This window comes from Rhyacophila brunnea, unplaced genomic scaffold (assembly GCF_057557595.1).
Source record: "Rhyacophila brunnea isolate RB1 unplaced genomic scaffold, BYU_Rbru_1.0 scaffold_14, whole genome shotgun sequence".
Taxonomy (NCBI): domain Eukaryota; kingdom Metazoa; phylum Arthropoda; class Insecta; order Trichoptera; family Rhyacophilidae; genus Rhyacophila; species Rhyacophila brunnea.
Genome location: NW_028232796.1, coordinates 20,788,968 through 20,861,056, shown reverse-complemented (window position 1 = coordinate 20,861,056; position 72,089 = coordinate 20,788,968). Strand labels below are relative to the sequence as shown.

General features: G+C 34.7%; 4 protein-coding genes across 6 annotated transcripts; 2 read left to right on the top strand and 2 right to left on the bottom strand.

Moving 5' to 3' along the window:
* Nucleotides 1–11,569: 11,569 nt before the first annotated feature.
* Nucleotides 11,570–16,176, top strand: LOC147075705 (uncharacterized). Its single transcript, XM_085942016.1, has 3 exons — nt 11,570–11,783; nt 11,870–12,347; nt 13,998–16,176. The coding sequence occupies exons 1-3, from the start codon at nt 11,705–11,707 to the stop codon at nt 14,113–14,115; spliced, it is 675 nt and encodes a 224-aa protein (XP_085798142.1). The 5' UTR covers nt 11,570–11,704; the 3' UTR covers nt 14,116–16,176.
* A 3,873-nt stretch (nt 16,177–20,049) lies between these two features.
* Nucleotides 20,050–26,475, bottom strand: mus81 (mus81 structure-specific endonuclease subunit). The gene is made up of 3 exons (XM_085942015.1): nt 25,427–26,475; nt 22,569–22,986; nt 20,050–21,601 (listed from the first exon to the last, which is right to left on the bottom strand). Exons 1-3 carry the CDS (start codon nt 26,359–26,361, stop codon nt 21,236–21,238), a joined length of 1,719 nt encoding a protein of 572 aa, XP_085798141.1. The 5' UTR covers nt 26,362–26,475; the 3' UTR covers nt 20,050–21,235.
* A 759-nt stretch (nt 26,476–27,234) lies between these two features.
* Nucleotides 27,235–48,698, top strand: LOC147075703 (RNA polymerase-associated protein CTR9 homolog). 3 transcript variants are annotated; one of them, XR_015069955.1, is made up of 19 exons: nt 27,235–27,379; nt 27,457–27,555; nt 29,322–29,561; nt 29,929–30,197; nt 30,597–30,792; nt 31,579–31,806; nt 32,791–32,997; nt 33,879–34,201; nt 35,308–35,522; nt 36,828–37,114; nt 38,001–38,263; nt 38,757–38,958; nt 39,170–39,381; nt 40,348–40,486; nt 43,882–44,042; nt 44,201–44,446; nt 45,354–45,520; nt 45,700–45,798; nt 47,266–48,698. XR_015069955.1 is itself a non-coding variant. In XM_085942013.1 (18 exons), the coding sequence occupies exons 1-18, from the start codon at nt 27,338–27,340 to the stop codon at nt 45,702–45,704; spliced, it is 3,501 nt and encodes a 1,166-aa protein (XP_085798139.1). In that variant the 5' UTR covers nt 27,235–27,337; the 3' UTR covers nt 45,705–46,373. The 3 variants fall into 3 exon arrangements, 1 of the variants encoding a protein (XP_085798139.1); XR_015069954.1 differs by having other exon boundaries at nt 45,700–45,805; nt 47,272–47,340; XM_085942013.1 differs by lacking the exon at nt 47,266–48,698 and having other exon boundaries at nt 45,700–46,373.
* A 5,486-nt stretch (nt 48,699–54,184) lies between these two features.
* LOC147075702 (queuine/queuosine transporter SLC35F2-like) lies at nt 54,185–60,422 on the bottom strand. Its single transcript, XM_085942014.1, has 4 exons — nt 59,980–60,422; nt 56,188–56,555; nt 55,487–55,644; nt 54,185–55,030 (listed from the first exon to the last, which is right to left on the bottom strand). Exons 1-4 carry the CDS (start codon nt 60,029–60,031, stop codon nt 54,892–54,894), a joined length of 717 nt encoding a protein of 238 aa, XP_085798140.1. The 5' UTR covers nt 60,032–60,422; the 3' UTR covers nt 54,185–54,891.
* Between the last annotated feature and the right edge of the window lie 11,667 nt (nt 60,423–72,089).

Sequence of the window (72,089 nt, the reverse complement as noted above, 5' to 3'; positions counted from 1 at the left end):
TAATTAACTGTATAATCAAATTTTCAACATATACCTGTATTTTGTGTGTAATAGTTTTATATAAACAGTAGGTAAGTAATTTTATGTATAAACAATATGTCGAAAACAAACCCATGTTATATTTTTCTTTCATAAAATATTTTCAAAATACACATACCCACATGAGTGAATGGTTAATATAATTAACTTTCTTTTGTTTATAATTAACTGTGTAAAAAATTTTCAACATAAGGTAAATGTACCGGTAGTTGACCATGTACCAGTAGTTGACCTTTTTTCAATAAAATGCCCAAAATAAGAAACGTAGACGCGGGATTACTCTAAATAAATTGTAATGTTCAGACAAGTGAAGCCATCTGTGGTCGGATTGAGGAACTAACACATCACCATATGTCATAGGAGCGTCATAGCAGCTATTTGAAAACAACACATCACGCCGTAAGCATTTTATTTTTAATTTCTTAAGTAAATTGTTAAGGATATCAGTGGATGGAAGCATATGGCAATTTAATGTTTTTTACTTCATAATATCAAGTTAATGCATTACGGGCAGTCATAATATCGAAGTATCGAGATCATTTGTAATTTTTAAGTTATATTAATTTATAAGTTTGTGGGGTGGTCAACTACTAGATAAATTAACTTAAATTATATCACTTAGTTTTGAACAATTGTTACATTCATAAGTATGGAACGATGATTATTTATTATTTAGAAGTGTCTAGGGTGGTTCTATCCAGTAGATGACCTAGGTGTCAACTTTTTTTTGTATTTTTTCAGCAACGGGTTTGTGTATTTTTTCTTCAAAAAACAAAAAAATCTTGAATTATAGCCCTGAATATATAGCAACTGAATGAAGCAAGCCAACAATAGCCGACAACTTGCGAGAAATAGCGACGCGATAAAAAAAATGCAGGGCATCACGGAGGATTTACTTTGGTCATTATAACGTACCCATATAATTAATAATGTTAACGTTAGTTTTGCCGCAAATTGTTTATCAGCCTACCTCACCATACTTTTTTATATAACCTGCCTGCTTCACCATACTTTCATATAACCTGCCGCCCCTAGGGGAGCAGGGTCTTAGCCAAAAAAGGAATCAAGACAGTGTACCAGCAGGTAAATGCCGACGATATAGAATGCATAACCGTCGTAACGTGTCGGTGGGGCTGTCAAACCAACGACAGTCCTCTACAAGTACAAAATAATTCCTCAAGAAATTTCCGAAAATGTGGACTTTGTCCATGGAGCCCTCAAGCTTTAACAGTACCAGGATCAGTGACGTCCCGTGGGGGTAGGCAAATTGAGCGTCGCTTGGGGGCGGCAGTTACTCGAAGGGCGGAAAATCGAGGAAAATCATTAGGTATATATATAAATAGGTACCTAAACTTAGTAATAACGGAAATATCTTTCCGTTAAAAAATCATCTCGCTGGTTGGAAACAAAATGTATCTATTAATTAACATAACAGGTTTAACAGGACTGTATTTTTTTTGTTCGATTCGCAATGTCTAGTTTACTTCAATTGTCTTTGGACGTCACGTCCTTGATGACCAGCAATGACACATGCAGGCTTGAAAATCATATGTTAATTATAGGTAGGTACATACTTACATACTTATTATCCAAATATGTTTGTCGGTCGTCGTAGTAAAAGTAGAAGAGACGGCATTTAAATTAGATTTAGTGGTATATATATATTTTTTAGTAATGTATCCATACAAAAAAAATCTTAGATATTGGAGTCATGAAAGGGTGATAAAAAAAACTCTGTAAAATGGGGCGGCATTTTGGCGCTGCTTAGGGGCGGCTTTTTGTCTAAGGACGTCACTGACCAGGATAATCTGAAAGTGTGCCTTCAATGGAATCAGAGGAATGCAAGCGGTATTTAGAGAGAAGACTGCAGTTCCTGAGTAAAAACATAGATGAGGAAAATCTTGAATCATTCCGCAAAAACAACGAACCTGATCAAGATGATAAGTCACTGTTCGCACTGTGGCGAAAAGTAAAAAATGAGTTGGAAAATATCACTCCACCTGAGCCAGTCAGCTTCATCGATGAGGCATTGCAAGAAGAGGAATCCGATGATATGATGTCTTTGGCCGCCTGGAATAGGGTAAGAGCTACAATTATTGGCCAGTTAAGGATTTTTTCAACTTTGTTAATTTTTTGTGGACACACATCATTAGGAAGGTGAAATAAAATAATATAATTTGTTAAATTGTTTATTTGTTTATAATAATCAATTATCAGAACATTTAAAAAAAAATTTTAAAAAAGGCAGAAATCTACAATTATTGGCCACTTTTTTCAATTATTGGCCACCAAAAGATGCAATTATTGGCCACCCTAAAATTGCTGTAATAACATATTTAAACAAAAATTAAAAAAACAGTTTATGTAATATTATGATCACACATCATTATTAAGTGTTCAATCAACGTCATTTTAGTAGACATACGTAACATATTAATTAAAAATACAAAGAACACATTGAGTTACAGTGAGAGAGGTATATTTAATTAAATACGTAGAGCTTGTTGGAAATTGATTACAATAATTCAAAAGAAATCTTATATCTATCTAATACCTAGAGGTTAAAAAACTTCTTGATGTAGCATAGAGGATAAATGAGAATCATTGAAGTTTTCCCACAGTCGGAACAGCATACAAAACTTTTCAGTAGAGGATTTTTGCGGAAGGAATTTTAGTTTTGAATTTTAACGTGCTGCTTGTTACTGAACGCAAAGACTCTTCACTATGGTCTTTCATATACTCTATTGCTTCTTTTATTCTTCCGTTCTTGACTATATTTCATTAATTTATTTTGATGCATTTTTATTCTGGAACAATTAAGAAAAAAGTTTCTATTATCGGCCATCAAAACTACAATTATGGGCCAGGTGGCCAACATTTATCTACGAATGTCGGAGAAATATAATAAAAACAAAGATGATTAATAATACTGTTAAAACACTATTCAACTAATAAAAATAAATGTAATACTTTACTAATTAGTCACATATTCTATTATTAGCCAGGCCGGCCGATAAAGGAAAATCGACGTATTTTGGAATCCGTTATTGGCCACCATCATTATATCTCTAATGATGTATACATAAATCAAATACATATATACTTTTGTCAATTGGATTAGCATTTTGTATGATATTAAATGTTTAACATACCTTTTAACAAAAGTCATGGCCTTGTACAATTTACAATAAATCCCACTTATTTCACGGTTTCGCTCGAACTGTCAGATAAAAATGCGGTTTTGAGGTTTTTTTATAATGCTAAAAGTAACAGTTATCTATTTTACCAACGGAGGAACAATTGACGAGATTTCTTAATAAGTTAACAGACGGCAATGTTGATTTAATATCTTAAAAAACTAGATTTTATCTGCAAGTGGCCAATAATTGAAGCTGGCCCATAATAGTAGCTCTTACCCTACTATGAATTATTATATTTCATCTTCAGTCGCTAGGGCACCTGTGGCTGGTCTAACGACTTGTGATGGTGATTCGTCTCCAATCGCCAGTGCACCTAAGGCTGGTATAAGGATTTGTAATGATACTTCGTCTCCAATCGCCAGTGAACCCGTGGCTGGTCCATCAAATGTCCGTAGTCCATTCAAGAGACATTTTTTCTTCCCCGGTGAAGGGGAAGAAAAATTCAAGAAGAAAGCAAAAAGAGAAAAAACCCCCACCAGTGTTTCCGGTAAACCTTGCCAGGAGTATTTCCTAAACAAAAAGAGGAAGAAAGAAGAAATGGAACGGTTGAAAAAAGAACGAGCTGCAGAGAGGCAAAGAAAGAAAGAACTGAATGAGCAAGCAAAGGAAGAAAAAAATGGGGAAATTGAAAACAGTCAAGAAGAAAATGCGTTTTTCTTCTGAGTCTTCTAACTCAAGTGTTGACATTTCAGACTCAGCGGAGAGTGAATGGCATGAGTCTAGTGATAAAAGCTTTAAGGGGACGCTCTACAGAAATGCAATTGAGAATTGAAAATATGATTTTTGTACATGTGGTCCGGAATTGTTGCTCTACTGGTAATATTCAAAGGTCGCCGACAATGCTTTGGTCTAAAGTAAATAATGATCTCATAATTAATTTTAAATCGTAAACACTGTCGTCGTGAAGAAAGTATGGGGTGACCAAAAAATTATATCTTCTAATATACGTAAATGTTACTAAATTCAATTTGTTAATCAGCTGTTTGGTGGGAAGTATTGCAACCAATATGATGGATAGCCACGATATAAACTTAATAATATGTTAATAACGTTTTAACCTGAAATTGTCCGAGAACTAAACATACGAAGGATGTTGAAATACATATCTACCTACATTTTTATTTCATTAAAACATTATCAATGAATAGTATTTCTTTTGAATGTGTAAGACCTATTACATAATTATTAAAAAAATAGATAGATATTGTTAAATTCTAATGCATATTTTAAAAAAAAGTGGAATATAGTGATGTCTGTTTATTATAAAAAGAAAGTGACTTTTTATTAACCCTTAGAATGCTACGCAACGTTATATCGTTGTTTTTGATAATGCCCAGAAATGCTAACAACAATCGTCGTTTTGCATTTGGTGCCTGAAATGTTAAGTTAATTTTGGAACATACTACTGCTCCAGCGGTATGAAACATGTTGATATATTTAGTTTTATTGTTGTGTAATATAACTTGATTTATATATGTTTTGTGACTAGGTAGGGTTAGAACTTATAACTATTGTATTTTTTTTCATCGCATCAGCATTTTTATAATAAAAGCATTAATTCCAAATACAAATTTCAGTTTACAATATAAACGAATTTCGTTTTTTATTTGTTTACAGTCAAATTTTGGGTGGAATGACAATTTTTTATTTAATTTTATACATTTGAAACAGTGGGAAAAGTATTTAAGAGCAGTGTTTCCCTAAAAATACTACAGATTATACTGAATCAGAGTCATATAAAGAGTTGTCACTACCACCCATGAGTTGATTATTATCCGCAAATTCACTATCAGAATCGGTAGAGCAGCTAGTTCTTCGAGTTCCTCGAAAAGCTGCCATTATTTCGCTATCACTTTCGCTGTCCGTAATCATTTTGCAGGAATTAAAATTATAATCCAAATGAGGAATTATTTTCTCAATAAGATGTTATGGGGGTACGTGTTGTTTGCTAACGCAATCTAATGGAATTAAAATAATATTTTGAAGTAACCGATTGTTTCCAATAGCTGTTAAAAATCAAAAGTCGATAGTTCGTTTCGCTCGCACACGTGATCGTCAGTATGATAGAGCGAGAAAGAGAAGTTCAATTAATTTTAACGGCACATGAAGCAGGGGATATCTAATTGCCTCATTATCTATTCAACACGATAAATTAATTACGAAACGTGTTTTCATAATATTCCGATTTCGCAGAATCAATTAGAGTGGTAAGGTGTCTAAAAATAATACAATACTTTAATTTATCGACAATTATTGGTAGCAATCCTCGACCGGATTTTGCACAACATCGTAGCAGCCAAAGAGTTAAAAAATGAAAATATAATTAATTATATTTTCATTTCTTTTAAAATGGAATTCTACCAAGTACATGCTTACTCAATTAATTGACTTTTATTACTAACCCGATTAGTTTAAATTTAGTCTGACACTTTTACAAACAAGTAACGCAACTTTACTTTTACAACAATAGGTAGGTACAATATTTATTGTAATTTGTTGGTAATTAAAGCCAATGCAAGAAATAATTTACATAAAAAATGATTATTAACGTGGAGTCACCCACAGATTATTTTTTTATTCAAAGCTAGCGGATCGCTGAGAACATAAAGGTACCGACAGTATTGAATGACGCCAGGGCTGTCGAAGACGTATAACTAACTTAGTCTTATGATAAGTTGTTTAAATTGTGTGCAATTTGGCGGAAAAATATCATATATACAGTTGCTTACCATTCGGTTATCCAATGAGCTGGGTTTTGTTTAATCTTCTGCCGACATCATACAGTTTTATTTTTTATCTTGCCCATCTCGCGTAAAGCTATCTGATATTATAAAAATCACACAGTACAACAGTGTTTAAACCTAATATGTAATTGCACAGGTTTAATTAAAAACTATAACGAAATTAACATTTTAATGATTTACAGATTTTCCTATGTTATATCAACTTAATAGCAATTTTAATGATACAAGATACATCTTACGATATACTCAAAATACACATCATCAGATAATACGGAAAATATTTTGATAAGCAAAAAAATAAGAACAATAAAAAAATAACATAACATAATCATCTTTTCATACTTATTTTAGATGAATGTTGTATGCCGTTTGACGCTTGGAAATATGTAATTATTCCATCTGTACGTTGAAGTTAAAGTCCCTCCACCAAACCCGTCCCGTACCACCCTCGGTCGTAATCGAGAGTATCACGGGACCCGTCAATTGGTGATGTGAAGCATCTAAGAATTGGCCTGGAAGTGTCCTGGGAGAAGATGTCCAAGTAATTTCGCAAATTGAGATTCGATATTGGCTAAAGATTTTAAAAAGCACCGTGTGATTTTTGCTGCATTTGCAACGCCATTCTCCGTAGACGTGAATTTATTACCGAGATATTTACAAATGGAACATTGCGAAAGGAGAAATTCCATCAGGTCGGTTTGGAAGAGTTTTACAAAACATATTTGGACAAGGAGAAATATCCTGCATTTTACAAACATACTTTAATGATGACTTCGCTATTTGGAAACACTTACACGTGTGAACAGCTTTTTAGTCGGATGAAGCATATCAAATCCCAAGTGAGAACACGAATTACTGATATGCATTTGGAAAACTGTTTGCGTGTAGGAACAACCTCACTCGATATCGATATTGACGCACTTAGTTCTGCCACACAAAATCAAACCTCTCACTAAATTTACTAAGTATATTATATTATTTTCTTAATTTTCAAAAAAAAAGTCTAATCTATTAAATATGTTTGATTCTCATTTTTGTTTTATTTAATTAATATATTTAATTTATATTACTTTTTTTATTTTGAATAATAAAAAATATCGGTTGTGCGGCTCGGTAGGAAATCTCATTTTTAGAATCTTGCCCGGCTGCTGAAAAGGTTGGCCACCCATGTGCTAAGGCTTCGCCAACGGTGCTCTCAATCTTCGCCCTGCTGTCGGCCTCGACCAGCAGCAGCGCATCGTCTGCGTAGGCAATGACAGTACAGTCGGTTGGAAGCGAACTTCTAAGGAGATCGTCGAAGAGTACGTTCCAGAGAAGGGGCCCGAGGACTGAGCCCTGGGGACATCCCGTGCTGGTGTTCCTCTCTATTATGGTTGATCCAACTCGAAACTCGATCGAGCTATTGGTGAAGTAACTTTGAATTGACGCGAACAAATTTCCTGGTAGTCTCTTCAGCCGGAGCTTTTGAAGTATAAGAGGCCAGGACGCACTATCAAACGCACCTGCAATGTCCAGGAAAACTCCTAGGACATATTTACGGCGATAATTTTCAGCAATGGCAATCACGTTCCTTATGGCGTCGAGTGTTGATTTGCCTCTTCTGAATCCAAATTGCTTATCGAAAAGCGGCGAGTGTGTCTGCAGGTGGGCTTCAATCCTGTGGCACAGTAGCTTCTCCAGCACTTTACCCAGAGCGGGCAAGAGTGTTAGAGGGCGGTAGGCTTTGGGGCTAGACGGTTCTCGGCTGCCAGCTTTGGGGATTACCTTAAGTAAGCCCCTCTTCCAGCACTCGGGGAACGTGCCGCTTCTGATGCAGTCACTGAAGAGGGCTGTAATCTCTGGCGCGGCGATGGCCCATGTGCGTTTGACAAGTAGATTGTCAATGCAGTCCGGGCCCAGGGCCTTGCCAGCAATCAACGTGCGTATGATGTGGTTGATCTCCTGTTCGGAAGGCAACGATGAGTGATCCGTGTCGATGGGAAGAGAAGCCTCATAGCGGGATATCCTCATGTCGTCGTCATCCCTGGATTCATCATCCAGTGGGATGAGGGCCTCGAGAAGGACCGCAGCCGTTTCAGACTCAGTACTGGTGAATCCGCCACCCGGTTTCTCGATGCCGCACAAGAGGCTCGTCGGTCTGAGTCCCAGCCTCAGTGCACGGTATGGAGGACCCCAGGGGTCCGAACCTCCCTCAATGGTGACGAAGTTACGCCAGTAGTCTTTCTTGGCTTGAGTAATCGCTTTCTTGTATTCCATTCGGGTGGATTTGGCCATGGTTGCAAGGGGATCGATGGAGGCAGGTGGTTGCTTGCGCAGGCGTGCACGTTGATAGGCCTTGTGTGCTTTTCTGAAAAGGTCACGCAGGCGCGAAACATGCTGCGTCCACCACGGCGACTGGCTTGGTGGCTTGGGCTTGCAGCGTCCGAGTGAAGCTTCGGCTGATCCGGTGATGTCTTCAGTCAGTCGTGAGGCGACCGAGTGTAGGTCCGGAAATCAGGTTCTAGATCCCATCTGTATCTGATCCCACCCTATAGGTTCCATCTGTACAGTAAGCTATTTTTTAACTTTAAATTTGTAATTCTTTAAAACGTACCGTTAGATTGATATTATTTTGACAGCCCTGTATTCCTTCGGCCGGCATCAGGTTACGTCACGTACATTTTATGTTTGAAGTTAATAATACTAATAATTATAATGAATAATGATTATTCATTCGACCGAGAATTGTAATTAATAATTATTGCGTTTCTTAAAATAAATCCCCGATGGTTAGAGGTTCTTGAGGTTAGACTGAATTAAAATGACGTCCTTTCAACGCTGAGGTTACTTTCCGACTAAACTATGAATGACGTCTTCCTGTTCAGCTCAGTCTTAAACCTAAAACTCGATGGCTGCCCGTTATGAAAGTCATTAATGAACATTATATTATTATAATACTAATTCCCGGGGAAAATCGTCCATATTAATTCTAAAGTAAAAACTACTATTTCATCGATGCAAAAGTGCGGAAGACTATGGAAATGGCCAGAGCGACCCGATGTACTTAGCTATGAATGGAAGGCGGTAGTATCCCACATAAATGACCCGACACAAGTAAGCAAAACTCGTAAAGTTTATTTAGTTCCGGAATTGGACTTTATTTGGAATATCTAAGGATTTTTATGTTAAGTTTTATTTTGGTAAGTACTGAGCCTATGCGTTACTATGTAGTATGTATGTACTTAGTTGCTAAAATAAATATACTTTTGTATTTTTACTTTGAAGTAAGTAACTAATTTTGCACCTTTGCACCCGAACAAAGCTGATGATTGGCTGTCAAACAAAATCCTCTCCTATGTAACTTGTTACTGAACCTCCCATTGCTACCAAGTTGATCTCTGACGACAGATTTGCCACGAAGCCTTCTGATTAGAAATGGTCAACTACTTAAAAATATAGTGGTCAACTACTGGAACTTTCAATTTTTTGGATGGTCAACTACTGAAACAGCAACATGGTTTTTAAAAATTGAACACAATTTTTTTGTAACAGACCTTTTCTTAATTTTTGTCTTGTCATATTAATTAAGACATTTGATCCATTATGATTAGACTTGCTTTGCCAACATTAGGTCTAATGCTAAACGTTAATCGTTATTTTTGTTGATTTTTTTTCTTAAGTGGTCAACTACTGGTACGTTTACTTTATCTGTGTTTTGTATTTAATAGTTTTATTTAAACAACAATAATATGCAATTTTATATACTTATTATGAACAATATATAAACACAAGATCATATTTTTTTATTGCAAGATTTACCCATTTGTAAACATGGACGTATTGTTATTAACCGATTTGTGTTTAATGTTTCAAAATATTATGTGTTTTTTGTATTGCTATTAAAAATAAAATACTTCCATTTGCATTATTCTTTCTTACCCTTAATCCTTATAAAGTTTTTATTGCGGGAACTTTTCATAATGAAAACACGCTCATCATAAATTGGTTGCAAGCTGAAGTATTGATAAAAAAAATACTCAATGGGGCGTTTTTATGTCCAAGTACGGCCCACTTAATCTGTAGGCAATTGCCTACCAGTGTTGCCAACCGTACTATAATTATAGTATTTGTACTATAATTTTGGTCCGCGTACTATGTACGATATAAAATAGGTATAGTACGCCCAAAATACTATAATTTTGAAAATCGTACTATAATTTTATATAAAAGTACTATAATTCTGCATTTGCCATTTCGCAATCGAGTGGTCTTCGAAAATTTGGAAATCTGCGGCCCGCGGCGAAATATTTTTCCCAAAAAAAACAATCCGACCACGAAAAATCGGAAACCTGCGGCCCGCGACGAAAATTTTTTCCTAAAAAAAACAAGCCGACTATGAAAAATCGGGAACCTGCGGCCCGCGACGAAATATTTTTCCTAAAAAAACAAGCCGACCATGAAAATTTGGGAACCTGCGGCCCGCGGCGAAATATTTTTCCTAATAAAAACGAGCCGACTATGAAAAATTGTGAAAATTTTCATTTTCAACAGATGACAACGCGTACTATATTTTATCTCCAAATACTATAATTTTGGAGGCTCTGTACTATAATTCCACTTTCAAAATATGGCAACACTGTTGCCTACAAAATGTGCTTCAGTCTGACATCGTGCTCTGTCTGTAGGGACCGTGCAATGTCTTTGGTAGGTACCTACATATCTCCACACAGGTTTCCATCCACACCAATCCACATTAAAATTTAATGACAAGTTTTTATATTACTATGTAACGAAGCCAATGAAAAATTATATTGGTATGTCCTTTATTTTACTTCTTTTAATAATTTTTCCTACTCCAATTAGATAGGTATACCTATATATAATTAGTATTTAGGTAGGTACTAATGTCAATATTAATAGGTAATGTAAGTATTTTTTTAAATTATTTATTTGTGATTTCGTACCTAATTAAATTATGATTACTGATTGTACTTAATAGCCGATAGCGTATTAGATAAAGATTTACTTTAAAGGTGTTTTATACATTACCATTATGTAAAAACTATGGTTTATTAATTTTTATATTGCAGATCTATCTAATATTATACACTGGAAAATTATCGAGCGTTCCTTTCTACATTTGAAATATAGCGCTTTTGTCAGACCCCAATAAGTACAGGTTTCTGAAAGCTCTTTTATCCATTTTTCAGTATTCAATTTTTGATTTTTATTCTCTATGTTCTATTCCATTTTGCGAATGGCAATAAATTAAAAGTATTCCGTGCAGCGAATATCACCAGTTAATAAAGTAATAAATATTGGTTTATATTTATTATTTTTAGAGTCAAAATATTAAAATTACATTTTAACACAATCTTTAAAGTGATCCGTTTCCAAAAAAAAGAATTTTTTTTTCAACCATGTCCGATCCTAATAGGATCATATGGGCCTCCACAGAGTAGAGGTTTATATTCACAGATTTTTTTACGAGAAATGGATGTCAGCCACTTGCTCAACCTATTAGATTTTTATTCGAATTCAATTTTATTGTTGTTCTGGAATAATACTTTTGTAAACTGGCAAACCAGTGTTTCGTCATTAGTCGTCAGTCGTCAGATTCTTGTGAAATGAAATATTAACATTAACAAGAATTCAGCAGTTGTAGTGCGACGGCATATTTCTCTCTGGACTTCTAGAAATTTAATCGTGTCCGACTGAGGAGTTCACTTCTGTAGATTCAAAATGAAGTTTACCGGAACATTGTTTACCATTATCGTGGTGTGTAACTGTTTCAATTCCATCAACAGCGCCAGTTTACAAGGTAATGCGAACATATTCACCATTGTTTCAATTGCGTTGTTTTTCTAACGGAATTTTCCTCATAGAGTGGATTTCTTTGTTTTACAGGGTCGCCCGCGATCGCCGAACAAGAGCCACGCGGCAAGGATGGAAACAGCACCGAAACCGTTCACCCTGTCACCGACGCGACTCCCGTGACCCCCGACGATAAACATGTCGCCGATATTCAACCGATACCTTCCACCGACTCCACTCCCGTGACTCCCACCGATAAACCCACTTCATCTACCCCTGACTCGAATACAACTACAACACCTGGCACAGACACTACAACAACGGCTAAACCGACAAGTACTGTGGCACCTAACACTACGACAACAACCGTGGCTCCTACCACTACCCCCAACAGTACAACAACAACCGATAAACCGACAACAACCGTGGCTCCTACCACTACCCCTAACGCGACTACCACCGAAAAACCAACAACTATGCCTCCTGCCCCTAACAATATCACGACTGAAAAGCCTCCCTCTACCACCCCAACTCCATACATTCCATCAACACCGGCGCCTCATAGAAACAGGTATGTGTATTGTCCATTATACTATTTGCTCTATTGTTCATTGTAGTGACATTATCCAAAGAGTTTGGACCAATAAGAAGAAACCTATTGATGTTTTCATTATAGAACACTTGCTATTCCTGAATGTTTTTATTTTAATTCCTTTATTGTCTGCTTATAGTCCGGTATAGTTCACTGGAACTGCACTCATACCAGTCATAAATGCTCTTTAGTCACAAATCCTCTGCTTCATTTACTATTGATCTGTCCTTGGGTAATGGTTTGCAGAATGCTTTACTTTTGTCCTCTCATAATGTGGTTGAGGTACTGTAGTTTAATGGTTTCGATACTACATATTATGCAGAACTTCTCATTTCTTTCCCATTCAAATCATTCTAGAGATCTTTTGAGGGTCACTCAGGCTAAGGCCACATAGGTAGGTGCCTTGCTAGGTGACATATCCTAGCTCATAGACTATCCTAGCTAATGGACACACTACTATCGCAATGGCCACACTTCATGCTCTACTACGTGATAATTAGTCACCTAGAGTCCCGGCGTACAAACGTGTTGGTTAATTTTATTGTGTCATCTAGTGATTTTGCAAGATGGCAAACACCGTATATTTTGAGGTTATGAATAATGACGCATGGACCGTAGTGTCCTCATAGACGAAAAAATATTGTGAGGCAGAGAGATGCTTAATGTTATGTTGGCCCAAAAAATGGACACGATTAACACATTTGAAGATGATAATTTAAAAAACGATTTTTTTTCCGGTTAGGCACATGTTCAAACACGCACGTTAACATGATCTTACTCCCTACTTCATTATCTTTTGTCAATTTATGGCTACAGCCGTATGTTGTAGCTTAGCCACTGGGAAATGCCAATAGAAATGGCGTATTTCAAAAAAATACTACCTTATTCTTTGGTCAATAATTATTATAAAGCAAACATTATTCGTAGGATCTTTATCACATTTGAATTGTCAAAGACATAGCTTATAATCAGTATCTTCAGAATTATCTTTAAATGTATTAATTGTGTCCATTTTTTAAATAATAAAATGCCTAATTCTTGTCAAATTTGGGATCACAGAGGTTATAAAATATAATTTTTTATCGTAAATATTTCACTAATAATGATTACATTAATTTTACTAATGGTTTTATGCGCTTAAAAGTTAATGAATCTAAAAAATCTTAACACCACTGCACATGGATGTACTGAAATATGACTATATTCTAAAACATTAAATCGAGAGGTTTAAAAGAATACTATGTTATGTAATAGAAATACTTTATTCAGTCATTGAATGTTTAAAATAATAATATAAAGGATAATAAGGCTTCAAAATTATATAAATAGATTATCTACAATGTTTAAGGAATGTTCAATCTAATGCTTTGAAAATACCATAAAATCTCCATTTTGACCCACGTTGGGCATGTGGGCCGTTAAATTCTAAATGTACATGCTGCCTAGACCAAAATCATAGTTCCAACACTATATTATTATATGGTTGGCTTCAGTGCATTTATCGCTGATAAGTCAAACATTTTTACTAAAACGAGTTGAATCATGAACCCCTTTCGCGTAGCACAGTTTGGGAAACACCACTGCAAGTAATATGGCAGACATTGAATACGTTTGTGTGATTGGTTTTAGGTTTGACGGTCCCAGCTTCATCGGCGGCATCGTGTTATCCCTGGGACTGGTGGCCATCGGTTTCGTCGGCTGGAAATATTACAAGGCGAGAACCGAGAGAAACTACCGAACCCTATGAACTCTTCTTAGCTCGCTCACTTTTTAAAAGTCTGTTTTTCTGGCAACACTTTACGCAAGCGGCGACACTCGACAAACTTACCCGCATCAACTGGAAACCAGCAAACTTTTACAGTCGCCGACATTGTTCATTCACCCAGCCATGTAATGTAATGCGTCTCAGCTATTTGAAGAGCCATCTCTGCGGATGTGCAACCATTATTGTGTAGATAGATAATATGATTACATTGTAAGTATACTAATTGTGTATTTCTGAATATTAAATATGTATTGTTATTACAGCCTGTCACTCGATATCGATTTTAATAATGCTGAATTTATATCACATTAGTGCGAACTAGATAAAAACACATACCAAAAAAAGTGCTGTTGAAATGTTTTGATTATCAATAATAAATAGTTACTAAAATAACTTGCACACTTAACAACAGTATAAGTCTAAGTGTGTGGAATCATTTTAATTCTTCTTTTTTTTAGTAAACAGTATTGTATATATGTATAAAATATAACACGTGTATAGTTATTACTGGATATACATTTCTAATTTTGCTTTAACGATTCTCATTTATTTTGATTATCAACTGTTTCATTTCAATGTTTGCAGTCTGTTTATTTTTTAATTATTGACATTTAGAAAGATAGTTCTGTGCGTGGTGACAATTCTACCACGCTCATGATATGATCTGTGTATCAGGGTATTTACGAATACTTTCATTACCATTCTTTATTGACAGTATTTGATCTTGTATAGAGCATGCGTAGTATTATTACTATGTAAATTTAAAAATGAATGACTGATACATTTACAATTAATATAAAATAATCTCAAAATTCTTCTATTAATTCTTTTTTTTAAATAACTCTTGTTTTCCTAGTAATATAATGTTTAGTCTTATTTGAAACCTAATATGCTGTGAAGTCGGCTGATTTTGTTGAAATTTACCATTATTGAATAAATATTTTGGTTAAATATAGTTTATCTTGTTTTAAACATTCGCTTACGGTCGACAGTAAGCCTAGTTTTAAGTAAATATTCTTTATCAGTTTTTTTTTTATTGAACCATGTCTGAATAAATAATATATAAATATGTAACCCTCCATTCGCTGATACAACATTCAGAGAGAATTTGCTACTCTTTATAAATAAAATGTGGTAGTCAAAAATTAAAAGAATGACAAGATCTGAAAAACTCAAATTAAGAAATTCTCTCAATATTCAGTGTTCTTCGTATAGTTATTATTATTTACCTAATTGTATTATTTCAATCGAATTGTGAAAAAATTAATATTAAAAACTACTCCTTTTGTGAATTCCTGATATTGAACGACCACAAGGTGACTAAAATGTATTTTAACTATTTCACATGAAATTTTGCACAGCATTTATTTCACTGTCCCATAAGCATTATCCTTATTATGTGAATATCCCAACAGTATAAACAAATATAGCTTTTGATATTCTACATATCTATATCTATTCTCAAGAAGTAATAAGTTTTCACAACTGCTTAGCCTTTAGACCACTAATTTGATATTCATATTATAAATAAGTCACCTTGTATAATTAAAATTTGTGTTAATGCCGTTATTTGAATCTCATTGGCAAGATAACTGATATATTTTTGCCATCAAACTCTAAATTACTTTTTTTACTTCATTTATACGTACTCATTAATGTTGAATTGTCCATTTAATATTTTTATTTGTATTGCTGACAAAAAAATTCCGGCACTCAATATGAAGTTTAGGGGAAAGTATTTTGGTATAATTATTTGACACAACCAAGTGCTCTTATTCCGACATTTCTATTTTTTATTCCCATATTCTAGATTTAAGTGTACTGCTGTGGTTTTTTGGGAAATTCTCGGAAGAGTGAATCGCCATTTATTGCACGTCTTAACGAATTATTCAAATGCAAGGTTTAGATGTTAAGTTTACACTTCACTTAAAAGCCATAGATAATATTGTGATGTTTTCAATTTCAAAGATCTTTGTCACTCTGTAAAGCATTTTCAATGTGGATGAGATGATTAAATAAAAGAAAGTAATTCTGTGAATACAATTCATTTTTATTAATCACCTCACATATGTACACAATTATATCCCTATGCAAATGAAAAAAGTTGGTAAGTCTACACTGAAATCGCTACTCAGCCAAAAATTTGTGTTTTTGACAAACTTCCGTTTCTGTCTGAAATTTACTAATTCAGAGGCAGTTGATTTGATGATCACGATTAATTTGGATTGACAGTTCTTCAACACCCTGTTAATTTGGCATATTGAACTTGTCTTCTTATCCTTTCGCACAAAAGTGTATAACCACAACAAAATTATCCTAAACAGCCTTATCTTCAGTTCAGCAGATTTCAAACTTTTTTGTTTGACATCGCCAATATTTCATTTATTGTTCACCAAACGCAAGTTAAGTCATACAAATATTTTAAAACGCCATTGTGTAGCAAAAAATAATTTAGATAAGAGATTTTAAAAATGAGACCTAATTTAGACAGGGTAAAAGATTTTGCAACATTAAAAATTAATGTGTCATTTATGGGCAATCCCCATCACCCCAAGAAAACTGTCACTGGAGCAGAAATTTATCAATGCTTTGAATTAAGATCACCTGTGGATTATTACACTTTCAATGACACGCAGCGCCACCGGCATCCTTAATTAATTTATTTTATTATTGAGAGGCGCATTAAAAACATCTTTCCTAGTCAATAATAATTTAGTATTATTGCCAATATCGACGAAAAAAATGATCAGAACATTGAATCAAGGATATGTTTGTTCAAAGAAATGATAATAAAAAACTGCAATTGAAAAGTCGTAACGTGTCATAGCCACATTATTAATACACTTAAATAACAGTTATAATGTGGTTTGCATAATTACTCACTTATTTGCAAATAACTTAGCTGCCACACTATCATGTGATGACAATTATTATTCACCTTGAATGCATAAGTATTTGCTGACCAATACACCAGTCGCATAAGATTATCTGAACTCCACTCACTATCACAAATAATACTCTTATTCCTTATATCTAAAAACAATAAAATTGTTATCATAAAATGTTTACTTTATTGCAAAATATAATTTGATGACTTCTTATGTTTTATAACTTTTAATTTTTTACAATTCAACAAAACAAATAATACACTAATCATGAAAAATTCGGCCAGTGAACTGTGTTATTACGACAGTAAGAATTATCTTTTAATATAACACATACACGAGCATAGTGTTTAAACCAATGTGTGTTACCAACGCTCACATATGCTTGTGAAACATGGACTTTTAATGTAAGAGGAATCCAAAAATTACGAGTAGCGCAATGTGGCATGGAAAGATGCATGTTGGGCATAATGCATATAGATCACAAAAGAAACCAATGGATAAGGAAGCAGACAAGAGTACGGGATGTGATAAAGGTCGGTAAGCAGATGAAATGGTAATGGGCTGAACATGTCGCTTGGCGAGTGGACAAATGCCGTCAAACAGTGGTACCCAAGGGGCACTGGATGCCCTAAAACCTGCTGAATATACAACCTCAAAGTTAGGTGGATGTACGTGGCAGCAGTGGCGGCCGGTGATCATAAAATTAGGGAGTGCATGCAAAGACATGCATTTTCGTTTTTGTGGTATTGAAAAAAATCAGCAATAGCCTTCAGAGTGGAGGTAGGCTTATGCTTAAATATATAATACATCTTGGGAGGTTGAGAAACGAAACGACGCTCACATTCACCGACAGCATTTATTTATTGTCAAAGTTATAAAGTCCAAGCTTCTGGATATGATAGGTATGATGCAAAAGGCATACAAACTCTTTTTGATTTTTATTGTAATACATTTCATATGTGCCAACGTAGTTTCCACGTTTGACACTCCTAACTTCCATAAATTATAACTGATGCAAGTATTTTAGACAATATGTCATTGGTACAAAGCCGTAAACTCCACATTTGTGTAGCTCCAATAGGTAGTACGCGGGTTATGGTCGGTTGAAGTTCACATACTGACGCAATTCGGGCATATCTTATACTCCCCTTTCGGTTATTTGCATCCCACATTCTCCGCATATACCTACGCACTGTATCATTTTGATAAATACTATGGATCGGTGATTTTTCAACGGGATATAGTTACTATCTGTTAAAAAATTGCTAATACTTTGTACACCTCAACTCCAGAATTGCACTCCAAATGGGACTGATTTGAAAGACGTATTCAAAATGAAAAATACTTCGGTAGGTAACACGAATATTGTATTTGATAGAATAATTTATATTTCTTTTCTTCAATAATTGACATTGGAAAATTGCTTTGTTCATCTTCTTAAAAAATATTTTATCCTCTTTTACGTTCAAAATAACGCTCATACTCCACATACACTATTGAAATACCTAATATTGTAGAAATTGTTACAATGTAACGCTTTTGTTAAATAACTACTTCTCTTAGAGTAGTATAAGTAGGTACGTAAAAAATTGTAGTATGTATATTATATTATGTAAAGGTTATTAATAGGTTATCAATTACTTACTTACAAGTTTACTTTGCTCTAGGCATAATAAAATTATTTAATTTTTAAAGGTAAAATAATTATAAAATTGGTATTTGTATGTTGAGATTGCTACACCTAACTTAATGAACACAATATCACTCTAATCGATATTTTGATCGATTCAATATTATATGGCAAACAACGTAGCATTTACCTCATAACGTACAAAATAATAATATAATAATTTGAAATATTACGCGGGAATCTTGTACCGACTTCAAAAGCGTTTGTGAGTTGTTATTATTCGCGCCAGTCAAACACAGCATTGTCGTGAAATGTCGTCTGCGCTCGTAAGCTCAGATTGGGAGGCACAGTGTCCCAAGTGAGGTAAATATTGCACGTTCGGAAATAAAAAAAGATCACAACTGAGCCCACATTATCGGCAGCGTGAAAAAAAAATCATCGCCAGGCGGTTCGATTTCTCTCCTGCACAATTAATACTACGAAGGACGTACCTACGCATACATGCAGGCCGCCAGAAATTACGCGCATTTTATGCGTGCAGACGGGCGACAAATTAAAGATATTTTACAATAATTAATTCATACAATATGTAGGTATTTGAATACGTACTTATTATTACATAGTTACGTAATAATTTGGGAGATCAGTGCACCTTTGCTCCTATACAAGAGCCGTCCCTGCGTGGCAGTGTAATTCTAGGAACTGAGAAGAGAGGAGGTAGCTAAGGGAGTCCTTCATCCAGCAGTGGATCGACCCTGGCTGATGATGATAAACACTATTATAATTTATTTTTTAGTTAACAAATGTTATTTAGGTTTTCCTCGATTGAGTTATACACAGCAATCAATTTCTCCTGTGTAGCAGGACCTCTTACCGTATATCAGATTTTTATATCTAGGCTCGAATCAAATTCATTCAGATCTTACGAGCCTCCGCCTATTACGACTGTCAGCCGCTGTGACGCGATGCAACGGTTGATGGGTGAGCATAACCACACACAGTCCGTGTGTACTGTCTGGGTATGAAGACAAAAGAAGGGGGTATCGCTGCGGCAGTAATAAGGTGAGGTGGGGTCGCACGTGGATATCACTATACATCAAAAACGTCTGGCAATTAGTCCACCAATCCGATGCAACGACTGACCGTCATAATGGAATGGAGGCTCTAACAATGATCATGATAACGAACAAGAAACCAAGATTGACAGCGTGAATTAAACATAAATAGAGTAAAGTACCTGAAAATGCCTATACATAACTAAATAAAGTTTATTTTCCAATACAATCTCTATTAAACACATTTAATAGCAAAAGTAAGACAAGTGACAATCACAGATATAGGTCACAACGACTAATATTACGTTAGAGTATGCTAAGTGACAGTCCAGTCGTAGGTAAAGGTGAAATAAATTTATTTCAATCAAAATTTAACACGCATAAACTATTTTTTACAACAAAAAAATATAAAAAATTGTCCAATTGAATGCTTCATTTTGGCACACTTCACTTACTGCCATACAAAGGTCAACAAAGTTATTCCCCTGATAAATATTAACAAAATAATAAATCACGTGTTACACAGATTTAAATAAATTATTACTAATTGATAAGAATTAATAGTGAATTTATTATTACCAAAAACAAATTTATGAGTTATCTTAATTATTTAGGGCACATAATATTACCAATGTATTGCTTTACAGATAAAATTGCAATGCAAATCAGCAATACCCAACCTGTGGCTTTTTAATATCATGTACAATTTTGAAACATGCAATTGCATAATATAAATGTTTGCATAATCACAGTTACTTTACTATAAAATCCTCAAAAACTAGAGCACTTCACGTTTAAGAGTCAGGAAAGAAAAAAGACCGCGACTTTGGTGGTACAGAGAGAATTGCAAATTATGCTAGATATGATCGTGCAGAGGGGGTTTACTTGAGGCACCCAATATCCACCCCTGTACCGTCAAAAAAAAAATTATATATTGTTATATTTTAATTAACAATTTATGTAATACATAATTTGGTAGGTACACCTCAGAAAAAATATTTGTACCAAACTTTTAATTAATGTAGGCACTAAAATTAATTTAACTGCATTTTTGTGTACAAAAAAATGAAAAATAAATCACAATATGACAAGTTTTGTATCATTAAAAACATTGACAATCATTAATACATGGAGACCGTATTCCCTTGGCAGAGAGATATCAGGTATTTGGGAGTTTTTTTTTTAGCTTTCATTCCAAATGTTTTCTTCATCCGCCCTATTCTCTAGAAAAAGTATACATAACATCATTTTCTCTCAAAGTTGCCTATCTCTAAGCTGCAGGATATTTTAAATAAAATGAAGAAAAAAAAACCAGGTTTTTAAGAATAAAATAAATCTAGAGGACACTACTACAATAATGAATAATATCCTGTAAAATAAAGGACAGATAGTCACCGTAATAATACATTCCCATTTAAAATTGGTCTTTGGGCACAGAAATTTAAGTATCTTTGCTGTCAAATGATAACGCTTGACTCACCCGTACATGAACAAAATATGCATGAAATGTTTACGGAAAAAATAAATATTTACAAAAATTTCTGAGAAGTATAATAATTATAGATAACCTTACTGAGGATTGGGCTAATGCTGAACTTTGAACTATTCAACATGACATTTGTTAAAAGTAATTCTGGCTTATTTGTAAGACTTCTATCTTGAAAAGCGCTAATGAGATTACGAGGTGACTCATATTTAGACACGATTGCGGTGGCTTTTTGAATAGTAATGCCTTTTAATTGCAGCAACTGTTTAATAAACATGTCAGCCACTGTCAGTGTTTTACTTTTTGAAGCCAATGTATTAAAGTCCTCGAATAACATAAGTTTTACTCGATCGCTGTCCTGGTTGTCACTTGGCAAATCATCTTTTCGGCAGCTCACCAACATTTTACCCTGCAAACAGAATTTCAGTTAATTGAACTGGTATAACTCTAGTGTAATGCTATGAAGCAAAAATGACACTCGTAAAACAAATGTAATATTACTGCTGTACAAATTTCACACGGAAAGAGAACTTTAAATCTAGTCTAGTTCGGCAAAAACTGTAAGGAAAAACATGATGTTGAAAATTCTCAAAACCATAATATCTAAATATTAGAAGAATCCTAAAAAAATCTTAACCCAATTAGTTTTTGAACACACACCTTTCAAATTCCATAAAAATAATCAATGTACACTGTACAGCATAAAATACCTATCGGAAAGATTTTTTGTAAAGAAAACAATTTTAGTATGTAGTTATTTTAACTTATTTAAACATAATTAGAAATTTCGTTTAAATAACCCATTCACTGCGGACCTTTTAATTAATATTTAATTTACCCATTACACCATTAAAATAACATGCTAATTATATCTAATGGCCACCTGACGGGCAATGCACCAGCTGCGTTGGACAGTGAATGGGTTAAATTCAATAGAAACGGTAAAATTGATGCTGCCTCAGAAAATACTTTTTATAGGTGGAGTAGTGTCCAGTTTTACAAAAGTAAAATAGATTTGTTTGAATAATCCGAATTTATTGCAATCTAAACTATCTTCATTCCAATTTGGAAAATCGAGGTTCTAATGTATTGAAAGATTAATTATAGACAATTCCAGTTAATCGGGTCAAAATGTCCTAGTCCAGATGTGTCCCAATGAAGCGGAATTGACTGTATAATATACTAAAATTACATGCTTTTCTCTCCACTACCTGTCACATAACCTTACTCTTTTGAGAGATATATCGCAGCGTAATAAACCATGGGCTGTCTTCAAAGTCCTTTTCCATCGTTCAAATTTCATTCAGGAAACCAGATCACAATAATTTATTAATTACTATGAAAACAGATAACAGTGAAAATAAGAAATTGCTTACTTTAAAATTATCTGCTAACATTGTGGTCATCATAGCCAGAAATTTTAACGAATCAGAAACTGACGATGTGAAATGTGTCATGAATCCATTTTGAATTCTAGTATTGGCTACGGCTTGCATCAGTGACTGCAGAGGCATTCCAGTGTGCTGGTTGTTACCGTGGCTTTCCACGAGATATATTACATTGGGTATTCCACATTGCTTGAGGCGGAACTTTTGTTCGTGGAACCTTCCGTCTTTGATGCTGTGTCCCAAATCATCCATTCGTTTCCTTTCGACGATGTATGGTAGAACGATTTCATCTCCGGAGTTGTTGCGTGCCACCCACGCAAAATCTCCAACTTTAAGATGCCGCATTTCGTACTTTATCATTGTGAATTTTTCCATTTTGCTCCTCATCAAATCGTCCTTCTTAGAACTGCAATAATAAAAATTTGTAAGCACATTAAAGGAATGATTGAATACGTGAAAATATATAGATTACATTGTGAAACTATCTACAATGGAACCCCGGTTTTATGTGCCCGGAATTGATGTTTTCTTACTATTTACTTGTAGTTTCTGCAGTCCCGTTTCATTTTAATATTCTACATTTAATTTGTATCTTAAATATTAATGAAATATTTATAATGCTGCATTTTTAAGTTGTCTTCTAGTGATAAAAAATATATATTAATGATTGCTTATCCTTAGTAACAAACTATTAATAAAACAAACATTGCACAGTAAGTGAGTGCACTTCACATGATCAAACAAAGTAAACATAATTATTTTAGTGTACATGTAATACAAAGTAAATAATTTACGGGACCAATGCTTACGGGCCGCACAAAATTGTGTTTTGCTAATTGCTTTTCAAATGCAAATTAACACGTTAATTACAAAATTAATCAAGAGGGCCCGTAAGCATTGGGTTAATAGAACACTACACCTAATTGGAGACCCATATAAGATAAACCTTGCATACAATAGTAGGTAATCATTACACCGTGTACTCAAAGATAACTTTGAATGAGTATAACATCTGAGACGAAATGCGGAATGACATACAATAATTATTGGCTGAAATAAAAGATCGCCCACCAATCGCGTTGTGTAACCTTGATTTTGGATACTGCTGATGTGTTTATAAATAGAAACACACATGTAAATGGTTGCAATGCATCCAATTGAATCTGATAAAATAAATTGGATTTTTATTTTGAATATTTCATTATAAATTTCGAGAAATAAAAATGTGAAACTAGGAATTAAATATACTAAAATGAAAAGGGACTGCAGAAACTACACGTAAATTTTGCTTACGGGCATGTAGGGTTGCATAGAAATACGGAAAGTATACAAAATCACCAAATAGGCATAGCGATGAGCGACTACAAATGAATCTGCAATACATAATGACTTGCAGTTAATTTAATCGTTAGCCTTAGTAACTTTTTTTCAGCTTTACATTTATATTTGTATCTTAGAGTTTTATTTTGTCCAATTAAGTCAAATTTTGACGAAAATGAGTCAACAGATTTTCTACCTAAATTATTATTATTTACCAATTAACACTTGGGAGTCTATTCATAACAAATCTAAAACTCTTATAAGAATAAAACCGTAAGTATACTAACATTAAGACCATGAAGAAACTTAAATATTGCGTTTTATTGGTAGGCTGTGGAGTAACCACGCTTGTCAGATATACTTACGGGAAATAAGAAGATAACCCAATATTACTACTGATGAATAGGTACACTAAATCGATGAAATTTCAAAAGCTCAATTAGTTTGATATAATTAATTAATAAATAAGCAATTAGTTTGAATTATGTATTTTCCTAAACATTTATAAACGTAACATACGCTCAAAATATATTACCTACCATCTTTGAAAACATCCGTTGTTGTGTATAATAATATGTTCCATAACAATTTATAATTTAACCCGTAAAACTAGACATTACTTCTATATTTAAAACACAGACTTAGGTATAAATAACTGATAAATAAAGAACGCAAGATAAATTATTTTATATTTTTAACAACAATCAATATTTATATGTGATTGAATCCCATAGAAATTATTTTTTAAATTATGTTCTTATTAATAATTATTTTGAATAAATGTGCTCTAGCGAATATAAGCGCTAACTAAACAACCTATGATTTCGGAATAAAAAGCCATACAGTGGACCAGAGACTGAAGTCATACAAAACACATCTGGAAAAGGGATTTAATTAATTCATAATATAGTTGAATCCAGACAGCGCTAGTTATGGTTATAAGCCTTACTAAATAAAATAAAGCTTCTAAATTCTGACGATAGATGACTCTCAATTGGCTAGGATTTTTCAGTGTATTTATTTATTTTAAATTAAGTTATTAACCTGAAGATCTATTTTTTTTAGAAGGTAGGCTTTAAATAATCACCTACTATGGAGCCTTCGCCACTGGTACATATATATAGATAAAAGGTCTATCTGCATAGAAGAGCGGTGACGAATCTATGGCATGCAAAAGATTTGTATAACCTCAACCACGACAACACAAAAAGTCATAGAATATTAAAAGGCGCCGATGTGGAAGATGGCCGCAGATTTTAGACACATATTTTTTTCAGTGAAAAGGCTTTTCGGAAAGAAAGGTAAGTAACATAGATTTCAATTTTGCATTGAAATGGACTTGAATAGAAGACTCAATATTAAAGTCGCACTGTAGAAGAAAGTTTTTCTTTAACATCTTTGATTTGTAACACTTGGAAACCACTTAAGCACGCTGACGTGTGGATAGATACATAGTTCTCCTCATATTCACTAAACTGACTAAACCACTACTGTGAGGAAACAACTATAAATAAAATTATTCTTACCCGCATGTCTCTTGTTTATCAACTAGCAAAATCACTTCAAAACTATTTGGAGCAAAAACTTTTGACTCATATGGACCTTCGTCTTTCTCTCCATCATTACAATCATTGGGTGTAATTAAATCTTTACTTATTGTCTTTGATTTGAAATCAATTTTCTGAATTATTTGTATTTCTTCTTGTTTATTATTTTGAATTATCTGTGGTTCCTCTACTTCAATTTGTTCAGCATGTATGGAAATATTTTCGTTAGACATTGACAGCATATTTTCAGTGTTACTTTCATTTTCGATAGAAGTGACTAATAGTTTAACAGCTAAATCTGAACCATCCTCACTTAGAGAATAACCTTTTTTATTACGCTTCAGTACAAATTTTTTTGTTATCAAAGATGTCATACTTGACCAAGCCGTATAGAAGGATCCTGGTTTTTTTACTGTCATAGAATGGTCGGAATGCTTTTGGGACTCTGCAATCAGCTCACTTTTGGTCATATAACCCTTATAATTAGGTTCCTGCGACTTATTTAAAAGCGTAACTAACAGGGCATAAGCACCTGATCTATACGCAGGTACATACACTTTAGGAGATTTACTATTCACAGCTTTGGCATTGATAGACTTTCTCTTAACCGGTGTGTTATTTTTATGCATTGGAACCTCATTAGTGACTGTGATGTTCGATGTCTTAGTATTTCCATGTCTTGCTAGTTTTCTATCTAAAATTTTACACAAGTTTTTGCCAAATCCTTTTAATATAACGCATTCTGATCCAGACTTAAGCACCAATGGATACTTTCGTAACGAATCTAATGCCACTTTTAATTGACTGCGGCTTTTGCTATCACGAGATGCAGCATCTAAATACAACTCTTCAATCCACCTCTCAAATAGCGGATTGGGTCGCTTAAGCTGAATTCGAGCACGGCAATCTCCCATATTGGTTTATTTTATTCAAACAGGCTGTCAGCTAAACACATTTTTATAAATCAGTTTTAAAACGATTCAGGAATCTGACAGCTCAACTGAGAGATTCACAAAACAAAAACAAACAAAATTTTGCCGATTAGCTCATTTGAATAAATTATGGCAACAAGGATTCCGAACATTGTCTATGATTCTGATATATTTTTTTGTCTATAAATTCTTTGTCCATTTTTTTGAGAGTGGATGTTATATTTGCAGCATAATGATTTTGTGACGGAGCTTTTTGTAATTTAAACTAAATTGAACAAGGTTTATTCTGTTCGCATTTTATTTAGAACCTTCGATTTACCAATATGTTATGCAAGTGAACTGGAAAATTGCGTAATGTTTATTTTTTGGGAACTAATTGGGTCTAATTAGTCTATGGCAACACCGGTTATGTGACAGACGACAGCAGTGTTGCAAAGTCAAAATTTAAAATTTCAGTAGATTTTGACAAAAAATTCAGTAGATTTCATAAAATATCAGTAGATTTTGGAAAATGTAGTATATTAGATATAATTTAAGACTGATAAGGATAAAAATAACTAATAATATTAATTTATTGTAAACAATGTTGATATTAATGGGTAAAATGGCGCTCTTGTGTAGAGTTACAATGCTTTCTTCGTCAATTTAGAAGTGTAACACATTAAAAAAGATCGTGCGTAAATCATTTCAAGTTTATTATTAAAATAATCATCAGTAAACTTACAATTATGGAGAAACACAAATATCAGTAGATTTCTTGAATTTCGAAAAAAATCAAAAATTCAGTATATTGGCAAAAAATATCAGTAGATCTACTGAAATTTCAGTAGACATGGCAACACTTGACGACAGTTCAGTTTGGAAATAAGTGAATATCTGGATAGCTTGTGTACGCCGCAAAATATACAATTATATTCATATATTGTTAATATGTGCTGAGCTATAAACATTTTTCAATATGTCCGGATCACTAGAGATCCCTCTCCGCGATACGGACGAGGTATGAAAATTTTCACTTGCATAAAAATATTAAAATTAGTAAGCAATGTCGTTTGCCTAACCTATAATTATTTTTAGGTGATCGAGTTGGATCCCGAACAATTACCGCAGGGAGATGAAGTACTCGGCATTCTTCGCCAGGAGAGATCCCACCTTAACATCTGGGTCAATGTTGGCGTAAGTACTATAAGAACGTTTACGCATGGAATGTAATGAAGTTAGAAATGTCTCCATCAATTTCCTAGGTCATCTATTCTCTATTCTATTGTACAAATAAATCCATCAATTCTAATGGACTGAGTGAACCCTTCGAGTGTAATAATATTATCCTAAATGAATGCCTTAATAATCAATTTATATGGGTAAACACTATTGTCTGATGATTGCGTTTCTCCCCTGCCAACCACCTCATCTCAACACACATAGTGGAGCGTATACCATGGTGTACCGAACGTTAGGCGCTCTTCATAGTTGTGCTAGGAATGACCCCTGCAGAATACAAGAATTGGCGTACGATATACATGATCACTACTCCAATTTAATCAATCATGGCCTTGATGACAAGAGAGCTCGCTCACCGTATGACATTACAAACTTTTTGAAAGAAATAGTACCTCGTGGAAACCAAGTCACAATGACCGAACAGATACTAAAACTAACTCGTTTGTATATGTTACGCCAAATGTGCGAAATTGACTATTACATGAAATGGGCTAAATTTTGGCTAATTCATGTAATAGTCAAGCCTGTTGCCTTATTCATGAATTAGGTAAATTTTCTGCTTAGTACATGAATTCACCAGGGCATGGAATTCTTAAACTGTCAACATGACAGTAGAAAAAGTAAATTTAATACGGATGATTTTATTAGTTATAATTGGACATAATATAATAGTATTATTAGGTTAGGTTGGGTTAGGTTAGGTTAGGTTTTGAAATTCTGAATTATTCAACTGAATGTCCATTTTGAGATTAGCTAACAAGTGTCAACAAACTATCAAAAACATACAATCGACCATTGCACGATCGATACCCAAGCACGAATCAAATCACGAAAATACCTTTTAATAAAATTCATCCGTTATCATATTATAGTTCTAGTTTTTTTGCGCATAGTACTTAAATGGATATGAACGTCGTTGTAGTTATTGATTGGTATATTTTTATATTATAATCAATGACATTTGACACATTTGGTTAGTTTGATTAGTTGCAAAAAATACCACCGAAGCGGGACCACCTATTTTGACCATAGATAATATACGTACATTTTGACCAATCCACGAGCATTTCACACATTTAGTTTAGTTGCAAAAAATACCACCGTAGCGCTACTATCTAATTTGTCCAACGCATGAACAAGGCAGAAAAATTACTGCCGAATTCATGCACTCACCAGATATTTTGTCTAATTCATGAATAAGGCAACGGGCTTGCATTTTTCATGATTTAGGCAAAATTTAGCCCATTTCATGTAATAGTCAATTTCGCACATTCGGCGTAACATATACATTGATATAACAAGATAATACACCGTTACATATCAAATCACAATATGAACGTGGGCAAGTTTTGCAAAATAGATCAACGACATCTTTCAAAAATCTGTAATAATCACCCTTATTGCAATGTAGGTAAAGTTAATATTTAACTACTTCATAATATAGGTATGTACTTTTACAGTAGACATTTGGCGATCAGCTGTAGATGCGTATAAGAAGAAAATGTTAATACACGACCGTCATAGATTTGCAACAATAATCCTTATTGCAATGTAGCCAAAGTTTATTTTTCAACCACATTCATTCATATTTATCTGTGTATGAGAGAATATTTGTTTAAATGGTCAGATCTAGATTTCTATCGGTGGCGTCGTTTGCAAGGCCCCTTTTATTTTTGACAAACTGCATATTATACTCATATAAATGTTTGTATCCCATACAGGTGGCGTACTATAAACAAAAGAAAACGGATGACTTCATCAAGATCTTGGATGCGGGCCGCACCGAGGCCAACATCGATTATGCCAACTCGGAGAAAGATCAGATGCAGTGCCTGGACATGCTCGCCGCATATTACGTGCAGGAAGCTAACCAGGAAAAAAACAAAGACAAGAAACGGGATCTGTTCACCAAAGCTACAATCCTATACACAACTGCCGACAAAATCATCATGTACGATCATGTAAGACAACACCCTCTTTCATTACCAAGTTTATTCAAAAAACAAAGAAATATAAGAAGTTTCACATAAATAAAACTGTAAATACAAAAATTATATAGTACAAGTTCTCCGAATGAGCTAAGTAAAGCCTATTTTAAGATTTTATAAAACAACGTCCACCTAAACACATTTCATATAGGTGGAATATAACAATATCCAAATCGATTTGGTTAAACATAGTTATTGCCCGCTCAATTGGCATCATCAGTGGCAGGTTAGCTCTGCACCGAGAGAGAACAAACAACTGATTTTTCATTACACTACATCCGAATTTACTTTACCGGCGAAAATGCTGTACATACTGCATTATTTTTTTTTTTTTTTGCAGAATCATCTTTTAGGCCGAGCATACTTCTGCTTGCTGGAGGGTGACAAAATGGACCAGGCGGATGCGCAATTCAATTTTGTGTTGAATCAATCTCCCAACAATATTCCCTCACTGTTGGGCAAAGCATGTATCGCTTTCAATAAGAAAGACTATCGCGGAGCTCTCGCCTTCTACAAGAAAGCTTTGAGAACCAACCCCAACTGCCCGGCTGTTCTCCGACTCGGCATGGGCCATTGCTTTATGAAGCTAAATAATCAGGATAAAGCAAGGTTTGGGATTCATTGTTTTAATAAAAATTACCTTCACAGCAAAGAAATGGAATGAGAATGAACTCATCTCTCCATTAAAATGAATTTATGGATTCGATTGGTTAATCGAATGACTAACATCCATTTCTTGTAAAAAATATCTTTTTGGAAACCTTTTTGTAAGGTGGCCAAGATCCACATTGGATTGTGGAGGCAATGGAACAATTTAACCATGATGATTTGCAGATGCGATTTCTTCTAAACGAATTGCACCATTATTTTCGAGTTGACTTACATCAAGCCACAGCATAGCTTTCTTTCGCTTGGCGCCGCTACGACTATGACTTATTTTCTGTCAAAACTAACATAGAATGGCCATCACGGTGACAGAAATTGAATACCTACATGTATGTTTTGCAGAATGGCATTCGAACGAGCTTTGGCATTGGACAGTTCATGTGTTGGCGCATTAGTTGGTCTCTCCATTTTAAAGCTGAATCTTCAGGATCCCGAATCTAATAAGATAGCTGTCATTATGTTATCCAAGGCCTACTCAATTGACCCGAAGAACCCCATGGTCCTGAACCACCTGGCAAACCATTTCTTCTTCAAGAAGGTATACTATAAATTAAAAACTTTTATATAAAATTCCTCATAATCAATTAAGTACAACATCCAATGGGCCCTATTGTGAGTTTTCATTTTCAAATATTATCTCTTATACACCAATCTGTCCTCTATTTACAAGTAATATAATTCAAACTCAGCAATCGAAATTTATGTCAAAATCTCAAAAACACTTCAAGAAAGTGTCAACAAGAGGCCGCCATTTCCTTTTTTATTTACAAATAATACATTCAATACTATTAATGCAGATAATATCAACTTTTCTACAGCTACTCATTCAACTATGCTTAAAACGTTATGGAATCGCTATCAAGTATTGTACTTCTAGAGATGCTCTGTACTTTGTATCCTTTTTTAGAAATGAATTTTTTTTTGAATTTTGTAATAAATATCACCTGTAACAAAATCTATTTTATTAATGGTTTTGACCTTACTGTTTAAATATTTAATAATTTTCAAGCTAAAAAACACTATTAAAACACAAACCTCTTAAAACTCCCTATATTCTCAAAGAAAACGTGAAGAACTTATTTGTAGGTATGTAAATGTCTGAGAATTATGTAATGTATATATTTGTAAGTAAATTTCATATACGCACACCTCTCCGTGTGAAATTTATGATAAAAAGATTTCTTTTTACGTAAATTATAATATAGAAATATCTCATTGCTTCATCTAATATAGTAATTCAATCTCCTTGTCTTTGTACTGGATTCAGTAGGGTGAAAAAATTTCTCGATTCAGTTTATTAAGTTGTCTTACAATTTGTTATAAGGATTACAATAAAGTCCAACATCTGGCTCTGCATGCGTTCCACAACACGGAGAATGAAGCTATGCGTGCGGAGAGCTGTTACCATCTGGCACGGGCATTTCACGCTCATGGAGACTGCGACCAGGCCTTCCAGTATTACTACCAAGCCACGCAGTTTGCGCCTCCCGCATTTGTCCTGCCCCACTTTGGCCTCGGGCAGATGTATATTTATCGAGGGGATTCAGAGAATGTATGTATATTATATGTCATATTTGTGTAGGTGTACAATTCAACATTATTTTTTCATTGGCTCTTCAATCCAATGTGAATCTCGGCTGCCTCGTGAATAGGTCTCGTAACAAAGGTTTTTCACAAGAAGTGAATGATGGCATCTTGCTCGACCTATTGCTTCCATAGTTCAACAGTTGACCTTCCTAAGTAATTACATGTGATTTAAGAATGTAACAGTCTTCATTGAAAATATTTAACTTGGAGCAGCGTCAGTAAAATACCTTACTTGTAATCTTGTATCTTCTCAAGCTGACTCAAGGATCTCAAGGTAGCTAACTGGTAAAGTACTCGGCTGGCATCCGATAGATCTGGGGTTGAATCCCACTTGATCTGATGTTTTTATTCAAATAGGTATGCTTCTGAAGCTGTTCTGAGTTATGTATGAAAGAATGAAGAATGTTACATTCTTAAATTTTGTGTATTACATATATCTTGAAAAAATATAATTTAATTTAAATTATTAACAAGTCCAAGTATGTCAACACTAAAGTTCGAAGAGATCCTTACGCCATCTATGAATTGATATTCACCACATATAACAATTTCTTTATGACAGTTTTGATGATGACTCACATGATGAACTTTATCAAGTATGACTACTGAAATTTACGTTTCAGTTTATATAATGTTGTAATTATTATACGATGGCTGCGTGGCTTAAGCGCCGGTCTATAGTGTCGAGGGTCCCGGGTTCGAATCCTGGGTCTGGCAAAAAGTACACATATTGTTTTTCAATTTGTGTATGAGTCAGAGTATGGACCTAATAGGTTGAGCAAGAGGCTGACATCCATTTCTCGTAAAAAAAATCTGTTAATACAAACCTCCTCTCTGTGGAGGCCCATATGATCCTATTAGGATCGGACATGGTCGAAGAAGTAATTATTATTGCCAATACTGTATGGTGGGTGAATTTGTTTTATTGATTTTAATATTTCTTCATTAGGCCGCCCAATGTTTCGAAAAAGTTTTAAAGGCTCAGCCAAACAACTACGAGACAATGAAAATTCTTGGATCCCTATACGCTGCGTCTACCTCTCAATCTAAACGAGATATCGCTCGTGCACATCTCAAGAAAGTCACCGATCAATTCCCCGATGACATCGAAGCTTGGATTGAATTGGCTCAGATATTAGAGCAGTCTGATTTGCAGGTATGTCATCCCATTTTTTTTATTAATAAACCAGACCTAAACTTGGTATTGTAATGCATTTTTGAAGACATAATAATTATGTATAATCATCTAAGTCATTTTGTCATCTGCCTTTGATTCATCATTGATACTAGATAGATTAATCAATATATAATATACACTTCTGAGAAGAGGTGTTTATTTTCTACAGTGTGAAACTTGTACAACAGTTTATCTGGGTCAGACAGACAAACCTTTTATTACTAGGTAGGTACATATAACGACCACGTACGTTGATTGAAAACAGGTAAGACGGATACACAATTTGCCAAGTGTCTTATAGAGAGCTGCCATATTGTAGTTCCAACTCGTGGTCATATATCTGTGCATTTATCTGGGTCAATCAACTAAACCTCATGGACAAAGTTGAGATAAATAAATACATTCCAGAAAAGTCTATTGAGTACCTTATTAATCTGTTTAATCCTTTTCACGCGGACGGCTTACCTGTTGTGCCCTCATTAATTGGCCATTTGATATAATTAGCATGTTATTTAAATGTGGTAATTAGATAGTAATTAAATGCTCTGCAGTCAACAAGTTGAATGAGGTAATTAAATATTAATTAAAAGGTTCGCAGCGAACGGGTTAATAGTCGTTCAATGTTAGAGTCAATGTCACCCTTATTTTAGTTTTAGTCAAATTATTTAAAATCAGTAATACTAAAATCAGTAATAATACCACTAGCTTGGAATGAACGAAATACTCTCAACAATTATCGACGTTTTCATTTAATTTTTAATCTATCATTTACTTCACTTCAAATTCTGCATAAAAAAATAGCACATAAATTTAGGGATGAGTGTACACATATTATTAATGGGAATATTTTATGTTTTTAGGGATCATTGGTGGCGTATGCAACTGCAACAAAAATATTACAAGAGAAAGTTCAAGCAGATATTCCGGCAGAAATCAGAAATAATGTCGGATCCCTCCATTACCGACTTGGCAATCTCCAGGAGGCCAAAGAAAACCTGGAAGGTTCCCTGGCTCGCTCCAAGGCTGAAGCGGAACATGATGCTCAGTATTACAATTCTATTGCTGTCACGACTACTTATAATCTTGCCAGATTGAATGAAGCTCTGTGTACCTTTGACAAGGCTGAAAAACTCTACAAAGATATTCTCAAGGAGCATCCTAATTATGTTGACTGTTATTTAAGGTACAATATTCACATCATGAGACTTGTATCATCGATATATACAACAAAATGACTGATATGATGCGTCTAATTCCAAAAAGCGATAAGTCCACATTTGGTCAAAATCGAGAAAAAAATACGCACGGGTTCTTTGTATAATTTTACACAATATGTATTGATCTATAAATTCCAAAACGCGACATAACCATACGAAAAAAAATATTTGAAGTCTCGATTTATTACAAAAAGCGCCAAGTCCGTGTTTCATATTATTTAAAGCTTGGTTGATTTCGCGCGTGCTTAAGTCAACCAATAAGGGATCGTTCAATATGGAAAAGGGCGTCTCCCATGCTGTAGCATCTGGTAAACTCATGACAGTGCCACGGAAATATGTGCCTTATGCGGAATGAATTAAAAAGTGAGGTACAATTAGCGCTAGCGTCCAGTTTTATCTTGCCTATATTTATTACGTTTAAGAGTTTATTGGCTGAAACAAATTGCCATTTGGTTCTAATTTTGACATAGAATACAACGGAAAAAATAATCTCACGTTAAAACAAATAATTGAAGCTTGAAACACAAAAACGTTGTTTCCTGAAAATATTGAATTGTGAACTTGTCGCTTTTTGTAATTAGACGCCTCATATAGTAGAATAATTCTTGTAATATACTATATTATTGTGTGTTATATTTTTAATACTTTTTCGTCTATTCCCGCCAGCGATGATCAAGCGGAAAAATATCCACTTATGAAGTTGTGAGTCACAAGTTTGAATCCAACGACTGCAAATTCACATATTGATTTCAATGTTTATTTAGATGTAGAGCATACGCCGGATAGGTTGAACAAGTGGCTAACATCCATTTCACGTGAAAAAAATGTTATGAAACCTCTTACAATCAATTATTTCATTGTTAACAATAATTAATTGTGTCTGTGTGCATGATCGGGAAAACAGTTTTGTTGAATTTTCTTGAGTTTAGATTGAGGTCACCTCAAATGTGAAAAAACTTACATTGTACTCCTACCAGCCAATCTCTCTTTAATATCATCAAAAATACTGAAGTATAGCCTTTCTCTGACAATAATGATTTGATTGTTTCAATATGAAAATTTTTACAAACAGGCTTGGATGCATGGCTCGCGACAAAGGCCAGATCTACGAGGCCAGCGATTGGTTCAAGGAAGCCCTTCGGATAAACAATGAACATCCAGATGCGTGGTCGCTCTTAGGAAATCTCCATTTAGCCAAGATGGAATGGGGCCCAGGCCAGAAGAAGTTCGAGAGAGTCCTTAAAAACCCTTCCACTTCCACTGATGCATATTCTCTGATTGCTTTAGGTATGTACTTCTTTATAATGATTCAAACATCATGTTTTTGTTCGAACTTCAAACCATTTTGATATGTAATAGTGTAAAGAAAAACCTTTAACGTGACTTATTTTAAAACAATGTAGCATTTTGAATGTTGAGCTTCGTTATAATTATTATTATTATTATTGAAGTAGTGAAAGTCTTATGTTGTGATTTTATTAAGGCCATGCATTAGTTGAGGCACGGCCTAAAAAGATCGTTGCTAGGCGATGCGTGGATTGCGGGTCGCGGGTGCAAATGACGCCTGTCAAACGAAATATTATTTGTCATATAAATCCAAGATACGTCCATTTTATGTTCTGTTTATTGTTCTATTAGTAACAATAATAATATATTCATTGACATGTTTTCTTTTTAAAGTAAATGGGTAACGTTTTTAGTCATCTTTACACGATTTTAGAATTAATTGACCCGTCGCCATCACGCAGCAAAGTGACGTGTTTCTGGCTCGATATTCTCTCACTGAATGGCAGCGAGTCCAAAATTTCGTCGCGCCTACAGTTGAAAATTATTTGGCGTTTCACTGATGCGTCACCTTAATGCGATCATTGCAATCAAGGTGACTGTGTACATGCATTCATTGCATGAACAAATGCACCTACCTGCTATGTAATCATCTTAATCAATGTGAAGTGAAATAAATTGTTGTAACAGCAAGGAATAAAAATCGAGTAATTCAGATGTTAGTAATCAACATAGCTACCTACTACACCCTGTTCATTTTGTTTCTGTCAAAAATCACAATATTGATTTATTACTATATTATTATTTAAGTGTTTCTAATGGTCTGCCTATTAGTTTTGGACAATGTGGAAATATTATGTATCCGGAGTATAGTCAATACTTAGTGATGATCTGTGCAGGTAGACAAGTCATATTGTGATGAACAAATACAACTTTGATGATATTTTTTTTGCCTATGGTTTAGCAAACTATAATTGTTTATGGATATCTATTATACAATTTTAAAGATTAAAGAAAGTTTAACGATTTGAGATAACCACACAGAAATTTTATGATAAAATGTTGGTGCATAATGAATTAATAAATTCGATCTTAAAAATAGTGACATTTTACCTAAGTGTGTCACCATATAATGCTTTACATATATATTTTGTAATTTATCCTTCTGGACCTTATTATGTGTATGCCAGGTATATAGAGGATTCCCTAGATTTTGAAAATTGCTTCCAAAGTTCTGCCAACAAAAAAGATTCCGACTAAGACGGTAATTAGTGTTCACTGGCTGAGCAAATTCATTTGTCATTTTAGGCAATGTCTGGCTTCAGACGCTACACCAGCCCACCAAAGATAAAGACAGAGAAAAGAGACACCAGGAGCGAGCATTGGCCCTCTACAAACAAGTCCTAAGAAATGACCCGAAGAATATTTGGGCAGCGAACGGTATCGGGTCTGTTCTGGCTCACAAGGGCTGCATCAACGAAGCTCGAGATATCTTTGCTCAAGTGAGAGAGGCTACTGCTGACTTCTGCGATGTCTGGATGAATATTGCACATGTCTACGTTGAACAGAAGCAGTACATCAGTGCTATACAGATGGTAGGTTGTCAAGAGTTTGCACTGTACCTAAAGAGATACACACTATGAGATTGGTAAGGGGTGTAATTGACATTTTGCAACTATACAGAAGAGTGCTTTGAAATAATAATTTTATTTACCCTACCAAAAAATATTGCATCTTTGTCACCGAATAACTCCTAAATAATCTAAACCTGCAAATAATTCATTTTTGCCAAAATGTCATTTATGACCTTTTGAGTTCACAATTCCATATAAACTTTTTGTGTTCTAATGCTTGATGACATTCCAGATTTTTGTAGCCATAGACAGCATTGAAATGAAACATGGTAATATAATTAATAAAATACTTACTGCCTGTTTTGACATTTTGATGTACTGCACGATGGATATACAGTTATTTGCATTTTTTTGATTTTTCAAATAAATAATATTCTATACAATGTTTCAAGGCAAGTTTACCTCAGTACAGCGCTGGTTAATAAATCAATTGAGCTCAATAAGGTTTTGTTTGCTTAAAATGAATATACTATATGAAATGACTTGCAGTTAATTGATCATTAGCCTTAGTAATCGTTTCTTCAGCTTCTTTTTTAGGATCCATTTCTATAGAAATAGGTTTTCTTCAGCATGCTTCATCGTAAAAAGTAATATGACCGACGATAAGTAATATGATACGACGTAAACAGATAATATTACTTCTTAGCTACCTACATACATAAATTTGGCAGTGAAATACAATGGAATATTGTCAAATTTATGGCAGTGGCTTTGTATGCAAAAACAATATTGTTAGCTTCATAATATAATTATGTTTATACGGCAAATCTCATATGTTTTACTTATCTAATCTGTATACAATCTATATCAGATTTGCTTAATTTTATTGATGCTTTTTTGTTTGCAGTATGAAAATTGTTTGAAGAAATTCCACCCTCACCATAACGTGGACGGTCTTATTTACCTGGCTCGAGCTCTGTCGTATGCGAATCGACTCCGGGAAGCCAAAATTGCTTTGCTACGAGCTAGAAGAGTTGCGCCACATGATGGATCTCTACTCTACAGCACAGCACTCGTCCTGAGAAGATTGGCCGCCCACGTATTGAGAGACGACAGAAGCCCTCTGCATACTGTAGTCGGGGCTGTTCATGAATTGGGTCTCAGCCACAAGTAATATCACAGTTTTGATCTTAACGTAATATGCATTTGTTCTACTGATGTCTCAAAAATATTTATAACCCAAATTTTAAATTGTTCCTGTGAAATTATTCTTTTAAAATTCAATATATTATGTAATATTTTATGGACCAATTCCATCTTAAATATTATGGACCCGCACTCTTACGCGTACATCTGTGCCCTTGTTTCCTGCTACTCTCATTTCAAACAACATGCAACGCTCTGACGTGTTAGCTTGAATGTCACCAATTTTATTCTCTTCTATTATCTTGTCCTACTGTAATGTATGACTGTGTTTTGCTTCAACAGAAATTTATATTTCTTGTAGAAAAATACTCCTGTTAATTTCAATATTTAAAACCGACCAATTTGACTGATTGTCATAATTCAAAATAGCTTTCCTTCGATTTCAAAAATATCCCGCTTTTTGCTTTTGTTTCTGCAGGCTAGTACATTATTGATACTTATTGATATTATTTCGCAGGTACTTCACTTACCTTTCGCAGACGACAGGCGGCGATCGTCTGAAGTATGATACACAGCTGGCGGGAGTGGAGGCTCGCCAGTGCCAGGACCTGCTATCCCAGGCACAGTACCACGTGGCTAGGGCCAAGAGGGCTGATGAGGAGGAGAGGACTCTCCGCCGTAAACAGGAAATGGAGAAGGAGGCTTTCAAGAAGAGACAGGCACGTTCTTCGTATTACTCACATCCGTAGCTCCCAGTCTAGCTCTATTTTCCATTTGTCACTATTTATCAAGTTGGTTTCAGTGGCTATTCCAATTATTCGAAAGCTCCCACATTTTTAGTTGAGGTCAAATCACTACTTAAATAAATAAAATCAAGTAAACAAAATGAGTTAAATACCTATATTAATTATAGTAATGTACTTTATGTAGGACGAAGAACGCAAGAAAAGACAAGAGGAAATGGCAAAGATGTCAGTGGAGATGCTGCAGAAGAGGAAGGAGTACCAGGAGAAGACAAAGGCCGCTTTGGTGATGGACATGCCCGCCGAGAAGGGTGGCAGAAAAGGCGGCAGAGGGAGGAAAGACGACTATGTCTCCGACTCAGGGGGCAGCGGGGATGACGGCGCTCCCAAAGAACCTGGGTAATAGTTTATTTTAGATTTTATCTTAAAGTATTTTTTTCTCTCATTAATTAAATACTTCCGAGAAAAACCTATATCAGCGGCGACAGGTGGAGGTAGGCTGTAAAGATTCGACATAAATAATGCACACTTAACTTTGTCAGACATACTTATTTGTTTTTATTGAATTAAGAATACATATTACACATGGTGTTGGTTAGTTTTTTTAAATTCATTAAGCCCTGCCTAACCAAACCATTATCGTTAAAAAAATATTCTTCTGTACGAATATTTCTTGACTATTATCTACTATGGCTTGGGATTAGGCAGGGCTTAATTGAATTATAAAAACTAACAAACACTGCCAACACATTGTAGTCTTGGTTCAATGAAAAAACTATACGTTTGACTCTCGAAGTTTATTGTACACCATTTATGTCGAATCATAACAGCTTCACTCCACCTTTCGCCACTGACCTATATGTATACGAAAAAAGACATTCATCTTCTCTCATCTGCTTTTAAAGGATTGGTTACATATTTACTCACATATATTACACAGACTATCAACGCTTGTATATCGTCGGCTTACTATGCAAACCTTCTGTCTGTTTTAAAAAAAAGTTCAGGAGAAAGTTAAACGTATTATTTATTATATTTCTTTTATAAATAAAAAAGTTTTTTCTACAATATTATTTAAATATTTAAAGTGCACTCTTTTGATATTTATGATAAACTTAAAACTTTTTTATTTATAAAAGAATTGTAATAAATAATACTTTTTAACTCTCTCCTGAACTTTTTTCTAAAACAGACAGAAGGTTTGCATAGTAAACGGATGATATGTATTTGCATGAATGATACAAAAAAATTATAAACTGTTCAACCCAATGGGTCTGTTATATCGATAAATATAAAATATTGATAATATTATATGTAACGAATTTACTTAGATAACAGTCTTTAGCCATGTTTTCATTGTTTTAGTGCGGAGAAAAATCGCAAAAGAAAGCGTGAACCCGGTGAAAAGAAAGGAGGGGGACGTAAAAAGAAAGAGAGCCGGGCAGGAGGGGGCAAATCCGACTCGGATAGTGACCGACCCAAAACAAAGAGGGGCAAAAAGAAGGTTTGTCTAACACATACCACTCTTTATCCAATAAGAAGTGACACAGTTCACACAAGCAATTTCATTCGCTGCCAAATGCACTTCTGTCCAATTCAATCAATGACAGAAAAGTTTTCAGGTTTTTTTCTTTTACCATTCAATCTCCTGTTATAGATATACAGTAAAACCTCGTTAATACGAATTCCATGGGATCGAAAATCGAAAAAAAAATCAAATTACGAAATGTATGAGGGAAAAATATTAAAATTTTGATTTTCATTAATTTCGTTTCTGATCATAGATGTGCCTACCGAATTGGGTGATAAAATGTCAGGATTATTTTTATTACCATCATAAAATAAGTAATTTTTGATGTTTTAACCCGGCCGCCGCGTCAGTTTCAATATGAAAGAAGCCCGCTCTGTGGTAAGGTTTTTCTAAATGCTGTGCTTCGCTGTATTATGATAAATACGGCAATTAAAAATAGCTGGTATAACTGTTATCATGCCTAGATACATAAGGTTCGAAGTGCCACACTAAAAAATAGAATCGATTGTTGAATTTAGCTGTGTTTTCTTCAATGAAATCATTGATAGTCCTTTGTATTGAAAAATCACTCACTATAATATTTTACTCATGTTAGAAACACTTAAAAATGCCATTAAAAATATTGAAAATAATAGCTTTTATGTGTGTGTCGCATATTATTACATGTTTTATGGTTCGCGTAAAGTTGAGTCCACACTGGTTGAAATATTATAATAATTTCTTTTGTTATTTTTTGAGTGAAATTTGGATTTTTACTAGATTAAACTTTTCAGTTTTATTGAGCATTGTGTTATGTTAGTGATTGTCGTTTTATGTTTTATAAAAAAACAATATTTATTTTGTAAAATCTGCGTAATAGTGCTATAAAAACATTTTTTGCGTGAGGTTTTAAAATTTTATAAACATTAAATTGCATGCAAAGATAATATGTAATATAGTTGAAAAGTCAATATTCCATGATTTATATTTTATATTATGTTGTATTATACCCGTGTGTTTTTTTTATACTTACGTTTATTTATACGTTTTATATATTCCTTCATAGTAATTCGTAATTTATTGGTAAAACTCGCAATCGTCCTAACTAAAATATAATAATATATTATATTTTTTCATTCCGTGTGGACGCATCTTTACAAATATTTAAGACTTTCAATAATGAGCTCGATTTATGACTTTCAAACAATTGGGGTGACACATGATGACATGACCATGAGTAATAAAAATAAATGACATAATCCAGAACACAAGTTCAAGTACATATTTAGAAATATTTCGACGACACATTATTTATTGTTTTCGGTTCGGTTTTTTGGTTGTCTTTTATTCCCGCAAACATGGTGTTGTAAAGATCGCGGTGAATATTCAACTTTACAAGGTAAATCACTCGGCGCACACTCAACTCGAATGAAAATATTTTGTATGCCTAGTGCGCAGGCGCTGTAAAATACCGCGTAGATTTGAACTGATGCAATCGTACCGGCGAATCTCAATAGATCGAGAGGGTTCGAAAGATCGATGATTATGAAATTAAAACAACATATTTTTGACAAAGTTATATAGGTGGAAGTAGGCGGATGGATCGGGCTATTTTTTAATAAAATTCTCAATGCCGCATGAAAAATATTTCTTGCGTTATCCACAGGTCAAGGTTTGCGTATCTGACTGCTATACGGTCGCCCATGTGTTACGTACTAGCTGTATCCTACTGGAATACGGTCGCCGGGAAAGGGTTAAGAAAAGTCTGTCACAATTTTCAATGACTGGCTCATGAAATAGTGTACTTTATTACGATTTATTGAATATTTTTAGATGCCAGGGACTCTGAAATCATTTCGAATTACGAAATTCGAATTAAAGGTATGGTTTTTTATAAAAATAATGTTCAAGGGACTTTTTTTTTGCGAAAATTTCGAATTATCAGTGTTATTACTAACGAGGTTTTACTGTACCATCATAAATCGTCCAGTCTTCGAATGTGGAACTAAGCTCATCCCAGTATAAAAAGTATTAAATGATATAACAAATATCAGCATGTGGCGCCCTCACTAAGCGGACAACTTATTCTGGTGGATTTATACTATGATACGTTCTTAACTTAAACAGCTATAAACACATGTATCAATTAGATAGTTTTGACATAGTCAGAGCGGCACAAAGCAATGCAATAGGCTTGATGTAAGTGCCATCAAGCAATAGCAACTGTAACAGTAATCACATTTGCCCTGCTTAATTGCTGTGCACTAGCATCGCATCTGCGCGTGTTTTCGAGGTTAAATTGATCCACTAGAACCTAAATCATTAAAGGCAGGATATAAAGTACAACGGTCAAAAATAAAGAATTCGGTAGGATTCTAAGCTTGAACAATCGATCAACTTTGTAATACCATTTTTTTCTTATCATGCAAGTCTATACATAAAATAGTGTCATTTTATTAATTATTTTTTATTAAGATAAAAAGATAGCGCACCGTAATGATGCAAACGTCTTTTCTACAAAATTAATTACATAATTTTTCAGGCCTAGATTCCTATACCTATTATATTACCTATTATATCGCTTGAGATTTTCAGTTATTTTTTTTTGTTGGTATTTGAATTGTGTATTGCAACAATGTTGTAATACACTGATAACTTCATGACTTTTGACTCTTTCAGCAATATGCAATATTCAATGTCTGGTTTGTTAAAACAGATCTCAATTTTGACAGCAACTAGCGTCGGTTTTACTCCGAACAATGTTCACCATCATCTGACCCTAACACACATTCAGATTCAAAACAGTACATCTTACACTGTTATCTCTTGAGAATACCCTCTATCAAGGAAGGAGAAGAGAGAATGCTTGATGACAACCCAAATACCAACAAAGACCTGAATCCTAGTTTCATAAAACATGTAGGAGTAGAGTACTTGAGTTTATTAATAATTCTTGGTAGAATTCCTCTTTATAAAATGATAATATAAATTATATTAAATTCTACAAGTTGGTTTATTAGTCAATAGCTATTTCGATTGTATATATCAGGATTGATAATAGTGTTTCAACCAAAAAAACCATTGACTATTAAACCAACTGATGGAATTTAATATAATTAATATCATCATTTTGTATGTAGATTTAAAATCTATAATTATCGTAGTGTAATATATTCTTCCGATGTCCTGGGAGGCTGTTAAGTACCCTCCACAGGATGAATACAGCGGCGCTACGATAGGTTGGCATGACATGGGAAGATGTAAAAAAGGTGGCGAGAGTCTGAGATTGTTGGAGGCACCACTCAGTGTCCATATTCTTCACCTAAGAAGTGGATAATGACAAAAAAAAAAGAACATTTTACAATCATTTGATTTGTTTTAATTAACAGGGAGGAAAGGAAGCAAAGAAGTCTGCTCAGTCGGACGGTCTGTCTGCCAAGCAGAAGTCTCGTATCGTGTCTAAGGCCACTATATCCACCAGCGAGTCGGAGGACAGCGATAAAGATACGAAGACACGGAAGAGAATCGTCAAGAGGTCTGATAGTGATAGGTAATGATATAATATACACTATTAATATAATATATTAAACAAACATACGCTCATTCATTCGTTCTCTGAGGCACGTTCTACACCTGATGAGACTGCAATAATAAGCTAGTGATTCCAGACTTTGTTGCATTACTTATATTCTTATTATTTCCCAACAGGTCAAAAAGCAGATCCCGCTCCAAATCAAGAAGCCGATCCAAAAGCGGGTCTCGTTCCCGCTCCAGATCCAAGAGCGGGTCTAAGTCAAAATCCAGATCTCGTTCAAAGAGTGGTTCCAGGTCGAAGTCTCGCTCCAAAAGTGGTTCCAGATCCAAGTCGCGTTCTAGATCAAAGAGCGGCTCACGCTCTAGATCCAGGTCCAAAAGTGGCTCTCGCTCCAGATCCAAGAGTGGATCTCGGTCCAAGTATGTATATTTTTTTCCAAATGCATTATAATAATATAATAATTATAATATACAGCGGAAACTAGATTTTCCAGAAAATAATAAAATTCATCTGGAATAAAATATTTTTCATACTAAGTATGTATAACCTAATAATTTACTTTTGTCACTTTTGAATTGAAGCCATGGTGACTTTTTTAATCTTTTCAAAATTTCTCCATTTATCCATGCCTTTTTCTGGTGATCACATTCTTGAAAACCAGATAATCGAGATTCTATTGAACATATAGAAAATTATTGTGATTTGTGTGATCCTTTGAATATCCAAAATAATAAATCAAGATTATTATTAAAACATACTTTTCACAACTTGGGTTTTACCTTTTGGCATTGTCAAGTTTTATGTACATGAAAACCTATGAGAACTGAGAAAAAATAATATTCAATGATTTTTTACAATTCGAGGGCTTAGTGTCAAACAACACTATCTACAAAAGTGCAACTTTACAGGAGCCAAAAATCGTTATTTTAGATTCTTGTAACTCAACAAGGGAAATGTTTATTTAAAACCTAATGTTAATATTTTATAATTTATTGTGTATTGTACATTTATCTTGCTAATGATGATGTTAAAATTTATAGGGATAGTTTTTAAAAAATATGAAAACAAGGGTAACTTATGTAGTTAGCGTTAAACTTTACTGACGATTTAATAAGAAATTAGAAAAGATTGACATAACGTTGTTTGACTATCATGTAGCCGTAAATGTAAAATAACGTTATCTAAAAATAAAAAAAACACTTTTTTGTAGATAACGTTGTCTGACTTTAAGCACTCGAATTGTATAATTACTTATACAATACAATGCATGTTTATTATGTATTTTTTATTGATTTATTGATCGCATTGTAACATGATTAATTGCAGAAGCCGTTCGCGGTCCAAGAGTCGTTCGGTTTCGAAAAGCAGGTCGAGGTCTCGCTCCAAGAGCGGCTCCAGGTCACGTAGCAGATCGAGAAACTCAAATCGATCGGGAGGCTCACGACCCGATACTCCTATATCCAGAAAATCCGTGTCAGCTAGTGAAGATGAAGGTTTGTGAAAAATGATCTTAGTTTTCGTTTGTGAATAGCTGTCACTTCGGTATTTCAGGTTTCGCCAACTGTAGTCATGTCATCCGTTAGATTATTAGTGTTTTCCCAAAATTTCCCTCATCACAGCACACTATTTGAATATACAATATTGAGATTTGAACATTTTTTTTTTGTTTCAGGTTGATTCAGCCAATTTCATCAGTACCATAAGTGTAAAAAGTCAAGTTATTGTCATACTAAATGAAATTTATTATAAAAAATACGTACATACCCACTTTGTATTAACCCGGCCGCCGCGTCAGTTTCAATATGAAAGAAGCCCGCTCTGCGGTAAGGTTTTTGTAAATGCTGTGCTTTGCTGTATTATGATAAATACGGCAATTAAAAATAGCTGGTATAACTGTTATCATGCCTAGATACATAAGGTTCGAAGTGCCACACTAAAAAATAGAATCGATTGTTGAATTTAGCTGTGTATACTTCAATAAAATCATTGATAGTCCCTTGTATTGAAAAATCACGGAGCCATTTTTGATGACGTAGACACGCTTGTGCGCCCATAAAAATTAATAAATCACTCACTATAATATTTTACTCATGTTAGAAACACTTAAAAATGCCATTAAAAATATTTAAAATAATAGCTTTTATGTGTGTGTCGCATATTATTACATGTTTTATGGTTCGCATAAAGTTGAGTCCACACTGGTTGAAATATTATAATAATTTCTTTTGTTATTTTTTGAGTGAAATTTGGATTTTTACTAGATTAAACTTTTCAGTTTTATTGAGGATTGTGTTATGTTAGTGATTGTTGTTTTATGTTTTATAAAAAAAACATTATTTATTTTGTAAAATCTGCGTAATTTTTTCTAAGTGCTATAAAAACATTTTTTGCGTGAGGTTTTAAAATTTTATAAACATTAAATTGCATGCAAAGATAATATGTAATATAGTTGAAAAGTCAATATTCCATGATTTATATTTTATATTATGTTGTATACCCGTGTGTTTTTTTTATACTTACGTTTATTTATACGTTTTATATATTCCTTCATAGTAATTCGTAATTTATTGGTAAAACTTGCAATCGTCCTAACTAAAATATAATAATATATTATATTTTTTCATTCCGTGTGGACGCATCTTTACAAGTATTTACGACTTTCAATAATGAGCTCGATTTATGACTTTCAAACAATTGGGGTGACACATGATGACATGACCATGAGTAATAAAAATAAATGACATAATCCAGAACACAAGTTCAAGTACATATTTAGAAATATTTCGACACACATTATTTATTGTTTTCGGTTCGGTTTTTTGGTTGTCTTTTTTTCCCGCAAACATGGTGTTGTAAAGATCGCGGTGAATATTCAACTTGACACGATAAATCACTCGGCGCACACTCAACTCGAATGAAAATATTTTGTATGCCTAGTGCGCAGGCGCTGTAAAATACCGCGTAGATTTGAACTGATGCAATCGTACCGGCGAATCTCAATATATCGAGAGGGTTCGAAAGATCGATGATTATGAAATTAAAACAACATATTTTTGACAAAGTTATATAGGTGGAAGTAGGCGGATGGATCGGGCTATTTTTTAATAAAATTCTCAATGCCGCATGAAAAATATTTCTTGCGTTATCCACAGGTCAAGGTTTGCGTATCTGACTGCTATACGGTCGCCCATGTGTTACGTACTAGCCGTATCCTACTGGAATACGGTCGCCGGGAAAGGGTTAAAATGTATTCTTATCTTGTGTTTGAATTCAAATGATAGTTATCATAATATAATACTGCGTCTCGTCATAATGACGGTTTTCATTTTCTACTGACAACACACCAAGAACACAAAGAGCAAAAATCATTTTTGAAATCATTAACCCATTCACATTGAGTCTACGTTGTGATCGGCAATTTAGAATCCTCGAAATTAATTAACCCATTGGAGATAGGGTGAATTTTTCAAGATCACTTAAAAAGACACACTGATTACTAAAATTAATATAACTCATTTATTATTCATTTAATTCAAATAAATCCTTTAAATATTAACAGGTTTTGAATTCTTCTATTGTTTAGTTATATTTTAAGTTAATTTTGTGTATCAGTGGAATCAAGAAAACATGTCAAATATAGGTTTTTGTGTTTTTTTAGCCCTTTTGTATACAAAATGACAAAGGTAAAAAGTCTATGATAGAAGTAAATGATAAAATAAAGATATACTAAACCCGAAGCAAAATAAAATACTTTTCAAGATATGTAGAAAATGGAGGGTCATTATATGTTTTTTACTCAAACACCTCATACCTACCAAACTGGTCATTATTTTGACAAATTTAAATAAAAAGAGATTTTATAAATCAAGTAATTCCTAAAAAATTTATGCGACTGTATATAACTAATACCATAAAATGTTAGCTACATTTATTATTAAATAATTTCAACTTTTAAAAAAATCAAAATATGATTAAAAATGTTTGATTTTGACCATGTCCTGCAGATTGTCTCCAATGGGTTAAAATTATACTTAACCGCAGTTAATTAAATAATTCTTTGACGATGGGGTACTATAATATATTTACCCAAATAATTTAACTCAAAATATTTGACTTAGTCATTATGTACAGATTTTCACGTTGACTTTTCAATACATGATAGATATACACAAATTATGCCCTTCTAGCAAAAACTCACCAAATATAAATAATATGTTTCATCATATTGTAAAAGTATTGTAATGAATCTTTTGTATCTCTTGTGACATTAGTTAACGTATTTTTTTCTTTTTTTCGGAATACATGACATTGTAAAGGATCCAATACTATTTATTAATTCATCGGTAACTTTATGCATGCTGGTAGGGACGAAATAAAAAATTGCACTTTCAATAAAACAAAAATATCATTTAATGTTTATTTATTTTCATACTGACTTTCTTCATAAACACACAATAACTGTAATAATATTGTAATACAAGTTTACTATCAAATTTTTGCTTCTCTCCTCAGAATTGAGGTGTTATGTATTACATTATAAATTACACTTATACACTAAATCACATTACATTATTATTTGACTAGAATCATGTACCATCAGTTGTATAAATAGTACAAAAACTTGATTGAAAATGACTTTTTTGTAATAAAACTTCATATTTGAATAGTAAATTGTTTTTTTTTTTATTTTACTTATTTTAGTTTAGAAATTTACCTATACGACATACAATATAATATTATATTACAAAAAACAAGTTACGAAGTTGTATACATTGTTTAGGGATTAGCCAGAGTTCGATTACGACACCGTTATCTTGTAAGAAATTTACCTATTATATTATTTAAATCTACGTTACTATTTCAAAAAATAGTAAAATCACTGCAAGTCTCAAAATGGCGTATAAAAGAAATTGAAAAACAAAAACATCGGTGACAAACTTCCACCAGCATAAAACACGTGGTAAAATCTAACCAAGTTGCAGACTTTTTATACACAAAACTTGAGTAACGCATATAGAATACGTATGCATAAACATTCAGTCTCAACAGTGTACATATTTGTTAGAAAGTCTCATAGGCAGTCACTCTGAATATAATAATAATGTATTTACTATACGAACGTAAAGTAAATATCAGTGAAATTTATAAAAAAGAGCAAACGTGTAGCCTGTTAGGAACGAAATAAAGATCCACAATACATAATAACAACAAATGACATAATTACATGAGCAGACTCCCACAACCGACCATCTGGACATTGACTTATATCACATTAAAATATATTTTCATAGTCATGAGAATTGTCCATTGTTGCCTGATTCAAATCGACAACTGAAACAAACAATAAAATTGTCTTGAAGAGGACGTTGGGTTCTGCCTCCAGCCACGGTGTCATTACTGTCTGACTAATTCCATTTGTTCGCTTATAACTCAAAAACTACTAGAACAGTGTTGATGAAACTTGCATCTTCTTCTGGTGCTCATAGAACCTTAGAGAACCTTCACCGATAAATGACATATTTTTCTGTTTCCAAATAGAAATACAAAAAAATGTGAGTATCGTCAATTTACTTTTTGAGATGACTGACTTCGAACATATTATTCGATATCTCAAAATAAACAATATGAATTTAAAAAAAACAGAAGCGCACCTACCAGACGTTATAAACCATAAATTACACCTGAGCAATGCCATTAACATAAATTCAAAGTAAATACAATCAGCAACTTGTTACTTGTTCAAACAAAATCTCCAATTTCCGTGATATTTGAAGGAAACATGTTCAGTATGGACACCAAGCTGAACGAAATATATATATTTTTGTCCTGCTTCCGATTTTTAACACTGGCAGTACAACAACCATCGAGACGATTCAATCGGTACCCGAATCATTCGTGTGTAATTTATATTTAAGGTTGACGATTAGTGTAAGTCAGCGAGTCTACTCATGTAATTATTAGAGAATGCTTTATCCAACAGTATAGACCTGACTGATTTAAAATAGAAAATTCAATTAACCTATAAAAATAGAATGTATTTGTATTTATAACTTGGAAAATTTATGTTAATTGTACAACAAAAATATTAAATATATTTCAGCAATGTACGCATTCATTATAAATGGGAGAAAAATGCTTATGTTACGGATTAAAAAATACTATAAATATACAAAATCATTCTTTTATAATATCATTAAAATAGATCACTATTATTATAGTTAGATTATAAAATATATTATAAACATTAATTGACTGAGAAGTTTACTTGTAGTTAGTAGATATTTTTCATGAAACAACAAACAACCTTTCGTATTTAGCAGTATAACAATGAGGTATGTAAGCCATAAATGTAATTAAACCACAAATTCAGTATAAAACGTAACAAAAACAGGATTTCTAATATTAAGTCAAATTTAACTTCGAGGACTTGTAATTGGATCTACAAAGAAGTGCAGAAAGTGTGACATAAATCTATTATCATTGTAATCTATTTTTCCGTTAAATATTATAATTAACCATCTAAAATGGGTAAGTATGTATCTATTTTCTATAAAAACTGTAACTTATTCATACATAATTAATTAATTAGTCTAAAGTAAAAACTACATAAGTAAGTAATTGGCTAACTTCTATTGAAAAGAGAAAAAAAGATGTTTACGAATGTAATATTTAGGGATTGCAATACCGAATAATAATACCAATAGCGATATTTAAGTATTTCCTATTGAATACCGGTAACGAGGATGATGAAGGGCCACAAAAGTAAACCAGACATCGCGTAACTCGACAAAAAGATTTCAGACCTGTTGAGCCTTTTATGTAAATTAATACATTTTGTTTCCACTTTCAATACTGATTATATCAGTATTTTCTGATTTTTAAAACTGGTATTTCGGTATCGTAAAATACTGAGATACCGGTTTTGAAATACCAGTATTACAATCCCTAGTAATATTATTAAGTATTCAAAATTTTACCCTAAATTTAATAAAACAAATTTAATTTATTTAGAATGTAAGTATTGAATTTGTATTAATTGAATAGAATGATCGTAAATATATTTGAACATTAAATTGTGCGATCCCGTTAATTGCATAGTGTGTATTTCAATTTATTAAATAGTTTTTAAAAGATTTATTTAAAATGGGACACTTAACAGGTCAATATATTCGTTCATACTGGTATAAATATGTCCCAAAAAAAACATGGAAAAGACATTGACGACAAAGAATTCCATAAAACGGTTACTACTACTTGATGTTTAGTACTGCAGAAGACAAAATCGACTAATACTGAGGATAAGACCATAGTCGACTAGAGCTATGGTGCCATCAAAGATAAAGAAATAAACATAAATTTTGGTAATTTACGTAAGATTCATACATTCTGTGTTCATTGACACAAAATATAATTGTAAAAATCAACCGTATTGAGTGTCCGGGTCATATTTCACAAGGACGTCTTATCATACAATTTCATACATTATGTTTTGTGATGCTGCTGGTAACATTGCTGCGGTGTCCCAGTGATATAACCCTTAGTCTTTAATTTATTAATTTAAATGGCTACAAAATTTCATTGCAAAACCTTTCAAAAAAAAGTAAACCAAAATTTTTGCTCTTGAGCTTAAGGGCCAATCTACAGCGGAAGTTATAAATCTATTTTTTATCGTTGTCTATTCTTTCACACCCACGATGGTCGCGCGCCTTAAGCGTCGGCCTACATCGTCGTGGGTCCCAGGTTCGAATCCTGGTTCTGACAAATATACATTGTTTTTCAATTTGTGTTTGAGTCAGGGAATGGACCTAATGGGTTGAGCGAGTGGCTGACAGCCATTTCATGTAAAAAAAAATCTGTTAATACAAACCTCCACTCTGTGGAGGCCCATATGATCTTATTAGGAACGGACATGGTCGGGATTCTTTCAAGCCATTGGATCCTTGGATGGAGCTCTGGATCAAATACATGTGATTTAGACAGACACGGGATTCAAACCCGCACACACGGCTTCAAAGACAAACAGCTCATAATATATTAATTGAAATTGACAAATCCATTTTGTGTTTTTCAATCATATTGACCAACTGTAAAAATTTCGATGACAACTTGCATTAAACTCATACTCAACTCAACAGTGGATACATATCCTTTTGTACCGATTAATGGATAGTATATAATTACAATATAATATTCTCTATCCTATTTCCTATTTTATAAGAGATCTTTATCGATTGGTAATAACCCGTACTACAAATTCACATTTGCATCTATGAATACTGAAAATTTTAATAGTAGTTTTAAAACTTAGACAGCAAACTGGAATTTGCGTTCTCCCATTAATATTACAATGTTCTAATAGAAGCACTTCAGTTTAGATGGGTCTCACTTAGGCTTTATTATAGGGATTTTTACTCTACCCAGAGTATCTTTTTTCACTATTGCAAATCCTACGATTAAAAAATATGTATTAAATATAAATTAGCATGCAAAGGTTACTTATAATGAGCTGTAATTTTTTTTACTTATATCTATAATTACTTGAGCCTGTGTATTTGCGTTACAAGGATTTGCCAATATGGCCTATGAAATGAAGTAGAAATTATATTATATGTAAATTAAATCTATCAGGAATTCCTTTTTGTTTTATGTATTTATAATAAATAAAATATAGTTTTTACTTTATAGCATAATTAAAAATTTGTCACATTATTTTGTTAAAACATATTTTTGGCAGTGGTTTGTAAATAAAAATACCTTTAGAATAAATAATATACAACATGATGTCAAAAACCCTTTCTCTTCTCATCTTGCTTCATAATTCGGATTAAAATGGGTTCACCTAACCATATTACTTTTTTTCACTATATTAACTGGCTCTATGCCTTCAGCGAGTTATCTCACTCTATGAGGCCGTTTTATGAGGAAATTTCGCAAATTATCTCGTCCCAACTTTAAACTCAAATTACTAGCCACTGTCGATTGATATACATAATCAAAAAAATTAAACACTGAATAATTATGAAATACTATGCCACGAATTATCGATATTACAGCGATTTTAGTAAGAGCTTCGCTATACATTCAACGTGTGTCGTTAAAAATCTGCGGCCTGTCAGATACTGCCATAATAATATCGTGAAGTATAGAAAAGGTTAATTATCATGGAAAGATACAATGAAAATACATCTAATAACGTAGAATATACAAAAAAAACATGTTTCGGCCATTTGAAATTAAAAAATGTTATCTACGAAAGCAAAATATTAAACCACGTAAACTTATTTGGTTAATGTCTTACAACAGAACCCAGAAAATAACATCTTACAATATTAACCGATGAGAATGAGAATCTTATAAGTGTTGCGATGATAAAGAAAAATAAAAATTGTTGAAAATATTCATTTACATTGAGCTCTTGAATTAAGGATATAAAATAAATTGATACATACTCTTTTATCTTTCAATAATAATTATAAAAACATTGTTAAATCTTTTCAGTTTTTAAATATCCCATAATAGCCCAAGATCTGTATATTTTTCTATTATAATATTATAGTATGTATATATTATTATATGCTATCTCATAGATTTAATACTATTTTGTAGTTAAAAACAAAATGTAAGATCTACTACACGGTAAGTTAGATTCGATAGTTCAGGCGGGTAACAAGAGCATAAAAGGGGCGGGCAGGACCAAACGATTCAACAAAACCGATGTAAACACTGCCGGCGATGGTGACAATAGATATTAAACAACTTAGCCCCACCTACTTCTTGCATATGGAAAGAAATGGTATCTGAGCACCTTAGGTGACACACTCCGCCCGAGCCCACCTCAGAAATGCCATTCTAGTTACATCCACTCCCGCACGCACACACGATTTAATGCATAAAGTCGAAACGTCAGAACACTTGACTATCAATTCAATCCGGATAGTATATCATTTAGAAATATACCAATGCAGTGTTTCAGTTGTTGTAAGGATGTTTCTTAAATTGAAATGTCATTTTATTATGATTGCCGGCGTGGCGCTCACTTGAATTAGATGACTAAGTATGGTACATCGCCATGCATACTGAACGTCTTCCAACTATGTTGCAAGTACCAAGAGCATGGCCCCCACATCCTGAAGCTGGCCCCCAGGCTAGGACCTTTGGCGGGCCCCTCAACATATTGTTAAGGATCAAGGCAGTGTGACGCTCTACAGTAGCATTTTCCAAATGGTGTAGGCGGTAAAATTGATGTGTATATTTAGTGTTTTTTTTTGTATATTTTAATACATCCATTTGAATTATGGAGTTGTCGAGTATCGATACACAATTAAAAATTGTATCGCACGACCACATAACTTTAAATAACATTATTGAAGGAAACTAGTGCCACAGGCGACTTTTTTTTACTATTAGAGCAAATTTGTGATGTGTGTTTATCTCACATATCTGGTCGACTCGCCACGATGGGCCCCCAGACTAGAGCCCTGTCAGCCCCCCCTTATGGGGGCCATGATCAAGAGCTGACTTTTTTCCACGATGTAGCATCAAACAATGTAAGCATCAGTACATTAAGTTACATCTGTTTTGTAAATGCCAACAAAATCACATTGCTGAAGGAGACATGTTAGTTATGTCGAGTTTGAATGTGCGACCCACCTTACTGTCGTTACGGTGCCACCATAGACACCGAAATGCTTCATTCGGTTTGGTGCTTACATATCAAAAAAAAATATATAACTTATTTGGCTTATAATAAAATTGTATGAGTACATTATGTCCGATTTACAGTCAGTTATTTAATTTATGGAGCAGTATGTATAGGAAGCATTACCATTGAAAATTGAGCTTATATTCTTCCGGTTGCATGAAATCAACACGCCCCGTTACCATTGATTATATTATTATGATTTAACGGCACTCCAAGGAAAGAGGTGAATGTTGTATCTCGACTTAACGGCGGTTCCAGTCCTTCCAACGGCAGACAATCTATGACCGGCACAATGTATTCCCTAAAATTGAAAATTGTCAGAGTTTAGTGTGTTTCGGAGAAGGGTAACACTCCTATCGATTGACAGGCAGGAATTCAATGTATCGCCATTGTTTAGTTTGAATCAGTGTTGCCATCTTTTTCTATGCTGATTATAGGACAAAGGCATAAAAATTATAGTATTTCTGAAAAATATATAGTGCAGGAACATTTTTCGTCTTGAATCCTTTAAAATTATAGTATTTTGGTACATTTGGCGTAAAATTATAGTATTTTACATTTTTCGTGGAATTAAAATTATAGTATTGTACTATAATTATAGTACGGTTGGCATCACTGGTTTGAATGCACATCTGCTGGTAAGTTTGTAACATTGCAGATAAAATAGAAAAGAATAAAATGAAGGGTTAATTAATTTCAGACTAAATCCAACCTGTCACCAAATAATATATTGATCTTGTAATGAAATATTTATTACCTTGAGACGTTATCTTGAATCATGATTGTTTCGTTCATCGGTTGCATTCTTTCTTCAATGATTTGTTCTTCGGGCTGGTGTGGACATCGTTTCCTTGCACTGAACATTATCACTCCAACCATAGCCAAGAAGTATGATAAAAAGTACAGACCGTGAAACTGAAGGAAAAGAGAAGAATATAATATACTTCTAAAATTGTTAACATGAAACAGATAATAATTTTTTACAAATACGGTATATATTGTAAAGTTGAGTGCAGTAGAATGGCGATTACCCCGACAGCGGTTATCCAGATACTTGTTTTTGTTAACATCGATTTTGCAATGGATCAAAGCATAATTGAAAAATCCAAGTGCTTGTACAGCAACAACTTCTAATACAAGAGATTTTGTGAATGGAAAAGTGGATTTAGATTTTAATTTACGTAGAAATGGTTGTTAGCTACCTGCTCAACCTATAAAGTCGATGCTCTGGGTCCACGTACACATTATACAAGTGAATATACTAAAACTGAGAACCACGATTTTATAAATGAACACTTTAACATTCGTTCATACTTGCGCTTCCTTAACAGGAAACTAGGAAAACTAAAAAAAATCTTTGTTGTTTTAGTTATCGCAGGAAACGGCTTCATTGCTTTTTTCTCAGTTCACTTCACAATCGTGTATATTTTATACATCATTAATAATTTATACTCATACCTTGAATTGGAAGAGAAGTATTCCGGCGATGAGGGTGTAATAATCGGCTGATATAAATGAAAGATGAAGAGACACGGCCCCCGCATCCCTTAGCATGACGGCCATCAGCATGTGAAACAGCAACTGCACCAGGCTGTAGCTCGCAAATTGCAGAATCATTTCCATGTTATACCAGTGGAACTTGTAAATGTCCTCAGACTCCATCACAAAGATCTGCAAACCCGCAACGATGGTGCTGAAAAATCCGATCATGGAGAGATACTCCACGCACGACTGTTTCTTCACGATAATCTCTTGGATGACCGTCACAATGGCAAATAATAATGAGCCACCTAAGCAAAGCATATCGCCAACGAGCTGGTTTCGGCCTGAAATATAAAAATACACATTATCATTTTATATGGCAATGCGTATCGGTCATAATGTAAATTTTATAACTGTGCTAAACCATTATATATATAGATATTTGCAGTATTGTTTACGTGACAAACTTTAATGCACTATGATACAGACATAACTATTGAAAATAACATATTATTCTTTAACACGTGTTTAAGTTTATTCCATATTTTTCCACACTCAAGAATTAAACCTTGTTACATAACAGCCTCACCCAGAAGGCAACCCACTTCCCTTTATTTTTGTGTTCCCTGATTCCACTATAATACAGGTTCCACACATAGGTGTTCCTTGACTTACATTCCACGACTAGACATTTCGCACTTGCTATTGGAAACTAATATTTCTTTGTCTAATAAATTGTTATTGATTGACTTTTTCAAATAAAACGGGTCAAAATGTTTTTCTCATGTCGAGGAATACCAATAGATTTGATGAAGAACTTCAAATAATGATTTAAGATTTATCATAAAATTTTTGAGCAGCATAATGGGGACCGGACCCTTAGGGTCAAAGAAACTTAAGTATCTCAATTTTTAGTGATTTTGAGTTACAGATGTAACATATTACGTTAAGTGATAAAAAGACAGAAACAATCAAGAAGGCAAAGATCAATACATATCTCCTGAAAACACTTTCTTGTTAATGTCAGTGGAATGTAAGTTTACTTGTGTTTGGCCTATCATGTAAAGTAGAGATTAATTTCATTAACTTTAAGGGACCGAATAGCCCTGAACACATGTATGGATTTACCGCCAACAATAGGGTAGAAATTAAGCTTTCTATTAAATGCTGATTGTCGCACCAATCCCATTTTTCAAGTGTAAGCCGGCTCGCACATCAAAACTCGACTCGTCTGCAGCGTGTCGAATACGTCGATGTGACGTCATCGTTATTCACAAAATACACGTTGCCAAATGGAGCTCCGCAGATTGGTCAAATGTGACTTTTTAGTTTCAAAGAAACATCTAGTGCTGTTTCAAATCATCAATTATTATCAACAAATAGCATGCGAGTCGAAGACGCCAGAACGCATATGCACACCTACAAATTGATCATTCCCATACCGGCCCGCTGGTCACCACATCCAAATATAATACATATCAAGAGGTTATGTGCGACTGTCACTAGATAGATGTGCGCGGTCTTCATAAGAAACATCGAACTGACGTTCCTAGAAGGTTTGATTTATGGCTGTGCGGCAGACGAGGCGAATTTAGATGTGAAAGCCGGTTAAGAGAGACGCCTTTATTATTGTATGCCATGTCTTGTATGCTGTGCAGTGTATTTATCACCACTATCGCTCTACCGCCCAGGCACACACGCCGTACCAATTGTTACAATTGCATGAAAATTAAGAATCCTCTAAACTTTTTTGATTGATGCATGCAGTGTTGCAACTAGCACGACAATAGCCGGGTCTACACTCGGGACTTTTCCATACGTCTCACGAATTGAACTCAGGGCATGCGTCGTCGACCTTGAAATCGGGTTGAAAATGGCCGCCATTTTGTGATGAAAGTACTAACGCACTGCGATCCGACCGGCTTGGATTTCTGTTCAACACCCCAGCAGCTTCGTATTTTTTCGGTAAGATTCGGGTCGTTCGTGCATTTGGCTGTCAGTTGCGTTGTCAATAAATGTATTTATTAGAGTCTATTTGATCATATTGGATGCATTTTAGTATTGGAATATTACGATTTTTTGCAAAATGTCGACTGAAATGATTACAATGGATTTTATTGAGAGTAAGGGCACATTGCGCATTATGGGATATAACCATAAAGACTATACGAACAAACTGAAGCGCAATAATGCCTACATATTATTGGTAGGAAAATTTGGAATGTCAGTTTTAGGGGTAAAAATAAAATGTTTATGGTTCTACTTTTCCAAGGAGTGCCATAAAACAAAGGGAACAAAGAGTGGCGCTGGGGCTAACAACAAGCATGAATCCTCGTGGTTTGCATACGAGTCAAATGGCATGTCGATAACAGGGGTTAAAAATAAAATTGAGAGCTTGAGTTCGTATTTTTCAAAGGAGCTCCACAAGACTAAGGAAACAACAATGAGTGGAGCTGGGGCTACAGCAAAAATGAACCCTCGTGGTTCTCATACGAGTCACTGTTGTGTTGTATCGAATATATTATCTAGTTATAGTAGGTATTCAATGACATATTGTAATATTGATGTGTCGTATTATGTATAACGCTCACGGTGGCCGCGCGGCTTAAGCGTTGGACTATTATGCCGTGGGTCCCAGGTTCAAATCCTGGGTCTGGCAAGTACACATATTGCTTTTCAATTTGTGTGTCAGGGTAAGACCTAATAGTTTGAGCAAGTGGCTGACACCACTTTCCCTTTGACATCCGTGTAAAGTTCTGAAAAAGGACGTTTTCATTCGATTCTGTTGCCCTCATTATTCCGAACAGTAGTCAGAAAATATATTATATCATTAAATTTAAATCTCTTCAACTTAAATTGATGTAATTACCTACAATATACCTAGTATAATTGTAATATTTATTTTGACAATCAGAATTATTCGTATGACGTTCGGGCATAGAATATTTTATTTGCGAGGGTGAATATCCATACAAGAATAAATATCATTAATGTAATACAAAGTGCGAAAGAGTGCGGCACTTCGTACCCTTGTGGCACAGCCTCAAGGGTTCCGTCGCCGTGGCCGGCCCTCCCTCACCCTGCAGCGATGCTACAAAAGCGACCTACGTGCTGCAGGTCTGACATGGCGGGAGGCACAGGAGTTGGCGATGGACCGAGGGAAGTGGCGCCAACTTGTGCTTGCCCTATGCCCCAATGTTGGGACGTGACAGGGTGAAAGAAGAAGAAGAAGAATACAAAGTGCACCGATAGATGGCACTAAACTAGTTCCATGACTGGTTTTGTCGTTAGGACACACTCAATTATGCTTATTTATTACAAATATGATTGTGATAATAAGTTTAAAAAAATAACTAATATAATTAAGTATTTGTTATTCCAAATTTTACTGTTTTCTTTTAACTTTTTACACTCGTTTCCCGTACGCTCCGTGGTGGCGCTGTATTACCGTGAATAATTTTATTCATCACCTGCGAATCTATTTCGATGTATAATCTATGACTCAACGAAGTGTAAGCTGTGATGAACAAATGTAGATAGTAAAACGGATTCATCTCCTCTGCGCATGCACAAAACTTCTCGGTGTAAAACCAGAATTTAAAAGTTGAAGAGGAAGTCGGCGTTGAAGTGACTAAATGGGGACGTAGCTATTAAGTGTTTACGTTTGCCTTTTATTTTTTATGGTTGTGACAATGCTTACTACCAGCAGTAAATCGACGCATGTGTAAATAGACTGTAATACGGAATAAGGGAAGCTAATTAATTTACCATCAGTGGGTGCTCCTTCGACATCCGCCCAAACGATGCAGCCGACGGCCATCAGTCCCGCGGTCGCCCCTCCCACATGTATGAGACCCAGTCTCTGTCCGCCGAGGGCGCCGCCTAGAAGCGCCACGCCGACGCCGCTGCAGTCCAACAGCTGTCAGCTGATTATCGACGTATACCTCTGCGACAGTACCAACAGAAAACTCGCCTCGACGTCCAGTATTGCACACAGCAAATACATCCATGGTCTCTTCCAAAATGGACCTTTTAAGCTCTTACACGCCAGCACGGGCATGAAGATTACTACTAAAGCCGAGTAAGGAAGGATCAGTTGCGCCGTCGCAGGGAACTGCCATGTAGCACTCTGAAGCAATGTGCACAAGACACATTTCATACTCAATAACACCGACAGCAATTGCCCGATTATTATGCTGCGCCATACATGCCTGCAAAATAAACATAATAATGTATTCGTCTTTAATTAAAGTCGCATTATAAAAGCGTCGAGTCTCATGTGTTGAAAATTATTCACCAATGTCCGAGTTCCGATAAATAGTTTTCTAATTTGTCGCCGAAATTCCGTCTGGGCTCCATTGTTTGTCCATGTGTTTGAATTCGGCTTCAATGCATATCGCTTCTTTCACAACAAATTATATTTAATCGATTCATTTTACAATTTTCAACATTACAAATAAACAAAATTCAAGAGTTCTGTCGCAAATTTGACATTTCGTACCATAGACACTCGATGGGTACGCCCCTAGTTATTTTATTAAAAAAAAAAAAATCCATTTTCCAACCTCTTTGGCTATCCAAATTCTAAAAAAAATAGATATTGATTTCAAAAAATATCCTTTAGCTTTTAATATTTTTTTTAATTTTAAACAATTTTATATGTTGAGATTAAAATTATTGTTGATCGTTGCGACCGGCTGGCCACTCAACGCGTGGGTACATAATTAGCGCACTAGGTACGTGTTAGATTTTTTATTAGGTATATTATGAGTATTATGACATATTATTATTCGAATTTGACTTTAAAGTCCTTGAGATAGGGTTTGCTCTTTCTTCTTCGCGTGAGGTTATATTCTACTAATTTATTTTCCTTTTTCTTGTCGTTGGTCATTCCTCCCTTTTTATTTACTGGTCATACCCGCGCGTCTATTTTTTATGTAGGGAGTTTGAGACCCCTTTGTCTTCATTCTGGATTTGGCTTTCTTATTGTTTACATGTTGCGTCTGACAGTTCATTCTAACTATCAAAAAAAAAATATCTTGGACGAACGTTAAGTGATCAGTGATTATGGCGCAACATCTGAATGACCGTGAGGGGGATATTCTAAAAGCAACACCAGACGGCGAAGCAGAACTGCTACAGGAGGAAAAGTTCAACGTACGAGCGTCGATTAAGATGCTGATGTTTGAGGTATCCTCGTTACGTACCATATTTCAGCAGGGGGACCGGCAAGGAGTGGCACAACGCCCTACGGTCGTAGAGTTATGTCTAAATGACAAGTTGCGTCGGTGCGACCACTCGTCATCAGCTAACCATCTGACGGAGAGGACCATCGCGGCCCTGCAGAATGCGATGTTTTCCCAACGGGACAGCTTCTGGAAGGGTATGCAATGGTTAGTGGATTGGGCAACCAATCCTCAAAACACCATAACAGCGATGGGCCTGTACCAAAAAATCGAAGAGGGTTTTGGGGACAACGCATAATAAAATTTGCGAGAACATGACTCAGATCCTTACCGGAAGGATACCTTCTCTCGGGAGGCACTATCAAGGATTCCTCCGAGCTCAGAGTCCCGAAAGGCCCTCATAACTCACATTGTGGCCGGGGTACTCTCAAGGGGCGGCGTCCTGTGGAAAGGGAGTTCTCCATCGGAGGTACGGGCTCCACCAGGGATCCGAACTCTAAGCGGAGGTGACCGCATCTGGACGACCAACAACATTGGGGGCCGCCTAAGAGACTTTCGGGGAGTCTGGATGGCGTAGTGTACCACCCCTAACATTGGTAAAAATAATAGCTGTAGCCCGCATACCTTTTGTGCGGACACCACCATTGGTAAGTCCTTCTTTACTTTTACGGAAAGAATTTCAAACGCAACAATCAGCAGAGGTCACTCTCAAGATCGAGGACTTAAAGAACTCAGGGGTTCTAGAAGAAGCGGGTCCAACCCCCAGTTTTCTCTCAACCCTGTTTCTGATCAGAAAACAAGACGGGACCCTATGCCATGTTTTCAACCGAAAGCGTTTGAATGCGTTCCTACAGCCAAAGCCATTCAAACTAATCCACCATTACGAGGTTCCAGCCGTCTTACAAACAGAAGACTGGCTAGTAATCATAGATCTAAGCCAGGCATACCTCCAGGTACCCATGACTTCTCAACATCGTCGATTCGTTCGACTAACCTACCAAGGGGAGCTCCTACAATTCACGTGTCTCCCGTTCGTGCTGTCAGCCGCTCCAATTATGTTTGCATCAATTGGGTCGCCGAACGCCTACGAAAGAATGGCTGAGAATATTCACTTACCAGACGACTTCTTAGTAGCCAACCAATCCGAGAAACAGTCTCAGTTCAGGTGGAATACAGGATAACCTTCCTACAGTCTTTAATGTCTAAATATTAAAAGATCCTGTCTGAACCCAAGCCAACAATGAGGGTTCCTGGACATCATGTGGGACACACACAACAAGCGGAGGTTTCTGTCGTCGGAGAAGTGTGTAGCACTCCGTCACCATCTGCTAATGCAGGTACAAAAAGGCAATTGGTCCCTCAGACAGGCACATATCCAATCCCTTCTGGGGCGACTCAACTTCACATCCTACCTCCACGAGGAAGGTTGCATTGCCGACGGCTACAATGCTCCAGTCATCAATATGGCCGAGATCCCATCCTCGCCAATTGATTACAATCCCACCACAGGCCCAACAGGACATCATGTGGTGGCTCTAGGCGATAGGATCCTCAGAGTTGACACAACGCAGGTACAAAAAGGCAGTTGGTCCCCCAGACAGGCACATATCCAATCCCTTCTGGGGCGACTCAACTTCTCATCCTACCTCCACGAGGAAGGTTGTATTGCCGATGGCTACAACGCTCCAGTCATCAATATGGCCGAGGTCCCATCCTCGCCAATTGATGACAATCCCACCACAGGCCCAACAAGACATCATGTGGTGGCCCTAGGCGATAGGATCCTCAGATTTGACACAACACAGGTACAAAAAGGCAGTTGGTCCCTCAGGCAGGCACATGTCCAATCCCTTCTGGGGCGACTTAACTTCGCATCCTACCTCCACGAGGAAGGTTGCATTGCCGACGGTTACAAAGCTCCAGTCATCAATATTGTCGAGGTCCCATTCTCGCCAATAGGCGACAATCCTACCACAGGCCTAACAGGACATCATGTGGTGGCTCCAGGTGATAGGCTCCTCAGAGCTCCTCAATCACTTCCTGACGACAGTCGCAGCCGACACAGGCTAGGGAGCCCAACTGAATGAACACCACCTATCAGGTACGTGGGAACAAGACCAGTTAGCATGGCATGGCATTCCAACAGGAAGGAAATGTTTGCAATTTAATCTCGGGTACAATCAATCATAGGATCAGATCTGCTTCTGCAGACAGACAACAAAACAGTGGTGGCATACATCAACAACGAGGGCGGCACAAAATCTGTCACCCTCCTAAACCTATGCCGACAGATACCAGTATTTACCAGTCGAGCTAACATCACGTTTACTGCACAATACTTCCGCAGAAATTACAACTGCGTGGCAGATCATCTCTCCCGCAGATAACTCATTCCCGAATGGCACCTCATCAACACCGCAACCACCCCCCTGTTTCAAAGATGAGGTGTTCCCGAGGTGGATTTATTCGCAAGCGAAACAGCACATGTCGTTGCAACGTAGGTGTCACGAGACGTTACAGACAGTGGCGCGTTGTTTCACGACGCCTTCAGCCGAGTATATTTCCCCCATGGCGTGGATATTTCCCCCACTAAACTTACTTTCACGAGTTCTAGCGCACCCGAACTCATCAAAAGGGAAGTACTTACTAGTGGCACCGAGCTGGAAACAATGCTTTTGGGGAGTGGACTTACGAAAAAGGGTGATAGTACCTTTTTATACAATGCCTCACCTACATACGACACTAGTAGGTATGGATACCAACCGTCCACCTCCAAGGACCCAGGACCTGTCCCTTTAACTATGGATAATTTCGGGCGGGGTGCAATAACATCAAATTGAATGGTGGAAGAAAGGGCACTCCTTACTAACTTACTTCCAGATGGCGGCTTTCGACAAATGGAAGACAATGACATGGTGTAACATTAACCTAATGGATCATAATAGTCCTCAACCAATGGAATTGGCCAGATACCTAGGCTACTTGCACAACATGGAGGGTTTGTCGTACAACACCATCCTGGTTATTGATGTAATAAAAAGAATAAAAATAATAAATGGTGACATGTAAAGATGATTCATGCCTTTCAGATCCAGTGACTACAATCATATAAGATAGGATAAGTATATGCTCAGAATATCACTCCTATGCGACATTTCTTTTACCACGGGAAAAAACTCGACTACAAATCGCAGTCCTCAGTTCCCAATGAATACGACAAAATATTCATCAGAATCACCTCCGCCTTGCGCTACTAAGAATTTTCCAGGGTTTTTGCAAGGCGGTTTCATAGGCCCTGGCCGAATTCAAATTAGCAATCCCCGATGCGGGTAGAAGAACAGTTTTTAATAAGGCATATTCTCTCAGCCGGCACAATTTCATTTGACTAGCATCAAGTAGAGTAGTTTGCGTGCCAAGGTCCTTAAGAAACCTCGATAGTAAATGCGAGGTATCCATAAAGGCATCAAGAAAAAAAAAACACCAGCCTGGTGCATAAGTCAGCCATAGCCACATTTTGCAAACCGATTATCATTGTAGATATCAGCATCAACGTGGTAGTAAAACACAATATGTTACAGGCAATTTCGGTACATAAAACGAAACCTGTCAAACCATCGGTTTGGGATCCAGGACGAGTGGTAGATCATCTTAGGAAAACAACACCGGTGGAGTACAACCTATTCGAAACGTCTCGCAGGACAGCTACCTACTCGGCTGCTTCTCGCATCGGGACGAAGGGTTCATGACCTCACACTATTCAGTAATAGTAGACAATGGATTAGTGGATAAAGGTGACCACATAATTGTATGGCCAATGTTTGGCGCAAAGACAGACACCGGCAAGCATCGTCAATCGGAATGGAAGCTAAGCGTTTCCACGTGTCAAAACATCGACCCAGTATTCTGGTTACGGAAACTCGTCTACATGTCAAACCCAAGGAGAGAGGAAGGTGGGGATATTTCGGAATTATTTATATCTTCAAGAGGACTACGAAAACCAGCCACCAGGACAGTTATAGGGAATTGGATAAGGTCAGTATTGTTGGAAGCAGGGGTACAAGAACCACCAGGCAGTGTCCGCTCAGTGGTGGCTTCCTTAAACTGTAAATATACCCAATAGATGATATATTAAAGAGAAGTAACTGGCGTAGTGAGTCGATTTATGATGGAAATTGTGACTTATTTTTCCTCGATGCGCCCGGTGGAACTGGGAAGACATTCCTCATGTCATTGATTTTGGCCACTGTTCGTGCGAGATCCGATATTGCTGTAGCAGTTGCTTCTTCTGGGATAGCGGCCACGTTGCTAGAAGGGTGCTGAACGGCTCATTCAGCGTTGAAATTGCCGTTAAACCTTCAAACAACTGAAAAACCGACATTCAACTTGCAAAACACTCAGCAATGGCCAAAGTTTTGGTAGCAAATAAAATCATCACCTGGGATGAATGCACAATGGCGCACAAACGCGCATTGGAAGCACTCAATCGAACTATGAAAGATATACGCAATGACTCAAGATGTTTTGGAGGCGCAATGATTCTACTATCTGGCGATTTCCGCCAAACACTGCCAACATTTCAAGATCGACAGCTGCCGCTGAAATAAACGCTTGCCTCAAATCATCGACTCTGTGGTGCTATGTGAAGAAACTTCAGCTGACGACAAACATGCGAGTTGCATTGCTAAACGACCCATCTGCCGAAGATTTCTCCAAGCAATTGCTAACTATCGGTAACAGCCGTGTTCCTGTCGACGAACGAACGGATTGATTTTGTTTCCGCTGAATTTTTGCAAGTTCGTCTCAGCGAAGGACGGCCTCATCAACAAAGTGTTCCCGAATATCATTGCTAACAATAAAGTCACAATTGGTTGAGTGAACGAGCAATTTTTGCGGCAAAGAACAAAGATGGGGATCACTTAAACTTCACAATTAAAAATCAAATCGTTGGTCCACTACATTCTTCAAATCTATCGACTGTGTAACAAACGAAGACAAAGCAACCAACTATCCAATTGAATTTTTAAACTCATTGGATCTGCTTGGCTTGCCAGCGCACAATTTACAACTGAAGGTTGGCTCGGTAGTCATCATGCTTCGAAATCTGAACCAACCAAAACTATGTAACGGAACGCGTTTGGTGGTGAGAAAACTCATGGGCAATGTGATTCACGCGACGATAATCAAAGGAATGTTCAAAGGTAAGGAAGTTTTCATTCCGAGAATTCCAATAATCCCAACCGATATGCCATTCGAGCTTAAACAAATTTAATTTCCGATTCGTCTTGCATTCTCCATGACGATCAACAACTCACGAGGCTAATCCTCGAGTGTTTGTGGCCTGAATCTAGAAAATGAATGTTTCTCTCACGGTTAATTGTACGTAGCATGTTCACGTGTCTGAAAACCATCCCCTTTGTTCGTTCTCGCACCTGACAACAAAACGAAAAATGTCGTATATCACAAGGTGCCTCAATGAAGGAAATCGACCCGAGTGCAACCCATCCGCAAATAGTTTAACAGAAAGAAGTGCAACAACAATGCCACGCGAATCATTTCGATTTTCTTCAGTAAAGCAAATGCCTTGCTGCCACGTGCATAACATTCATTTCAATGTAATTAAAATACTTTAAATTTTAATTTGATTTTGCACATGTGAATACGTGTATTATTTAAGGCGCTAAGTACCAAAAAGTAGTTTTGCGTATGGCTACAAAATACTGATTTGTCAAATAAAATTGTATGAAGCAGACATTTTGAAAAATGTGGTTTTACAGTATGAAGTAATCTAGGCAGCTTCTATAATTTTAAAACTTAAATTTATTTTAAATTCCCACAGTACATAGCTTTGAAATTGAAAATTCCGGTCACGGTGTAAGTACCATGCCAAGAATCTTATTTTAAGGTCTAAGTACTAACTCAGGGACGCTGATGACATTTGCAATAGAGATGGGCAAAATATTATAAATTAAAAAATAAGGTTTTTCGATACTTTTGTTTTAATAATTCAAATATGTATTTATTTACCTAGTCCTAATAGACTATAGAGAAGATCATAAATCAAGTACGTACAACTTTATTCGAATATGCTCCGTAAAAATAAAATCTAATGAGGTGAGTGAGGTCTAGAATCTGATTGGATAATTTTTCAACTCCTAAGTCGAGTTGTACTCGAAACTTTACAACACACTTTAAAAATGAATTTTCCATTATTTAACCGCCTTTTTCCTTACGTGGTATAAGATAACATTATTATTATAATAGCAATAAATAAGACAAACACGGCTTTGTCTAAGTGTGGAGTAAATAGGCCGGCCATAATAAAATACTTGCAGTGATTCCCATTATCCTTTACCTGTAAACAATACCCAGTCTGTATTCATATTATAAACATTTACTGGTGATAAAACTGATAAATTATCAATAATTATTTTGAACTATGTTTTATATTAAGATGATACTTCAGTGAAAAGGCAAATAATTTTCAACTATAGGCGCGACGAAATTTTGGAATCGCTGGCAATCGAAGAGCGAACGTCGAGGTGTGAATACGTCAATTTGTTTCGTGATGGCGACGGAGGTATTAATTCTTAAATCGCGTAAAGATGACTAAAAACGTTACCCATTTATTGAAAAAGAAACCATGTCAATGAATATATTATTATTATCACTAATAGATAGCCAACATATAATGGACAAAAACATATCTCTAAATATATCTAACTCAAAATTTTATGAAAACCGTTTTAGGGGCTTTTGAAACTAGGCGCTTCACTTATTTGTTTTTGTTGAACCAAGAAAACGTATTACACATGTTCTTCATTAGTTTTTTTATACTTAATTCATTAAACCCTGCCTAAACCAAACAATAATAGTAAACAATATTATTATATCTATTAAATATCCAAAATGATGTATGATTTAATGGCATAATTTTAAATATTTTATAGACAGATGCGTGCTTGGTTTCCCAGGGTTTAATTGAATTTTAAAAACTAACCAACACCATCTGTTAATGTATGTAATCTTAGTTCAATGTAAACAATTACGTATAACTAACAATGTTTAGTCTGTACTATCTATGGTGGTTCCATCCTACCTCCACCCATCGCCACTGCAGAATAGACTTATTTTTCATACATTTCGATTATTGCGTTATTATACGTTTTATTTATTCAATGGGGGAAGATTCCATTAGAAAAAAAAATGTTAAAACTATTTCTCATAATAAGTCTTTTAAGATATTATTACTCTAATTACTACTCTGAATGGGTGTGTTCATATGCTTTGCTTCGGAGCAAAAATGGTAGGTACTTTATTTTAAAATTCGTTTCTATTTTATTACATTTAGTGCTAACACCGCGACTGGCGCGTTTGGAGCAATTGGCCATTAGATATAATTAACGTGTTAATTAAATGTGGTAATTAAAATGTAATTAAAACTTCAGCAGTGATTGTGTATACTAATGAATAAAATAATTTCAACATGCTAAAATTATTATCTCTGTGGGGAAATAAAAAAATAATTATACATGTAAATATATCATGTAACAAAAATGGAAAAAGTAGCCGGTACTTACTTATTGTACTTATTTGTGTGGTAAAAAGGTCATAATTGACTAAATTTGACTATAAATATATTATATTTCACGAACCTATCAAAGATAAAATAGCAAACGAAATGCATAATGTCTTTAAAAAGAAACATTATTGCAATTTAATTTTTATTGATTATTAATAGTTACTAATGATATTAAAGAAGAAGAAAGGTTACTGTAATTTTATCTATAGTTATTATTATAAAATATATAGGTACTTAAACATCATTAATGTTAATTGTATTAAACGTCACATGTCAAACGTCACGTTTCTTATATTACCCTTTAAGTCTGAAATTATTCAATTTATTGATAGCAGTATTAAAATTATCTTCATCTTACAATAAATGTCTTGATTGAAATTGATTATTTATGGGTGCTAATTGAAATGTCACATTTTTTCGATTATTCCTGCAAATTCTAAATTTGAATTCTGACACGTCAAATGAACTTGCTATATGCGGTTCGCGAAAGAAAACAAATGACAATCATTAGTCTGTTTCTATTAGTTTGACAGATAAAAAACAGTGAAGTGGTTTTAGATTATATTTTCGTAGAAATTAGTGAGGAAATATGCATTTATTTTTTGTTAAAACTCATAGTACACCAATGTGCCTCTTACAGATTTGAATAGTTTTGTGGAATTATCATTGTGATTTGTGAAATATCGATTATATAGAAAGTATTAAGCGACATTATAATTAATTTGCGTTAGACGGACAGCAAGACGCGAAAATGTATTGTGATAGATATAAAACGCGATTTAAAAATGATATTATCTGTGATTGTGTCGAGTTTTATCAGATTGTGCCGGATTCAAATGGAAGTAGATTTGGGACTCTAAAAAATGAATTGAAATAGTTTAAAAATCAACAAAATGGTATTTAAATAAAAAAATTGGTGCGTTTTCCAAAATCTATTAGGATAATAATATATAGGAGTAGGGGATTCATTACCGGTGCGCCCTGAACTACAGAAGAGATGTGGAAATGTGAATTTTAACTTGAATTAGGTACTATGTTTTGTACTGTCAGATATAGCCAAAATCCCAATGCTCGACTAAAATCTATAGGGTGACTCAGAGAGTGCCGTGACTTAATATTAATTTTTCTTTATAATCATATTACTTAATATAGAATCGAACAAATGTATCAAATATTTTTCGTATTTATTTATTACAGTATATTATATTATTTAATTTTTTGTTGTATGACGTAAATCTACAGGATGTTATCGACAGTGTTTAGGAAAAAGGACGTAACCCTCACTGAACAAATTTTACAGGAGAGGCAAAAAACGTTTTTTGAGAGTTTTTAGTTTAATATTTTTTAAAAAATAGCCACAGACATTGGGTGCATGATGATTGATGATTTGGTGTAATATATTTTCGATCTAATAATAATTAAAGAAGTTATTACAGAAAAAACATTAAAATTGCGGATAAATGAGTTTTTCCATAAATTAAAAATTAATTATTCTCAATTAAAACCTGAATTTAGATAATAATTCGGCATTTGCGGCTTACTTCCTTTTTATAGAACGTGTATTTAGTTGTACACATTGTTAATATCTAATAAAAGCACTTTTCGAAAAATCGAGGGTTACGCCCTTTTTCCTAAACACAGTCGTTATTATGGTTAACTATATTGATGTTAAGTTTAAAAATGTGAGTGTATTCCTTTTAATATTCGTATGATTACAGATTGAGAAATAAGCCATAATTATATTATTGTATTTGTTTCACGGCATTGATTGTACAATTATTTGTATTTTTTTCTGTATACTTAAATGTTTTTTTATTTAGACTAAAACTTTTACTACATAGACACTTACTTTCAGGATAATTACTATTATTGATATTTAATGAACAATTAGTTTTCAGTTCATTTAACAGACCAATATATTGTTCTATTTATTTCGAGGCTAGAATTGAGAATATTATAATGACGAAAAATTTTCGAACATCGGGCTAATGCGGTGAGTAATAATATGGTATATATGGTATATAATAATATGGTAAATAATATGGTATATCGTCACTGTTCTGACAAAACACTAATTCTAAAAAATGACATATTGAGTTAGTTATACCAAAATGTTCCTTATTTCAAACTTTACCGTCTGGAAACCTTCTTAATAAATAAACAGTCTTTATTTTAAAGTCATCCTTTTTACGATTACTTAATAAACTCACATGATAGACCATTATTTCAAACATTTTAACAACTTCAAAGTCAAATTACTCAAAACTAGTATTCTCCAGTTAGTGTGTTCTGCCAGAACAGAAACGATATATTTATGTATAAATTATGAAAATAAGTACTATTTTCAAAATTAATTAAATTAAATTTTGCATAAAGATTTCATCGCCTTCTATTTTAACATGCATACTTATGTATTTGTTAAAATCAATGACATTAATATGGACGAATCATCTGGGAATAAAAATGACACTCACTTTTTTGTCGGGTCTGCCGAATGGCATAATCTGTTCTAACGCCATTACAATAAAGGTGATATTGCTATAAACTCCCGATGCTTTTAGTCGGGTCTGCCTAACGGTTCGGTTCGAACGGGTTCGCTCAAATGAACATTGACACTAGAAACACTATTCTAACGCCATTACAATAAAGGTGATATTGCTATAAATTCCCGATGCGTGATATCGCATAATGAAAATTGCGTGACGTCTACCTATACATGTGCTAATGTCGCTGTGCGTGAATTTAATTGCTAGCTACTGTATTGAGTGCGTTGTCCATTAATAATGTCATTGGTGAAAATACATTAAACTTTTGAACCAATAACCTCAAATGAATTCTGAAAGTAAGTATCATTTTCCTGATAAGTATATCAATGACGCAAAAAATATAAAACTTTTAATGTCTACCTATCAATAATTAATATTTCATTATTAATTATGAGTATTAATTTAAGCATTTAACGTTCATACTTTTTGACCACTCAGTACTTCATGGCCATTGAAACAATTCACTCAGCTTGGAATGCCGAATGTCCGAAATCTGTGTCGAATATCCACTATTCTCAGAAGGCGCTGAAAATTTGTCGAATATCCACGGTGCGTATTTTTTAAAAA

Excerpts from the sequence above, each read along its gene's own strand:
- LOC147075705 (XM_085942016.1), top strand. The coding sequence starts at position 11,705 with ATGAAGTTTACCGGAACATTGTTTACCATTATCGTGGTGTGTAACTGT. Across the intron at positions 11,784-11,869 it reads CAACAGCGCCAGTTTACAAG|GGTCGCCCGCGATCGCCGAA; the intron begins GTAATGCGAACA and ends TTTGTTTTACAG. Across the intron at positions 12,348-13,997 it reads CCGGCGCCTCATAGAAACAG|GTTTGACGGTCCCAGCTTCA; the intron begins GTATGTGTATTG and ends GATTGGTTTTAG.
- mus81 (XM_085942015.1), bottom strand. The coding sequence starts at position 26,361 with ATGGGAGATTGCCGTGCTCGAATTCAGCTTAAGCGACCCAATCCGCTA. Across the intron at positions 22,987-25,426 it reads GATAAACAAGAGACATGCGG|TTCTAAGAAGGACGATTTGA; the intron begins GTAAGAATAATT and ends TTATTATTGCAG. Across the intron at positions 21,602-22,568 it reads TGTTAGCAGATAATTTTAAA|GGTAAAATGTTGGTGAGCTG; the intron begins GTAAGCAATTTC and ends TTCTGTTTGCAG.
- LOC147075703 (XM_085942013.1), top strand. The coding sequence starts at position 27,338 with ATGTCCGGATCACTAGAGATCCCTCTCCGCGATACGGACGAG. Across the intron at positions 34,202-35,307 it reads TATGTTGACTGTTATTTAAG|GCTTGGATGCATGGCTCGCG; the intron begins GTACAATATTCA and ends TTTTACAAACAG. Across the intron at positions 38,264-38,756 it reads GAATTGGGTCTCAGCCACAA|GTACTTCACTTACCTTTCGC; the intron begins GTAATATCACAG and ends ATTATTTCGCAG.
- LOC147075702 (XM_085942014.1), bottom strand. The coding sequence starts at position 60,031 with ATGGCCGTCGGCTGCATCGTTTGGGCGGATGTCGAAGGAGCACCCACT. Across the intron at positions 55,645-56,187 it reads TACTTCTCTTCCAATTCAAG|TTTCACGGTCTGTACTTTTT; the intron begins GTATGAGTATAA and ends CTTTTCCTTCAG. Across the intron at positions 55,031-55,486 it reads ATTCAAGATAACGTCTCAAG|GGAATACATTGTGCCGGTCA; the intron begins GTAATAAATATT and ends TTTCAATTTTAG.